The sequence below is a fragment of the Salvelinus sp. IW2-2015 genome, unplaced genomic scaffold (assembly GCF_002910315.2).
Source record: "Salvelinus sp. IW2-2015 unplaced genomic scaffold, ASM291031v2 Un_scaffold16358, whole genome shotgun sequence".
Lineage (NCBI taxonomy): Eukaryota > Metazoa > Chordata > Actinopteri > Salmoniformes > Salmonidae > Salvelinus > Salvelinus sp. IW2-2015.
This window is the reverse complement of record NW_019957549.1, coordinates 21,621-93,709: the sequence shown is the minus strand read 5'-3', so window position 1 is coordinate 93,709 and position 72,089 is coordinate 21,621. Positions and strand designations below refer to the sequence as shown.

At 41.4% G+C, this 72,089-nt stretch overlaps 2 protein-coding genes across 2 annotated transcripts in view; both read left to right on the top strand.

Moving 5' to 3' along the window:
- Window positions 1-30,476: 30,476 nt before the first annotated feature.
- LOC112080522 (ubiquinol-cytochrome-c reductase complex assembly factor 1-like) lies at window positions 30,477-60,534 on the top strand. Its single transcript, XM_070442615.1, has 4 exons — window positions 30,477-30,698; window positions 49,666-49,743; window positions 50,022-50,135; window positions 60,217-60,534. The coding sequence occupies exons 1-4, from the start codon at window positions 30,477-30,479 to the stop codon at window positions 60,349-60,351; spliced, it is 549 nt and encodes a 182-aa protein (XP_070298716.1). The 3' UTR covers window positions 60,352-60,534.
- A 6,960-nt stretch (window positions 60,535-67,494) lies between these two features.
- LOC139027438 (uncharacterized) overlaps window positions 67,495-72,089 on the top strand; it is a 9,523-nt gene continuing 4,928 nt past the window's right edge. The window contains exon 1 of the mRNA XM_070442616.1: window positions 67,495-67,647. Coding sequence (XP_070298717.1) covers window positions 67,495-67,647 — 153 coding nt within the window. The remainder of the gene's footprint in view (window positions 67,648-72,089) is intronic.

Here is a 72,089-nt window from a genome sequence, read left to right as displayed (position 1 = left end):
GTCTCTGATCCACCTCTACGCAGACGACACCATTCTGTATACATCTGGCCCTTCCTTGGACACTGTGTTAACTAACCTCCAGACGAGCTTCAATGCCATACAACACTCCTTCCGAGGCCTCCAACTGCTCTTAAATGCCAGTAAAACTAAATGCATGCTATTCAATCGATCGCTGCCCGCACCCACCCACCCGACCAGCATCACTACTCTGGACGGCTCTGACTTAGAATATGTGGACAACTACAAATACCTAGGTGTCTGGTTAGACTGTAAACTCTCCTTCCAGACTCACATTAAACATCTCCAATCCAAAATTAAATCTAGAATCAGCTTCCTATTTCGCAACAAAGCCTCCTTCACTCATGCTGCCAAACATACTCTCGTAAAACTGACCATCCTACCGATCCTCGACTTCTGCGATGTCATTTACAAAATAACCTTCAACACTCTACTCAACAAACTGGATGCAGTCTGTCACAGTGCCATCCGTTTTGTCACCAAAGCCCCATATGCTACCCACCACTGCGACCTGTATGCTCTCGTTAGATGGCCCTCGCTTCATATTCGTCGTCAAACCCACTGGCTCCAGGTCATCGAGAAGTCTTTGCTAGGTAAAGCCCCGCCTTATCTCAGCTCACTGGTCACCATAGCAGCACCCACCCGTAGCACACGCTCCAGCAGGTATATCTCACTGGTCACCCCCAAAGCCAATTCTTCCTTTTGGCAGCCTCTCCTTCCAGTTCTCTGCTTCCAATGACTGGAATGAACTGCAAAAATCACTAAAGCTGGAGACTCTTACCTCCCTCACTAGCTTTAAGCACCAGCTGTCAGAGCAGCTCACAGATTACTGCACCTGTACATAGCCCATCTGTAAATAGTCCATCCAACTACCTCATCCCNATACTGGGGTTTACTTCCTTGACTGTGCAGTTGCGTAAGCAATAAACGCACATGCACAACGGAACATCCAATTAGGATTTATGCTAGGATCACTTAAAGGGTCCGAGCAAAATACCAGCCTTAGTAAAGTTGAACATTTATTTTGAGGCCTTTAACTCTACAGCTACAGCACTCACAGTTTTCTCAGAAGTCCATAGGTCATCCCTGTAGACTGCCCAAAACTAGTGCCTTACAGCTGTAGACTTATCATATAGTTATCAACTTAGGATAGTACCCTAAGCAAACACCCGCAAACTAGGAAAGACATGACATTAGCCAAGACCATGGACGTAGATAGAATACAGTCCAATTAGATGGTTAAGGTGCATACGCGTGGTCCATGGTTTTAATACTTGCGTACTATTGTTCGTACAGATGTAATGGTTGTAACATTCCATAACCCCCCAATTGTACAAAATAACATGGCAACTTATTGGCAGAGAGCGAACCATACACACGATGGGATTGTGTGGGATTTCATATTACAACCGGCGCTGTTTTCGTGCAAAGTTGGTGGCAAATGCCATATTGTAAATGAGCTGTGTAACACCCCAAAATTCCTATAGTGGGCGTGTGAGTTCCATCTTATTTTTTCATAGGCTTACTGTAACGCAAGTCAAGAACCCAAGAGTCAAATTTTGAGATTTTGACAATTTTGGCAAAAACTTATCACCCTTAAAAAGTGCTTTCTGGACACGTTTTTCGAAATTCTTTCGATTTTTTATGTCAATTACACATGTGTAAGAACTGTATGAAAATACTTTTGTCAAATTTTATTAACATAATTTTTTTGACATTTTTATTTTGCCTTAAGCAATATGTTTTTGTGCATTTGGAATGTGATTTCATAGGAAGTCAAAAGTCAAAAAGTCAAAAATGTCAAAAATTTGGAAAAAACGTATCACCCCCTTTAAAAAAGTGCTTTCTGGACGTTTTTCGAAATTCTTTCGATTTTTATGTCAATTACACATGTGTAAGAACTGTATGAAAATACTTTTGTCAAATTATACAATAAATATTTTTGACATATTTATTTGGACTTAAGGAATATGTTTTGTGCATTTGGAATGTGATTTCATAGAAGTCAAAAGTCAAAAGTCAAAAATGTCAAAATTTTGGAAAAAATGTATCACCCCCTTTAAAAAAAGTACTTTCTGAATCGTTTTTCGAAATTCTTTCGATTTTTATGTCAATTACACATGTTGAGAACTGTATGAAAATACTTTTGTCAAATTCTATTAAACATAATAATTTGACATATTTATTTGGACTTAAGGAATATGTTTTGTGCATTTGGAATGTGATTTCATAAGGAAGTCAAAAGTAATAAAGTCAAAAATGTCAAATATTTTGGAAAAACGTATCACCCCCTTTAAAAAAAAGTGCATTCTGGACCGTTTTTTTGAAATTCTTTTCGATTGTTACGTCAATTACACATGTATAAGAACTGTATGAAAATACTTTAGTCACATTTTACTGTCATAATTTTTAATAAATGTTTACTTGTACTTAAGGAATATGTTTTGTGCATTTGGAATGTGATTTCATAGGAAGTCAAAAGTCCAAAAGTTAAAAAGTCAAAAAATGTTAAAAATGTGGAAAAAAACATATATTCATTAAAAAAAGTGCTTTTGGACCGGTTTTTGAATTCTGTTTGATTTGTACGTCAATTACACATGAATAAGAAGGTGAATGAAAATACTTTAGTCACATTTTTTATCATCATTTTTTATAAATGTTTACTTGTACTTATCACCCCCACAAACCTCCATAAATCACTCAGGCCAGCACCCCATTTGATTTGGGGCCGTAGTATACGTGCTCCAATGGACGTCTGGATGACACCTAAAAGCATTTAAAACCGTTTTGAAAAAATGACATGAAAACATGAAAAATATTGTTTTTTTTACTTTTTTGGGAAACCTCCCTAAATCACTCAGTGCCAGACCCCATTGACTCGAGAAGAAAATAACTAAAATATTTTTTCAGAAAAAAAAACAGAATATTTTCTGACTTTTTTGGAAAACCTCCAAAAAATCCCTCAGGCCAAACACCATTGATTTTCGTCCGTCGAATAGTGCTCCAGAAGCGGGTATGGAAGTCCGGATGCCCCCTAAACGCAATTTCATCCAGGCATCTGGTAACCCTAAAAAAATAACCAGGTGCATTTTGGAACTTAGAATATTTTTCGAGTTTTTGGAAAAACTCCATATATCACTCAGGCCCATTGACTCGAGAATAAAAACAAAAAATATTTTTCAGAAAAAAACAGAATATTTTCTGACTTTTTTGGAAAACCTCCATAAATCACTCAGGCCAACACCCATTGATTTTCGTCCGTCGAACAGTGCTCCCAGAAGCGGGTATGGAAGTTCCGGATGCCCCCTAAAGCACTCAATTTCAGTCCAGGCATCTGGTCCTAAAAAAAAATACCAAGGTGCACGAAAAGTATTGGGACCTTAGAATATTTTTCGAGTTTTTGGAAAAACTCCATAATCACTCAAGGCCATTGGACTCGAAGACAATGAAAACAAAAATATTTTTCAAGGAAGCAAAAAAACATTGAATTATTTCTGACTTTTTTGTGGAAAACCTCCATAAAATGCACTCAGCCAAACACCCACTGATGTTTTGTCAGTCGAACAGTGCTCCCAGAGCGGGTTTGGAAGTCTGGAATGCCCCCCTTAACGCAGTTTCAACCCAGGGCATTACTGGTAAACTAAAAATAATGCCAGTGCAAAAACGAGTTTGGAGCTATGTTTGTGGTGTGTGTGAGCTTTTCTTTGACAATCTGGTTCGAGAAAATGACTGATTTACAGTTCATGAAGTTGCCTAATCACAATTCACTTAAAGGTTTTGGAAGATCTGAACTTTTTTACCGTTTTCGAAAACAAGCCACCCATGATCCCATTTTAGGGCACTCGGTTGCACAGGAGCTAGGTAGGTAAAGAACATATGCTGATCGGGTATGCTGCTTAGAGAAATGCCTGATTTTAAGTCTATACGTTAAGAACTGGACTGATTTACACGGGTTTGAATGCACTATATATATCACAAACTGCTGGTTGGGGTAATGGAACAAAACACTTTTAGGGTGAGTTTAACACTGTCCGGTTTGTCCAGGAAGCTTAGAATCAACCAACAGGTAGCCTTCATAGGTGCCTGATGATTGTATGCAAAGACAGGTTCATAAGACATTCATAGACCCACATAGGCTTTCAGGTTTGAATTTAGAGGTGCACGTCAAATGTATTCCTATGGGGCTACATTTCATTGTATAACTGTTTGATGGTGAAAACACATTCTTTAACTGTGAAGGGTTTAATGCCACAGAGTTCAAGGTTAGGCTTGCACCAGATGCGAGGACCTTAGGCAGTGTTCCTGAGGTAAAATTGTGCTTCTAACCTGAACGGTTCCTCTCTCTGTCTCACCAAAAGCAAATCAAATTGACATGGAGGCAATAGGTCATTTGTGTCCGTTTATCCTTGTAACGGTCGCCCTGGTTGCTTCAGACCCGAGCGAGCTACGGTCCAAGCGGGGCATGCTCGTTGAACTCGGCCACGGCCCTGGAAGATATTAGTAATACCCGTCGCAGTCTTGTGTGTCTTTAAAACGACCGTAATTCTTTTTTCAACTCCATCCCTTGCTTTTTTGTGTGGGTGGTTGGGTAGGGGTTTGATGGGATGGGGGGAAGACAAAGAAGCTTTTCTTTGACATCTGTTGGGAAGAAATGACTGATTTAGCAGTTCATGAGGGTTGTCTAAGTCACATAGTATGAAGTTTTTGGAAAAGTTCTGACTTTTAACCTTCAAAACAGCATCTAATGACACCATCTTAAAGAGCCCTTCTGGGTGTCACAGGAAGCTATAATAAAGACATATGCGATCGGGGTATGCTCTTAGAGAATCCTGAGTTTTAAGTCCTATACGTTAAGATCTGACTGATTTACACAGGGTTGAATGCAACTATAAATCAACAAAAACTGCCTGGTTGCTATGGCATAACACTTTTAGGGGTGATTTTATCACTTCTGGTTGCTCCAGGAAGCCTTAGAATCGACACAGGTAGACCTCATAGTGGGCTTTGATGGATTGTCATTGAAGACTGGTTCATAAACATTCATAACCCACATAGGGTTTTATTTAAAAGAAATGCACGTTAAATTTGCCAATAAGAAATTTCAACACATCATATTGCAAAAAGTTAACACACACTGTTATGTTTCAATATGAATTCAAACACATCATATGCAAAAGTAACACACAACTGTTTACGTTTGCATATATGTGTTGAATCATATTGCAAACATATACACACACTGTTACTTTTTGCAATATGATGTTTTGAATCATATTTGCAATTTAACGTGCATAACTTTAAAATACTTTAGAAAACAAAATCGAACAGGCTTGTTGGGGTTTGTCTCTATGGCCCGAGCCGGTCAAATCACCTAAGTCTTGAGACTCTGGAACTTTTCTAAACGTCGCCAGTTTCGTTGAGGTCAAAATGAATTGAAAACATGGCAAATACAGAGGCTTTTTTTATCAATCGAGAACCTTCTAAGAGCTCACATAATTCAACTGTGCAACAAATCGACCTGGGTCTAGAACAGGTTTGTAAATTTTCAGAAACTCAAGGTCTAACGGTCCTTTAAAAAGAGGAACAAAAGTAACTAACCACAGGCAACTGGTCTGCCTCTTAGCCCCTCAGTGTGGTCCGCTCCATCAATTTTCTGTTAGGGTGTGTATTTTTTCTTTGAAATCTGATGGGAACTAATGAACTGATTTACAGTTCAGGAAAGGTGCCCTAATCAACAAATTTATGGAAGTTTTTGGAAAAGATTTAACTTTTTTAACCCTTCAAAACAACTCTTTTTGGACACAAATTATGGCACTTCGTTTGCCAGGAAGCCTGACAGTAAAAAAACACAAATAATCCCTCCCCCCCATTGGAGTAGGCCTTTTCAGAATCCTGAGTTTTTAAGTCTTATACGTTAAGAACTCAGTGTTTACATAGGCTGAATGCAAACTATTTCTCCAAACTGCAGGTTGAGTATTGCAAACACTTTTAGGGTGAAATTTTAACCACTTCCGGTTGCTCCAGGAAGCTTAGAATCGACACGGTAGATCCTTATGATGGCCTGAGGAACTGACAATCAAAGACAGGTCCTAAGACCTTCATAACCCACAAGGCCTTCAGGTTGAATTTGGAGGTGCAGTCAATGTATTTCCAATGGAGAGAGATGTCCAATGTAAACTGTGAAAGAGTGTAAAAACCTGTTTCACTGTTAGGGTTAATGGCCACAAGGTCAAGGTTAGGCTTGCACAGATCGGGAGGACCTAAAAGAAATTCCTGAAGGTCAAATTGTGTTTCTAAACCCTAAACGGTTCTGCTCGCTGTCCTCCCAAAAAACAAATAGAATTGACATTGAGGTCAAAAGTCATTTTGCTCCTGTCTCTTGTCACTGTTAAGCTGTGGCCAGACCGAATGAGCTACGGTCAAAGCGGGGCATCTCGTTGAACTCGCACGGCCTAAGAGATAATGGTCATGCCATTGTCGGCTTTGTGTGGCTTTAAGCACCGTACTTTTTCACTCCATCCCTGCTGTGTGTGTGTGTGAGAGCTTTTTCTTTGACATCTGTTTAAGAGAAATGACTGATTTACAGTTCAATGAAGGTGCCTAAATCACACTTTACTTAAAGTTTTTTGGAAAAGATCTGACTTTTTTTAACCCTTCGAAACAGCAACCCATGAACACCATTTAAGGACTTCCGGTTTGGCACAGGAAGCTATAGGTAACACATATCTTGAATTGGGGTATGCTGTTACAGAATTCCTGAAATTTTAAGTCTATACGTTAAGAAATTGATGATTACAATAGGTTGAATGCAGTGATTTTCAAAAATTGCAAGTCAATGTATATCAGGACACCTTTTAGGGTGTTTTAACCACTTCTCGGTTGGTCCAGGTAGCTTAAAATCAACAAGGTAGACCTCATAGTGGCCTGAAAATGGATTGTTATCAAAGACGGTTCATAAGACCTCAATAACCCACATAAGGTCTCCCAGGTTGAATTTAAAGAGGAGCAGTCAATGTATTCCCTATGGGGCAAAAGTCATTGTAAAACGGTTTGATCTAAACACCTTCTTTTTACTATGAAGGGTTAATTGCCACACGGTCAAAGTGGTTAGGCTTGGGCAAGATCGGGAGGACCTTAAGAACATTCCTGAGTGAAATTGGTGCCTTCCTAACCTTAACGGTTCTCTCGCTGTTCTCCCAAAAAGCAAATAAATTGACAATTGATTCAAAGGGTCATTTGGGACCATATCTTGTAAACGGTCGCTGCCGGCTCAGACCGAGCGAGCTACGTCCAAGCGGGGCATTCGTTGAAATTCGGCAAACGGCCTGGAGAACTATGGTGATGCTCATTTTAGTGGTGCATTTCAAGAATGCTATTTTTGGTGCATTCATGGAAGGCGCTGTGAGCTTTGGGCCTGCCCTCTGAAATTTATTTGACAGTTGGCTTCTAAGGAAGTTGAAAAAGTGAGTTGGGAAGTCAGATGGTATCAAGTTTTGGGTGTCTGAAAGATGTTAATTGACTGATGGCACTTGCGTAGTTGACTTTTGTTGACATTTGCTAGTTGACTTGCAGCTGATTTTGTCCATTTTGCATATGTTTTCAACGGGGAGGTACCATGAAGGAATAAAGCGACATGATGAAATTTCACGAAACGAGCGATGGAGAGGAACCACTTCACTGCCCGGTCCATCCTGAAGGTCATCAGACCGTTGGACTTTTGCATTTGTAAAGTATTTAAAGATCCCGTTAGATTTGCAATATGATTCAAGCATCACATCATATTGGCAAATAAACGGGCCATTTGCAATATGATTTGGATGTTGAATCATATTGCAAAATCTAACGGCATTCTTAAAATAACTTTACAAATGCAAGTCAACGTCTGATGACCTCAGGATGGTCGGGCAAAGTGATAGTGGTTCATCTCCATCGCTTCGTTTCGTGAAATTTCATCGTGTCGCTTTTTTCCTCATGGTACTCCCGTTGAAACATATGCAAAAGTACAAAAGTCAAACGAGCAAGTCAGGTACATCAGTCCAAATAAGATATTTTTCAGACACCAAACTGATACATCTGACTCCAAAACTCACTTTTTCCAAAACTCCTTTTTAGATGCAACTTTATAACATATTTTCAGAAGCAGGCCAAAATTCACAGCGAACTTCTATTTAAACCATAAATAAAACAAATAATACTAGTTATGTTCTAGCTGCGGGGTCCCAGTTTCACGCCATTATGTTTAGCCTATGTGAGGCGACCTCGAATCCCAAGTTTCGGCTCGATAGGTTCATTCGGTCCCGAGCAAAACCTAATTTGGTTCTGAAATCCACTTTTTTCCATTGCCTTGCTACGGGGCCCTTGAATGAGCAATCAAACAGGCTTGTTTGGGGTCTTGTCATCTAAATGGGCCCGAGCCGGTTTCAACGCACCTAGTCTGAGACTCTGGGACTTTTCCAAATGTCGTCCGTTTCGTTGAGGTCAAAATGAATTGAACATGGCAAAATACAGAAGGCTTTTTTATCGATCCGAGAACCTTCTAGAGCACAATAATCCTGTGCACAAATCCGACTTGAGGTCAAGAACAGTTTGTAAATTTTTCAGAACTCTAGGTCCGACGGTTTTCTTTAAAAGTTGGAACAAAAGTGACTACTAACAGGCCTGTCCTGCTCTTAAGCCCTCAGTGTGTCCCTCCACATTTCTTGTCGGTGTGTTTTTTTTTTTTTTTTTTTTATGCTGATGGAATGAAAGGGACTGATTTTACAGTTCATGAGGGGTTGTTCCTTATCACATATATGAAAGTTTTGGAAAGATTTGAACATTTTTAACGCCTTCGAAACAGCCATTAGAACACCAGTTATGGCACTTCCGGGTTTGTCCACAGGAAAGCTATAAATAAAACACATACACTCAACTGGAGTATGCTGTTACAGAATCCCTGAGTGTTTAAGTCTGTACGTTAAAAATTGACTGATTTAATAGGCTGAGACACTATTTCTCTCAAACTGGCAAGCTTGGCTATGGCAAACACTTTTAAGGGTGATTTAACAACTTCCGGGTGTGCTCAGGAAGCTTAGAATCGACACAGGTAGACTATGGTGCCCTGAATGGACTGACATTAAAGACAGGTTCATAAAGACATCATAACCCACATAGGCTTTCAGGTTGAAATGGAGAGGTGGCAGTCAATGTAATTACTATGGGGGCCAAAACATGTCATTGTAATTGTTTGATTGTAAACACCCTTCCTTTAAACTGGTAAGGGTTAATGCCACAAGGTCCAAGGTTAGGCTTGCACAGATCGGGAGGACCTTAAGAACATTCCTGAGGTGAAAATGTGTGGGCTTCTAACGTTTAACGGTTTCTCTTCTCTGTCACCCAAAAGCAATAAATTGACATTGAGGTCAAAACGGTATTTGTCCGTCTTCTTGTAACGGTCGCTGCGCTCAGACCGAACGAGCTACGGTCAAGCGGGGCATCTCGTTGAACTCGGCCACGGCCTGGAGATAATAGTAATAACCGTTGCAGGCTTTTGTGTCTTTTAAGCACCGTACTTTTTCACTCCATCCTTTCCTTTTTGTGTGTGTGTTCTTGTTGTGAGAAGAGCTTTCTTTGACATCTGTTGGGAAAAATGACCTATTACAAGTTCAATGAGGGTTTGTTTATCACACAAGTGAAGTTTTGAAAAAGAATTGACCTTTATTACCCTTCAAACCTGACCTAGCACCAAGTTTAAGGGTAACTTCCAGTTGAACATAGGAGTTGAACGTGACACATACCCCTCCTTGGGGTAGGCTTCTTATATTTAATATTGATGCTTTAAGTCTTTATGTTAAGAAACTGACTTATTAACAGAGGTTAAAGAGTGTGTGTTTACTTCATAAAAATCAAAAATAAAATCACAGAATTCTCGCAGAGCTTCGAAGAAACCCACTTTAAAAATGTTCGTGTGAGACAAACTGGCAACTGGATCTGTTGAATTTTTTTAGAAAAAAAAAATTCCTCTTCGTTGAACATCACCAAATGGTCAATGGTAACTATTTTCTTAAATTCGAAATAGATAAACGGCATTTTTTTTTTTTTTCCTGACACCGTAGCTTATGTAACCTTTACGTGAAAAGCGGTCCCAAATTGCACCCTACTTTCATTTTTGAACCTTTGATCCCAAGCAAAATGGCCATAACTCAAAAAGCCGCCGAAGCTCGACGCCAATCTTGTTCGGGGCCAACTATCCCTCTACTCAAAACCTACCGCCTCGCCGAGTTTCGTCTTTGAAATATTTGTTAGGAGAAAAGGCCGGCGCTCGTTGCCCCGTTTTAAGTGCGCCTGCAATATGAATTTATTTTCCCGCCTTGTGGGAATTTTCGAGAATGCCGGAGCGCAAGGTCAAAAAATTTGTTAATTTTATAAAAACGGCGACCGAACGTCCGAAAACGATTTCCGACATGACCTTCCCGAAAGAGCCTCCCCGGCCGCCCCTCGCCCGACGCCGTCCGCGATTTTCCCGGACCGAAGTCGGACGTCAGGTAAGGGACCGTACATTTCCAATGGGAGAATCTTCACCGATCATACGGCTCCGTACTAGATGTCCCTGTAAAGGTATGAACGTGGTACCTCAGGCGTTTGGAAATTGCTCCCAAGGATGAACCGGACTTGGAGGTATACCAATTGTTTCCCTGAGGTCCTTGCTGATTTTTCCCATGATGTCCAAGCAAAAGAGGACTGAGTTTTGAAGGAGGCCTTGAATACATCCACAGGTACCCTCCAATTCACTCAAATGATGTCTAGCACTAATCAGGGCTTCTAAAGCCATAATCATTTTCTTGGAATTTTCCAAGCTGTTTAAAGCACAAGTCATTTAGTGTATTAAATCTTCTGACCCACTGGAATGTGATACAGGGAATTATAAGTGAAATAATCTGTCTGTAAACAATTGGTTGGAAAAATTACTTGTGTCATGCACAAAAGTAGATGTCCTAACCGGACTAGCCCAAAAACTATCAGTTTTGTTAAAGACATTTGTGTAGTGGGTTGAAAACGAAGTTTAAAAGCATGGTCGCAAATGGGTCCCCTTCCAAATGGGACAATGACACCAAGCATACCTTCCAAAGTTGTGGGCAAAAATGGCTTTATGGACCAACAAAGTCAAGGTAATTGGAGTTCCCATCACAAAGCCCTGACCTAATCCTATAGAACTTTGTGGCAAAAGAACTGAAAAAAGCGTTGCCGAGCAAGGAGGCCTCAAACTGAACTCAGTTACACCAGCTGTCAGAAGGAATGGGCCAAAATTCACCCAACTTATTGTGTTTGACGTTTGACCCAAGTTAAACAATTTAAAGTAGGTGAACAGATGACCCTCCGCATGTGTAGTCCCACTGTAAAGCAATGGAGGTGGATGGTGTGATGGTGTTTGCTGGTGACACTTATTTATTTAGAAATTCCAAGGCACACTTAACCACATGCCTCCACACATTCTGCAACAATACGGCCATCCCATCTGGTTTGGGCTATCATTTCTTTTCCAAGAAGGATAATGAACCCAACACACCTAACAGGCTGTGTAAGGGCTATTTGACCAAGGAGAGTGATGCGTCAGATGACCTGGCCCTACACAAAAATCACCCACCCAACCAGAAATGAGATGGTTTGGGATGAGTTGGACCCCTGAATGAAGGAAAAGCAGCCAAACAAGTTGCTCAGCAAGCCACTCGGAAAAGCATTCCCAAGGTGAAGCTGGTTGAGAAGAATCCAAGTGTTGCAAGCAGTCAAGCAAAGGTGCTTACTTTTTGAAAGAATCTCAATACAAAATATAATTTGTTTTAACACTTTTAGTTACTCAATGATTCCATGTGTTATTTCTAGTTTTGATGCCTTCCAACATTATTCTACAAGGTAAGAAAATCCCCCTTGAAGAGTAAGGTGCAAACTTTTTGACTGTGGTGTGTGTGTGTGTGGTGGTGGTTGGTGTGTGTGTGTGTGTGTGTGTGTGTGTGTGTGGTGTTGTGTGTGTGTGTGTGTTGGTGTGTGTTGTGTGTGTGTAATGTAATTTAATTAATTCATTAATTAATTAATAATAGATAAGTGGTTTTTTTTTTGTTGCTTGAATGTTTGGGTGGCCAAATTAAAATTCACCCGTCAGTTGGGGAAACTCCGTTCTACATTTTCAAGTCACAAGTTCTTGGGTCCAAATAACCTAAACCAGTGTGAGTAGGAAATCTGCATTTGGTGTGCCCCCCCCTCCCCAAAACATGACAACCATTTTCAATCAAATGTTTAGCTTCCTGAATGTTTAGCTCTTGATTGAGTCAGGCTGGAGCTTATGTATCCCCTGCTTCCCAATGTCAAAACAGAATTAGTGGCAGGAAATGGCTTTTGACAGGAAGTCAGAGGAGTGGGTGGCACGTTTGATGAAAGAGGGCCCGTGGCAGCGCAATTCATCCACCCAACTCTGATCCCGAGCATCATGCGACTAAATTTCTTTCTCCTGGTCTAGGTAGGTGTATTGTATATCAAAATACCTAAAGGTCTATCGTTGAGTACTATTGCCATGTGCGCATAGAATAAATTAATCTATTCCTGATATCTCCTACACGTTGTTGTTTTCTATTACGACCAAGAATTATGACATCCCATGGCCTTCTTCATATATAGCCTTTTCTCAAGCACTGGTTACAGATAACTGTTCCGTTGTTCTGTGGGTCCTTCAACATAGTGTTTTCTGACTGCTGAGCCTGATGTCCTTGTGGTAGCCTATCTCATGTTAGCGTGTGCTAGATGTTATCCAGGTGTAATACCTGGCAGACTACAACTTGTTCAGAATGAGTCTGACGTAGTCAGGTAATTTTCAGGTCAATGCCTGGAGGTCAGTCAGAATTGGTGTCGAGGGAGTCTGTAGTGGTTTTACTACCAGTCACTGTCTTCCACTATTTTAGTGGCGGTAGGTATGAAGAAGTATACTTCATAGCTATGTTATCCACAGAGGAGTTAACCTTATGACGGAAGTACTCTAAGTATTAGACCAGTCGTACGTGGTGTGATCGTGGTTCATGACTTCTAATAACTTTTCTCCTGAACGGAGGGTTCTATTTATTAGTGGCGTGTGTAACCTTTGAAAGAGTGCAATGGAGATTCCCTTCCGCGTCCTGCACTCTGAGTGACTCCTATGTTGCTATTATCAATAGCAATTTAACTTGTGTGGTTACTAATCCTCTTACTGAGTGTTGCTGGTCTGACTGTGGTATTGGTATTGGTACAAAATCTCTATGTTAACCAAGGGGTTTTCAAATTTCACATCAGTAGGGTAGAGAGAGGAAAAAGGGGGGAAGAGGTATTTATGACTGTCATAAACCTACCCACAGGCCAACGTCATGACACATACAAGTATTAGGCACCATTTTAAAGACAAAATTCTCGTTAATCCAGCCACAGTGTCTGATTTCAAAAAGGCTTTACAGCGAAAGCTCCACAAACGATTATGTTAGGTCACCACCAAGTCACAGAAAAACACAGCAATTTTTCCAGCCAAAGAGTTGTCACAAAAAGCAGAAATATAGATAAAATTAATCACTAACCTTTGATGATCTTCATCAGATGACACACATAGGACTTCATGTTACACAATACATGTATGTTTTGTTCGGTAAAGTGAATATTTATATCCAAAAATCTAATTTTACATTGGCGTGTTATGTTCAGTAGTTCCAAAACATGCGGTGATTTTTCAGAGAGCCACATCAATTCACAGAAATACTCATAATAAATATTGCTAATAGATACAACTATTATACATGGAACTTTAGATAAACTTCTCCTTAATTAAGCTAAGCTTCAGGCTAACTGGGGGCCCAAGGCTGTTTAGGAGACACCGCTATGGACACTATGTAATTGTGATGAACTGAGAGAATTTTAGGGTAGCACTGTAATTCGTTAATTATATGACATCTTCCCTGCTCCTCTGTTCTTATCTCTTTGTCTTTGTCTTCTACACCTCTCTCCCCACCTCCTCTTTGTTCCTCTTTTTTTTTATAGTGCACAGCATATGTGCATTGAAGTACAGATTGAACTTGTATTTATAATATTATAGTATTTATAATGCAAGTATTATGTATTTATAACACCTGGATAATGAACTTTCAATAAAGTGTTTCACATTTTCCACTGGTTGAAATTAAGTATCTCATTGAAATACTACACCTATCCTGTGTCCTCAGATTAATGTAGATGAAGGGAGTTAGATATGCATAGGAAGTGTAGTGTACTGTTTGTTTTCTGTATATATGAATTACAAATCAGCCTTTACTTAAATCATGTTTCTTGTCTTTTGCATAGTTACAATGTGTAATCATTGATGTTCCAGGAGCAGGAGTGGTAAACACTGTTGAAGTGTATAATTGTAATACATACACGTAGACACCAGCATCTTCAAAGAATGGAACCGCACCTTTATTTGTCAAGGAAGAGTACATTATCAGTGAATATATTCAATGTACATGCTACAATGTGGGTATCTCATGTGTGGTAAAAAAAACATGTATTTAGGACTTGCATCCTTGGCATAATACATTTATTATATTCTACTCAATCCATAGGCTTCATTAATGCCATTCAGACTTGAAGTTGATACAACAGCTATGATAGCTGAGGTTCATAGGTTCTGAACTAATATTCATACCAAATGTTTTAGGGTCCATACATAGATCGGCTACATACTGTAGCTAGCTACACATCCATCCATGTATCCTCCACTATACAATAAGCAAGTAAATAGTTAGCTAGCTATGTAACTTCAGCTGCATTTATGGCAAATATAAGCAAGGCAAGCTTACACAATTGTACATTCAATTTGCAGTAAATGCTTTACCTAGCTAGATTCTTTACATACACTGTTTCACAAGACGACAGCCTGGTTTGCTGGTTTTCTCAGGAGTCCCTAAAACATTAAACACAACATTCATTCATACTCATGTCATAACACTAGCTAGTCAGCTAACTTGCTAAATAGCGATTTTCATGAATTAACTTTGACAAAAATATGCACAATTTTATCTACATTTAAAACCTTTTGTCAATAGGGGGGAGCTGTTTTCACTTTGGAAAAAATCGTGCCCAAATTAAACTGCCTCGTACTCTATTCTAGCTCGTACAATATGCATATTATTATTACTATTGGATAGGAAACACTCAAGTTTCTAAAACCGTTTGAATTATATCTGTGAGTAAAACAGAACTCATTTTGCAGCAAACTTCCATACAGGAAGTGAAAAATCTGAAAACGAGGCTCTGTTCCTTCCTATTAATTTGCCTGAAATCTATGGATATACATGCACTTCATACGCCTTCCACTAGATGTCAACAGGCAGTGGGAGGTGAAATGGGGTGTCTAGCTTGATCTGAGGTCGAACAAGCTTTTGGAATGACGTGTCTGGAAATTTCATTGTCTTCGAAGGCGCGAGAAGGAACCCCAGATTGCCTTCTGAAAAGCTTTCGGTATACACGGTAGATATCTCCGGCTCTGATTTTATTTGATAGATGTGATAAAAACATCATAAAGTAGTTTTTTTTCAACCGAGTTGTATCAGTTTATTGAACGTTTATTGCGAGTTTTGGAATTCTCTTTTCTTTGCGTCAGGTGAAGTTGGGCACGTTTGCGCCACATGGCTAGATATGGTTGCTAATTCGACAGGAGAAGAGGACATTCTAAAACCAAACAACGATTATTCTGGACCAAGGACTCCTTGTACAAGATTCTGATGGAAGCTCAGCAAAAGTAGGAACCATTTATGATGTTATTTCGTATTTCTGTGGAAAATGTTTAGTCCTATTTTCCGCCCTTATTGCGGGCACTGTCTCGCTATAACGTAAGCTGTTTGTTATGGTAAAGTTATTTTTTTAAATCTAACACGGCAATTGCATTAAGAAATAGTGTATCTGTATTTGCTGTCCAACATGTATTTTTTAGTAAAGTTTATGATGAGTTATTTGGTAAGATTAGTTGAGTGTCAGAAATATATCCGGACATTCTGGGAAAAAGTTGCTACATTTTCACAATGTATAACCACGGTTTTCAGCTCTAAATATGCACATTTTTCGAACAAAACATAAATGTTTTGTGTAACATGATGTTATAGGACTGTCATCTGATGAATTTGGTCAAGGTTAGTGATTTATTTTATATTTATTGCTGGTTTTTGCGAATGCTATCTTTGCGGTGAATGAATGCGGTTGTGTGTTTGGCTATTGTGGTAAGCTAATATAATGCTATATTGTGTTTTCGCTGTAAAACACTTTTTAAAAAAATTGGAAATATGTGGTTGAGTCATGAAATGATGGCTGGATTCACAAGATGTGTATCTTTCATTTGCTGTATTGGACTTGTGATTTCATGATATTTATATGCTAATATTTACTTGTGGCGCTATGCTAGGCTATGCTAGTCAGCTTTTTACTGATGAGGATGCTCCCGGATCCGGGATGGTGATGAAGTAGAAGTTAAGTAACACAGTGGCAAAGAGAGGCCAGAATATACAGAATGGTGTCGTCTGCGTAGAGGTGTATCAGAGAATCACCCGCAGCAAGAGCAACATCATTGATGTATACAGAGAAGAGAGTCAGCCCGAGGATTGAACCCTGTGGCACCCCCATAGAGACTGCCAGAGGTCTGGACAACAGGCCCTTCGATTTAACACACTGAACTCTGTCTGAGAAGTAGTTGGTAAACCAGGCGAGGCAATCATTTGAGGAACCAAGGCTGTCGAGTCAGCCAATAAGAATGTGGTGATTGACAGAGTCGAAAGCCTTGGCCAGGTCGATGAATACGGCTGCATAGTAATGTCTCTTATCGATGGCGGTTATGATCGTTTAGAACCTTGAGCGTGGCTGAGGTGCACCCATAACCAGCTCTGAAACCAGATTGCATAGCGGAGAAGGTACGGTGGGATTCGAAATGGTCGGTAATCTGTTTGTTACCTTGGCTTTCGAAGATCTTAGAAAGGCAGGGTAGGATAGATATAGGTCTGTAGCAGTTTGGGTCTAGAGTGTCACCCCCTTTGAAGAGGGGGATGACCGCGGCAGCTTTCCAATCTTTGGGAATCTCAGACGATACGAAAGAGAGGTTGAACAGGCTAGTAATAGGGGTTGCAACAATTTCGGCAGATAATTTTAGAAAGAGGGTCCAGATTGTCTAACCCGGCTGATTTGTAGGGGTCCAGATTTTGCAGCTCTTTCAGAACATCAGCTATCTGGATTTGGGTGAAGGAGAAATGGTGGGGGCTTTGGCGGATTGCTGCGGAGGGTGCCAAGCAGTTGACCGGGGTAGGGGTAGCCAGGTGGAAAGCATGGCCAGCCGTAGAGAAATGCTTATTGAAATTCTCAATTATAGTGGATTTATCGGTGGTGACAGTGTTTCCTAGCCTCAGAGCAGTGGGCAGCTGGGAGGAGGTGCTCTTATTCTCCATGGACTTTACAGTGTCACAGAACTTTTTTGAGTTAGTACTACAGGATGCACATTTTTTTTTGAAAAAGCTAGCCTTAGCTTTCCTAACTGCCTGTGTATATTTGTTTCTAACTACCCTGAAAAGTTGCATATCACGGGGGCTATTCGATGCAAATGCAGAACGCCACAGGATGTTTTTGTGCAGGTCAAGGGCAGGTCAGGAGTGAACCAAGGACTATATCTATTCCTAGTTCAATTTTTTTTTGAATGGGGCATGCTTATTTAAGATGGCGAGGAAGGCACATTTCAAGAAAAGCCAGGCATCATCTACTGACGGGATGAGGTCAATGTCATTCCAGGATATCCCGGCCAGGTCAATTAGAAAGGCCTGCTCGCAGAAGTGTTTTAAGGAGCATTTGACAGCGATGAGGGGTGGTCGTTTGGTCGCAGACTCATTACGGATGCAGGCAATGAGGCAGTGATCGCTGAGATCTTGATTGAAAACAGCAGAGGTGTATTTGGAGGGCGAGTTAGTTAGGATGACATCTATGAGGGTGCCCGTGTTTACGGATTTGGAGTTGTACCTGGTAGGTTCATTGATCATTTGTGTGAGATTGAGGGCATCAAGCTTGGATAGTAGGACGGCCGGGGTGTGAAGCATGTCCCAGTTTAGGTCACCTAGTAGCACGAGCTCAGAAGATAGATGGGGGGCAATCAATTCACATATGGTATCGAGGGCACAGCTGGGGGCAGAGGGAGGTCTATAGCAAGCGGCAACAGTGAGAGACTTGTTTCTGGAAAGGTGAATTTTTAGAAGTAGAAGCTCGAATTGTTTGGGTACAGACTTGAATAGTAATACAGAACTCTGCAGGCTATCTTTGCAGTAGATTGCAACACCGCCCCCTTTGCTACTTTGTCGGAAAATCTTATAGTTAGCAATGGAGATTTCAGGGTTTTTGGTGGTTTTCCTTAGCCAGGATTCAGACACGGCTAAGACATCCGGGTTGCCAGAGTGTGCTAAAGCAGTGAGTAAAACAAACTTAGGGAGTAGGCTTCTAATGTTAACCTCTCTTGGATACGTGAGACGTTAGCATCCCACCTCTTCAACAGCCAGTGAAACTGCTGGGCGCCAAATTCAAATACAGAAATACTCATTATAGAAATTCAGAAAACAAAACATATTTTACATAGGTTTAAAGATGAACTTCTTGTGAATCCAACCACGGTGTCAGATTTAAAAAATGCTTTACGATGAAAGCATACCTTACGATTATTTGAGAACATAGCCCACTAGACAAATCATTACAAACAGTAACCAGCCAAGTAGAACAGTTACACAAGTCAGAAATAGAGATAAAATGAATCCCTTATCTTTGATGATCTTCATATGGTTGCACTCAGCAGACATTAATTTACTCAATAAATTTTCCTTTTGTTCGATAAAGTCTCTTTATATCCAAAAACCTCAGTTTTGTTCGCGTTTTCTTCAGTAATCCACAGGCTCAAACGCAGTCAAAACAGGAAGACAAAAAAATCCAAATTGTATCCGTAAAGTTCATAGAAACATGTCAAACGATGTTTATATTCAATCCTCAGGTTGTTTTTAGCCTAAATAATCGATAATATTTCAACCGGACAATAACGTCGTCAACTTAAAAGGTAAACAAGAAAGGCACTCTCTCGGTCTCGCGCATGAAAAAGCGGTGTGACACTTTAGGGTCCACTCATTCAGACTGATCTTACTTCCTCATTTTTCAGAATACAAGCCTGAAACAATTTCTAAAGACTGTTGACATCTAGTGGAAGGCATAGAAACTGCAATTTGAGTTTTAAGTCAATGGATACTGTAATGGCATTGAATAGACAACTACAAACCCAACAAAGAAAACTACTTCCTGAATGGATTTTTCTCAGGTTTCTGCCTACCAAATCAGTTCTGTTATACTCACAGACACTATTTTAACAGTTTTGGAAACTTTAGAGTGTTTTCTATCCAAATATACCAGTTATATGCATGTCATATCTTCTGGGCCCGAGAAGCAGGCAGTTTAATTTGGGCATGCATTTCATCCACAATTCCGAATGCTGCCCCCTACCCTAGAGAAGTTAACATGCATGAAATCAAGGCTTTTACGGTTATAGAAGTCAACAAATGAGAGCACCTGGGGAGTGGGAGTGGAGCTAGGCACTGCAAGACCTGGATTAACCTCTACATCACCAGAGGAACAGTAAGATAAGGGTACGGCTAAATGCTATACGAACTGGCCGTCTAGCACATTCGGAACAGAGTAAAAGGAGCAGGTTTCTGGGCATGATAGCATAGATTCAAGGCACAGTGTACAGACAAAGGTAAGGTAGGATGTGAGTACATTGGAGGTAAACCTAGGCATTGAGTAGTGATGAGAGAGATATAGTCTCTAGAGACGTTTAAACCAGGTGATGTCATCGCATATGCAGGAGGTGGAACAACATGGTTGATTAAGCCATATTGAGCAGGGCTAGAGGCTCTACAGTGAAATAAGACAGTAATCACTAACCAGGACAGTAATGGACGAGGCATATTGATATTAGAGAGAGGCATGCGTWGCCAAGTGAACATATGGGTCCAGTGAGTGGTTGGGCTGACTGGGGACACGGCGATTCAGACAGTTAGCAGGCCGATGCTAACACGCTAACAGTTAGTAGGCCGGGGCAGGCTAGCTAGCAGTTAGCAGACGGGTTAGCAAGCAAGTAGTTAGTAGGGGCTAGCAGTTAGCAGACCTGGGCAGGCAAGCTAGCAGTTAGCAGACCGGGGCTAGCAAGTTAGCCTATGGGGGACGTCGCGATGGGGGTAAGTCTGTTTTTGCCTCTTCGTGCGGTGACGTCGATAGACCAGTCGTGGAATTAGTAGGGTTCCAAGTAGCTCTAGGTAGCTAGCAGGTTAACAGAATGGGCCTTCAGCGGGCGTCGCGCCTGAGGGCCCTGTTGGAATCCGAGCAGATTATGTCGGTATTCCAGTCGTAGAGGATCGGCGGGTTCTGTGCCCCGTACCGGCAGTAGAAGGGGTCCGGATATTGTAGCCCAGGAGTGAGCCGGGAGATGGGTCTAGCATGGGCTAGCCCCAGGCTAGTTGGTGCTAGCTCCGGGACGGAAACGTTAGCCAGGAATAGTCAACCCGGGTTGCGGTTAGCTAGCTGTGATGATCCAGATGAAAAGGTTCAGAGTTTTTGGTTGGAATTCGGGGATATGGAGAGAAAAATAGGTCCGGTATGCTCTGGTTTGAAACGCGTTGTACGAACTGGTGAGAGCTTTCAGAGCTAAAGGTTAGTTGATGACCACTAGCAGTGGTTAGCTGACTGATAGTTGGTAGCTAGTTAGCTAGCTAGCTTCAGTTGAGGTATTCCAGTTCGGAGGTAAATAGAAATACTTTAGAAAAAGAAAAAAACTGATCCACACCACATTGGGTGAGGTGGGTTGCAGGAGAGTATTTTGAAGTTGAGGTTTAGGAAAAATATTAAAAAGATCACGAAGAAAAATATATATACACATGGGACGAGACAAGACAAAGACATCTGACTGCTACGCCATCTTAGGATCCAAAATATTTGATAAACTTCCAAATAATGTTTTACAAAGTAAAACAAGAGAAAGATCCGCTTTTGGCACAACCGCATTGGCCATCAACGGCTAGTGAAATGAAATTTCAGTGAAATTGGAAAGCATTTTTAGGAGAATGATTTCCACTTCATATTGTAGCCTACAATATGAGTCTCCACACATCTAGAAAATTGATGGATTCAAGACAAGGTTGTTTTATTTATCTAAGATTCTCAGTTTGTCAGTTTCAAAGTAGCCTGTCATTTCGATTATTTGTGCAGTATTAAAAACGATTCTGCCAAAGTCTCCAGTCATGTAAAACTATGTAGAATTTATAAAAAGGCACCAAAAAAAAACGAACCCTAGGCTACAAAAAAATATCCCCATGTGTGTAACTTCTGTAAGTGCCTCTACTCTTCTGCTCTATGCAAATGCGATGATATGCATGCAATGCTTATCAAACACAGGCTTCCAGGGTAGGCAATTTTGGAGATTCACCATGTTTCATCGAAATGTACAGCTGTGTGTTGTCCGTGTAGCAATGAAAGTTGACATTGTGTTTCCGAATGACATCACCAAGAGGTAGAATATATAGTGAAAACAATAGTGGCGCTAAAACGGAACCTTGAGGAACGCCGAAAAATACAATTGATTTGTCAGAGGACAAACCATACACAGAGATGAACTGTCATATTTCTGACAGAGAAGATATAAACCAAGCCAGAACTTGTCCGTGTAGACCAATTAGGGTTTCTAATCTCTTCAAAAGAATGCAGTGATCGATAGTGTCAAAAGCAGCACTAAGGTCTAGGAGCACGAGGACAGATGCAGCCTTGGTCTGACGCCATTAAAAGGTAATTTACCATCTTCACGAGTGCAGTCTCAGTGCTATGATGGGGTCTAATAGCCTACTAAAGTTTCAGCCTCCTGGCAGAGGCAACCAGGCTTTTGGCTAAAATGTAAAGTTCAGAGAGGGGTAGCTCGACATTTTCTTTCTCTCTTTTATTGAGTAGGTTACCGTCCGGTTGAAATATTATCGATTATGTATGTTTAAAAACAACCTGAGGATTGATTATAAAAAACATTTGACATGTTTCTACGAACATTACGGATACTTTTTGCAATTTTTCTGCCTTTCAGGAACGGAGCGAGGCTGTGGTTTTCTGAACATAACGCGCAACCCAAATGGCTTTTTTTGTTATAAAACTAATATTTATCGAACAAAAATAACCTTTTTGTGTAACTGGGAGTCTCGTGAGTGCAAACATCCGAAGATTATCAAAGGTAAGCGATTTATTTTATTGCTTTTCTGACTTTCGTGACCAAGCTAAATTAAGGCTAACAGTTCTAGCATTTACTGATACACTCACAAACGCTTGGATTGCTTTCGCTGTAAAGCATATTTTCAAAATCTGACACGATAGGTGGATTAACAACAACCTAAGCTGTGTTTTGGTATATTTCACTTGTGATTCCATTATTATAAATATTTTTTAAGGATTATTTTTGAATTTGGCGCTCTGCAATTCAGTGGTTGTTTAGGAAAATGATCCCGGTAACGGGATCCGTAGCGCCAAGAAGTTAACTAATTTACTGCCTTTTAGAAATAGCCATGGGATGGTTTTTCAATACCGTCAAAACTATTTCATTGAAGTTTAAAAAATATATACATATTTGTAGCTACTCTTTAAGAAAATACCTGTAGTCAACTGCAGTTAGGACATAAAGCAGATCGCATTCTTCATTTCACTAGTCACAATATTTTACATTATGATGCTTACCGTAGTTCTCCAGAACAGTTGAGCCAGTCACGTTTGTTTGTAAATAGCACATTGGGAGAAAGCGGGAACAGGTGAGTCCAGATGTCTATTGACAGGGGTTGCGTTTTATACTGAAAGTCAGTGTTTTTTTGCTTCAATAGAGTGATCAGGGGAGTGCAACTATAGTTTTCGTTCACAGAAAATACATTAGTGCAACACATTCAGCAGAGAAAAGCTTAATTTTCATCAGATGACAATGAACGCTATTTGGCTGGCAACCACACAAGTAAATGCTTACAATGAAAATGCAAGGTATTTTATGCAAAAACTATGCATGGTCATCATATTTCTAATGTTAATCATAGAAAAATGGAGACAGTATAATTTTCTAATGTTTTGCTTAAAGTTAATTTAGTATTTTATCTGCATGAAAAAAAAAATATTCTGGGTTAACGCAGAAGTTTAACTTGCTAGTTTTCTAAGTAAGTGGCTGAATTAATAAGAGGCATCATATAGTGTTAACTTTTTGCCGTGTTTGAGAAATCTGTCCAGCTGCCACTGCTATCTTGATTTGCTTGCGTTTTTTTCTCCTCTCTGTTCTCAGCTAGTCTGCTCCCCCCACCCCTCTGTTCTGAGCAGAGCAGGCAGGCCCGTTACCCAGGCGACTCCAGACTCCACACAGACACAGCATGTACACATGCCGTTCCAGAGCCAGTACAGTTCTTCCTTCATGCTTCAAAATGAAGTTCATTTGCACAATGTATCTCATTAACTTCTTATGGCTGGGGGGCAGTATTGAGTAGCTTGGATGAATAAGGTGCCCAGAGTAAACTGCCTGCTATTCAGGCTCAGAAGCTAAGATATGCATAGTATTAGTAGTATTATTAGTCGATTTGGATAGAAACCACTCTAAAGTTTCTAAAACTGTTTGAATGATGTCTGTGAGTACAACAGAACTCATATGGCAGGCAAAAACCTGAGAGAAAAATCCAACCAGGAAATGGGAAATCTGAGGTTTGTAGTTTTTCAACTCTTTGCCTATCCAATATACAGTGGAAATTTGGTCCGATTGCACTTCCTAAGGCTTCCACTAGATGTCAACAGTCTTTAGAACCTTGTTTCAGGCTTTTACTGTAAAGGAGGAGAGAATAAGAGCTGATTGAGTAAGGGGTCTGCCAGAAGGCCATGAGCTCATTCAGGAATTCTCCGGTTGAAACATTATTGAAGATTTATGTTAAAAACATTCTAAAGATTGATTCTATACATCGTTGACATGTTTCTACGAACTGTAATGGAATTTTTTTACTTTTCGTCTGGCCTGCGCATCATGAATTTGGATTTTTGACCTAAACGCGCGAACAAAAAGGAGGTATTTGGACATCAATTATGGACTTTATCGAACAAAACAAACATTTATTGTGGAACTGGGATTCCTGGGAGTGCATTCTGATGAAGATCATCAAAGGTAAGTGAATATTTATAATGCTATTTCTGACTTCAGTTGACTCTACAACATGGCGGGTGCCTGTATGGTTTTTGTGTCTGAGCGTCGTACTCAGATAATTGCATGGTGTGCTTTTTCCGTAACGTTTTTTTGAAATCTGACACAGCGGTTACATTAAAGAGAAGTTTATCTAAAGTTCCATGTATAACACCTGTATCTTTTATCAATGTTTATTATGAGTATTTCTGTAAATTGATGTGGCTCTCCTCAAAATCACTGGATGTTTTGGGGGCTAAACATTACTGAACATAACGCGCCAATGTAAACTACGATTTTTGGATATAAATATGAACTTTATTGAACAAAACATAGATGTATTGTGTAACATGAAGTCCTATGAGTGTCATCTGATGAAGATCATCAAAGGTTAGTGATTAATTTGATCTCTTTCTGCTTTTTGTGACACCTCTCTTTTGCTGAAAAAATGGCTGTTTTTCTGTGACTAGGTACTGACCTAACATAATCAGATGGTGTGCTTTCGTCGTAAAGCCTTTTTGAAATCAGACACTGTGGTGGGATGAACAACAAGTTTATCTTTAAAATGGTGTAAAATACTTGTATGTTTGAGGAATTGTAATTATGAGATTTCTGTTGTTTGAATTTGGCGCCCTGCACTTTCACTGGCTGTTGTCATATTGATCCCGTTAACGGGATCTAGGCCGTAAGAAGTTTGCTTGTACATGTCTAAACTCACCAAAAATGGCATTTGGTAGCTCGTACCTATCTACACTTTGCATTCAAAAAGTATTCAGACCCCTTGACTTTTTCCAAATGTTGATATGTACAGCATTATTTTAAAATGGATTAAATATATTTAAAAAATCCTCATCAATCTACACACAATACCTCATAATGACAAAGTGAAAACAGGCTTTCAGAATTTTTTGCAAATGTGCTAAAAATAAAAAACAGAAATACCTTATTTACATAAGTATTCAGACCCTTTGCTACGAGACTCGAAATTGAGCTCAGGTGAATACTGTTTCCATTGATCATCCTTGAGATGTTTCTACAACTTGATTGGAGTCCACCAGTGGTAAATTAAACTGATTGGACATAATTTGGAAAAAGCACACACCTGTCTATATAAAGGTCCCACAGCTGACCGTGCATGTCAGAGCAAAAACCAGGTCATGAGGTCGAAGAAATTGTCCATAGAGCTCCGAGACAAGATTGTGTCGAGGCACAGATCTGGGGAAGGGAACCAAAAAATGTATGCAGCATTGAAGGTACCCAAGAACACAGTGGCCTCCATCACTCTTAAACGGAAGAAGTTTGGAACCACCAAGACTCTTCCTAGAGTTGGCCGTCCGGCAAAACTGAGCAAAAGGTGGGAGAAGGGCCTTGGTCAGGGAGGTGGCCAAAAACCCGATGGTTGCTCTAGAGTTCCTCTGTGGAGATGGGAGAACGTTCCAGAAGAACAACCATCTCTGCAGCACTCCACCAATCAGGCCTTTATGGTAGAATGGCCAGACGGAAGCCACTCCTCAGTAAAAGGCACGACAGCCCGCTTGGAGTTTGCCAAAAGGCACCTAAAGGACTCAGACCACAAGAAACAAGATTCTCTGGTCCGATTAAACCAAGATTTAACTTTTTGGCCTGAATGATGAGAACCTGCTCCAGAGCGCTCAGGACCTCAGAATGGGGTGAAGGTTCACCTTCCAACAGTACCGTTTCATTAAGCGCACAGCCATGATAATGCAGGAGGGGCTTCGGGACAAGTCTCTGAATGTCCTTGAGTGGCCCAGCCAGCACCCGGGCTTGAACCCGATCGAACATCTCTGGAGAGACCTGAAAATATCTGTGCAGCCAACCTGATGGAGCTTGAGAGGATCTGCAGAGAAGAATGGGAGAAACTCCCCAAATACAGGTGTGCCAAGCTTGTAGTGTCATACCCAATCAGACTCGAGGCTGTAATCACTGCCAAAGGTGATTAAAAAAAGTACTGAGGAAAGGGTCTGAATGTGATATTTCAAAACATTTCTAAAAACAGTTTTTGCTTTGTCATTATGGGTTATTGTGTGTAGATTGATGAGGGGGAAAAAATCTAACGTAACAATGTCGAAAAAGTCAAGGGGTCTGAATACTTTCCAAATGCACTGTATATACAAAATTGTGGACAGCACTTTATTTGGCCATTTCAGCCACACCCGTTGCTGACAGGTGTATAAAATTTAAAACACAGCCATTCAATCTCTATAGACAAATATTGGCAGTAGAATGGCCTTATTGAAGAGCTCAGTGTCATAGAATGCCACCTTTCCAACAAGTCAGTTCGTCACATTTCTGCTCTGCTAGAGCTGCCCCAGATAACTGTAACTGTTGTTATTGTGAAGTGGAAACGTCTAGGAGCAACAACGGCTCAGTTGTGAAGTGGTAGGCCACTCAAGCTCACAGAACGGGACTGCCGAGTGCTGAAGCGCGTAAAGAGTCTGTCCTTGTGACTTCCAACGTGGCACCGTCACTACCTCTGGAAGCAACGTCAGCACAATAACTGTTTGTCGGGAGCTTCATGAAATGGGTTTCCATGGCCGAGCAGCCGCACACAAGCCTAAGATCACCGTGCGCAATGCCAAGCGACGGCTGGAGTGGTGTAAAGCTCGCCGCCATTGGAATCTGGAGCAGTTGAAACGTGTTCTCTGGCGTGATACATCTCGCTTATCTGGCAGTCCAACGGACGAATCTGGGTTTGGCGGATGCCAGGAGAACGCTACCTGCCCCTATGCACAGTGCCAACTAAAGTTTGGTGGAGAAGGAATAATGGTCTCTGGCTGTTTTTCATAGTTCCGGCTAGGCCCCTAAGTTTCAGTGAAGGGAAATCTTAACGCTACAGCATACAATGACATTCCATACGATTCTGTGCTCCCAACTTTGTGGCAACAGTTTGGGGAAGGCCCTTTCCTGTTTCAGCATGACAATGTCCCCATGCACAAAGTAAGGTCCATAAAGAAATGGTTTGTCGAGATCAGTGTCGAAAAACTTGACTGGACTGCATAGAGCCCTGACCTCAACCCCATCGAACACCTTTGGGATGAATTGGAATGCCGACTGCGAGCCAGGCCTAATCGCCCAACATCAGTGGCCGACCTCACTAATGCACTTGTGGCTGAATGGAAGCAAATGGAAAGCCTTCCCAGAATAGTGGAGGCTGTTTTAGCAGCAAACGGGGTACCAACTCCATATTAATTGCGCATGATTTTGGAATGAGATGTTCGACGAGCTTTTGGTCGACTTTTGGTCATGCAGTGTATGTATAACTTTATGAGCTGTATTGCCCGTCTTTGCAATTTGTTTATTTTCGTTTGCACTCGTTAGCATATTTAACTAGCAGTCTCCATGGAACTTCACTATTACTTGTGCTAATTGTGTTAGCATTCTGGTAATAGACGCCCAATGGCCTTTTTGTTTTTTTGCGCACCATGTGTACTAAGCCGGTAATACCGTAAATCCCGGGATGAGAGAAGGACGGTATGACGATATGAAAATCTGGATAACGCCCAACCCGCTGTCCCTCTCATTGGTACCTTTTCGGCACACTGATTCAATGGAGATATCCAATATGCAATTAATCCCCATTTGTTTTCTGCCAGTAAAAATGTAATGTAGCCTTGATCTGAAATTACTGCATGAGTATTGAGCAAGCAAAATAGTGGAAACTCCATCTAGCCAATCAGAAGGCTAAGTGGAGCCATTATCAGCAGTCCGATTATAGGATCAGTTTAACCTTTTAGGTCATAATGAATAAGATTACATGGGCAGAGGGGCCCTGATCGTAGAGCAGCACTGCTACTTTCAGTCGCTTGATAGATACGCAACCAGATTTTAGACCGCTAAAGACATGAGGTTGGAGTTTAAGGGACATACTCCCATGATCTTGCTCCTCTGCTCCACATCCTCCCACATTGAGTGGACGCTGTAGCAGCACATGTACTTCCCCTCACGGCCTTGTTGCCTCATCCGCACCAGACACATCCTACAGAGGAGAAAACAAAGAGAGTTAACACTATACCTGACAGGGACGGACAGACTCTTGCCCTGAAGGGCCAAATCCCAACTTGAGATACACATCCATACCTAGGAAGTTGAAATCCTCTACTTATGTCTTGAATTATTTATTTAAGTTCTAGTCACACGTTTGTATCAAGTTACAATTTGTCATTTGGCATCTTATCTACACAGTGCTGCTGTTACAGTGGTTCCTCCTTTAAAAGTTGTGAGCTTTCACCGTGGGACTTAAGCCGTGACGCTATCTACCCTCATTGCTCCAGACCACCACAAGCGGGAGTTAGAGCACCCATTATGCATTTGGGTCCCAAGGTTTTTATATGACCAATCATATCGAGTGGTTCCAATGACAAATTTGATGTGAGCCACCCGTTGCTGGTGACTTTCTTCAGCAAAGATGGCTGACAAAACATTACGGTGGAAGAAAATGTAAGTAATTATAGCAGTCAAGTAAAAAATGTACAATTGAGAGGAATCTGTTAACAAACCTCCAGACGAGCTTCAATGCCATACAACTCTCCTTCCGTGGCCTCCAACTGCTCTTAAATGCAAGTAAAACTAAATGCATGCTATTCAACCGATCACTGCCCGCACCTGCTCGCCCGTCCAGCATCACTACTCTGGACGGCTCTGACTTAGAATACGTGGACAACTACAAATACCTAGGTGTCTGGTTAGACTGTAAACTCTCCTTCCAGACTCACATTAGGCATCTCCAATCCAAAATTAAATCTAGAATTGGCTTCCTATGTCGCAACAAAGCATCCTTCACTCATGCTGCCAAACATACCCTCGTAAAACTGACCATCCTACCGATCCTCGACTTCGGTGATGTCATCTATAAAATAGCCCCCAACACTCTGCTCAACAAACTGGATGCAGTCTATCACAGTGCCATCCGTTTTGTCACCATAGCCCCATACACTACCCACCATTGCGACCTGTACGCTCTCGTTGGTTGGCCCTCGCTTCATACTCGTCGCCAAACCCACTGGCTACAGATTATTTACAAGTCTCTGCTAGGTAAAGCCCCGCCTTATCTCAGCTCACTGGTCACCATAGCAGCACCCACTCGTAGCACGCACTCCAGCAGGTATATCTCACTGGTCACCCCCAAAGCCAATTCCTCCTTTGGTCGTCTTTCCTTCCAGTTCTCTGCTGCCAATGACTGGAACGAACTGCAAAAATCTCTGAAGCTGGAGACTCATATTTCCCTCACTAGCTTTAAGCGCCCGCTGTCAGAGCAGCTCACAGATCACTGCACCTGTACATAGCCCATCTGTAAACAGCCCATCTATCTACCTACCTCATCCCCATACTGTATTTATTTATTTATCTTGCTCCTTTACACCCCAGTATCTCTACTTGCACATTCATCTTCTGCACATCTACCATTCCAGTGTGTAATTGCTATATTGTAATTACTTCACCACCATGGCCTATTTATTGCCTTAACTCCCTTATCTTGCCTCATTTGCACTCACTGTATATATACTTTTTGTTTTCTTTTGTTCTACTGTATTATTGACTATGTTTTGTTTATTTCATGTGTAACTCTGTGTTGTATGTGTTGAATTGCTATGCTTTATCTTGGCCAGGTCGCAGTTGCAAATGAGAACTTGTTCTCAACTAGCCTACCTGGTTAAATAAAGGTGGGAAAAAAATATATATAAATAAGGCAGACAGATTAGCATTATTATCTGCTTTTTCACATTACGTTTTTTTGGAGGTACAGCGGAATTAACAAATAGGCCATAATTACAATTATCGAATTAACTTTGATCATTTTATTAGAATTTTTACATTGCAAAAAGTGAAAATTAGTTTTCATGCCACGAGGTACCAGATCCGGCCAAATAGGTTCTGGAACGAAACAGACCAAAATGGAGAGTTCCGTCAGGATCCGGCTCAAATTAAGCACTGGGTAACACCTTTCCTTCATAGCGCCATCCTGAAACACATGAAGCAGCTTTGTGCAACCTGTGTTTAGGCCTACACTATTGTACATGGAAGTTCCATATCACGCCAGGAACACCTTAAGTTAAAGATCTCCATGCTCCATGCTTTTGTCACCCAAATATGCCTGGTTAAAACCTGTTTTCCGTGGAGGATGTAGACGCCCATTGACTTTACCTCATTCTTGACGCCAGTGGGGGAATGAGAACTCAAACGATAAAGATTGAAGATGACTGCAGGAGCTGGGCCCTCGCTGGAAGCTCAGTCCTTTGCCTTCTCCCAGAGCTTAACCATTCCTGAGCCCTGGCTGCCCGAGCCCCGCGTGGCAGTGCCCCAATCTGGCCTCATTTTCCTGGTCTTCCACCCAACAGGCCTGAGGGCACCACGGGGGCAAGCCCATATAACTCCAGAAGAGAGGGTTCCTAGAATGAAGGGACCCCTTGTTAACACTGTGGGGAACATGGCACTGAGCGAATGGCTTTGCCGATGCATATTCTGTTCTTTACCTGGATAATGGAGCTACAGACTAGTACAAGGCTGACACACACAGGCTGTTTTGTAGAAGCAGAGCTTCTTTTTGTTTTGGATTCAGACTTAGGGATGAGCCTACTGCATATGTTTGTAATCATCCACACTGCCAGATATATTACAGCCTCTCACTGCTAAAACCCATGCAGTTGCTTCAGATCTAATGTTACTAAAACAAAGGAAAAACCCTTGTCGGGCTCTCCTCCATATGTGAAGCACCATATGTATAGCACAGCAAAGCTAGTTTCAGGTAGGCTGGTGTTTGGGAGGCGGGAGTTGGGGGATTTATATCTGAGCAATAACAAAGTGAGATATGACACTCATTTCAAGCGAAAGGGCACCGGCAGGGCCTTCCCCTGCGCTCTCTGGGGTGATTAGTGAAGCATATTAAATATCTTGCTTGAAGGGGCTGCGTCAGCCAAAACGGTTGTAGAAAAACGCTGCCAGATGTGGGTGATTATGCGCAGGTCCCCAATTATGCACAGGTGCATGACCTCACGCCATGCTGATAGCCAACACAGACATGGGTGGAAGCCCTTAAACTGATTTTTAATAAAAAAGATCACTTCCCAAAAAATTCTCCAAAAAGACCAGGGCCCGTATCCAGTAAGTGTCTCAGAGTAGGAAATTGGTTATAATTGCTGAGAATAGAGACATTTTCTGGGTAAGAATTAAAGCTATGCAGTATGAATCCTCTAGTTATTTAGTCCCACCTAGTCGACAGATATTTAGTAGACCTGATGAGCTGTCCTAACCAATTAAGAGTAACCAGCAGGTGTTTTAATAATATAAAAATGCAGTGGTTATTCAAATAACGTTTTGATATTTCTATATGATCAATCCATGCAACGCTAGCTCTTGTGCTTTTGAAAGTGATGAGGCCTGTTTCACATGATATACCTCAATACTTATAACTACGAGGATAATAAATAATCACGTTTTTCTTTAAATTATTTAGTTACCTACATCATGTTAAAAACTTCTTGCGGATCAGTGGGACGCTAGCGTCCCATTTCGACAACTTCCGGTGAAATTGCAGAGCGCAAAATCCAAATCACAGAATTAGTCATATTTAACATTCTTGAAAATAAAAATGTCATACATCAGTTAAAAGCTTAACTTGTTAATCCAGCCGCTGTCAGATTTCAAAAAGGCTTTACGGCAAAAGCACACAATGCGATTATCTGAGGACAGCGCCCAGCACACAAAAGCATTAAAAACATTTTCCAGACAGATGCGCCACAAAAGTCAGAAATAGCAATAAAATAAATAATTTACCTTTGAAGATCTTCTTCTGTTGGCACTCCAAAAGGTAACTTAAAAATAAAGGAGAGCCGCACACTCTAGGAGCTCAGATGCAAAAATATTTAATTTACCAACGTTTCGACAGGCAAGCTGTCTTCATCAGGGTACAATCACAGACACTGCGGGATGACTCGTTTATATATAGTGTCAAGACACACAGGTGTCTGTAATCATGGCCAAGAGTGGCCTAATATCATTGGTTAATTTCTCAAATATTCAAATGGCATAGAAAGAGCAGCATACAATAAATACAAATGGATAGCATACGATCATAGACTCACTTAAGACCACACAAGCCTACAAACAACCACAATGGCAAAGTCACAAGACCTCCAGGGCGCCCTATTGGGCATTGATGCCCAATAGGGCGCCTCCAGGGCATTGATGCAGTAACGGCCCCTCTATCTACTTTTGTTGACTTTATTAGACCACTCGCAGAACAGCTCCCCTCATTTGTAAAGGACACCAGCAGTATGATCTCTATCATAGAATCTCTTGATCCTCTCCCTGAGAATACCTTGTTAGTTACTTTTGATGTTGAGTCGTTATACACAAATATTCCTCACGAGGGCGGTATTGAAGCTATGGAACATTTTCTTCTGCAACGTGACCCTAATGAACTACCTTCCAGTGAATGCATTATAACATTGGCTGAAATAGTACTTACACACAACTATTTCATGTTTCTAAATGATTTCTTTATTCAGACGAAGGGTACTGCTATGGGATCCCCCATGGCTCCTAACTATGCTAATTTGTATGTGGGTTACATGGAGAAACAGTCTATTTTCAATCCTCTCAAATGTTTTCTTGCCTAACATCATTATTTGGAAACTGCATATTGATGATATTTTTGTTCTATGGAGGGGTGATGCAAAACAGCTCGAGGCGTTCCATGCTTTTCTTAACTCCTGTTCTGAGCACCTGAGATTTACTATGCAATCTGATACACGTCAAATCAGTTTTCTTGATCTTCTGATCTTGTGTGAAAATAATGTTCTATACACTGATCTTTACAGGAAACCTACTGATCGTAACAGTTTGTTGAGGGCTGATAGCTGTCACCCACTTCCCTTGAAAAATAGTTTGCCCTACAGCCAATTCTGTCGAATCAAAAGAATTTGCAAAAAACAATCAGATTTCGACAGAAATATGGCTGAGTCGCAAAGTAAGTTCAAGGAGAGGGGATACAAAAATGATCAGATTAATATTGCCATTGAGAAAATTCAAAACAAAYCGAGACATGACCTTTTTCAAGGGCAGTCTCGCAAAAAGACGCATTCTTGTATTCTAACTACCCGCTATTCAAAGCGCTCTGAACAAATTAAGGGAATCGTTCACAAACATTGGCACATTCTAAAATCCGATGATAGTCTCGGTAATGTGTTTTCAGACCTTCCCTTGGTTGTTTTTTTCGCGGGGCAGAAATCTCAGAGACCAATTGGTACACTCTGATTTGCCACCCCAAGATGTTCCTGAACAACGTCTATTTGCGCCCCTACTGGATGGAAATTATAAGTGTAATGGCTGTGCTCAATGCAATGGCACTTATAAATGCAGATCCTTCAAACACCCACAAACAGGGAAATCGATCCCAATCAAAGGTATTATTACGTGCTCCACTAAGGCAGTTATTTATCTTATAACTTGTCCTTGTGGTAAAAATTATGTGGGTAAAACAAAGCGTGAATTAAAAGTACGTATCTCAGAGCATCGTAGCACCATTAGGTGCCAAAACTTGACCTACCCAGTTGCGGCCCACTTTTTGGAGGCAGGCCACTCGATTTCGTCTCTGCGTTATATTGGCATCGAACATGTCACCCTCCCTAGGAGAGAGGGTGACCTTGATAATTTATTGTTAAAACGTGAGGCTGCTTGGATCTTTAACTTAAAGACCCTTGCTCCCTTCGGTCTCAACGTGGACTTTGATCTGAAGCCATTCTTGTGATTGTTGTGACTTTGCCATTGTGGTTGTTTGTAGGCTTGTGTGGTCTTAAGTGAGTCTATGATCGTATGCTATCCATTTGTATTTATTGTATGCTGCTCTTTCTATGCCATTTTAATATTTGAGAAATTAACCAATGATATTAGGCCACTCTTGGCCATGATTACATACACCTGTGTGTCTTGACACTATATATAAACGAGTCATCCCGCAGTGGCTGTGATTGTACCCTGATGAAGACAGCTTGCCTGTCGAAACGTTGGTAAATTAAATATTTTTGCATCTGAGCTCCTAGAGTGTGCGGCTCTCCTTTATTTTTAAGTTTTCTACTCCACTAGCCAGCACCTCGCCTAAATAGGTGTGCGTTTCTTTTTCTTCTAGATGGCACTCCAAAAGGTCCCAGCTACATCACAAATGGTCGTTTTGTTCGATAATGTCCTTCTTTATATCCCCAAAAACTCAGTTTAGCTGGCGCGCTTCATTCAATAATCCACCGGTTTCCCTCTTTCAAAATGCATACAAAATGAATCCCAAACGTTACTAATAAACTTCTCCAAACAAGTCAACAATGTTTATAATCAAACATCAGGTACCCTAATATGTAAATAAACGATAAAAAATGAAGGCGGAGAATTGTTATTGTCATTACAGGAGATAAACAACAAAGTACGCACATTCGCCAGTACGCGTAACAAACACTACAGCAAAAATGGGAGCCACTTATAAAAACTACAAATTCTAGCTCATTTTTCCAAAAACAAGCCTAAAACTCTTTCTAAAGACTGTTGACATCTAGTGGAAACCCTAGGAACTGCAATCTGGGAGGCTTTCCCTTCATATTAAAAATGACAGTAATTGGAATCAAAGGTGGGCTGAATTTGTTTTTTTTCTGGATGGTTTGTCCTTGGGTTTTCACCTGCCATATCAGTTCTGTTATACTCACAGACATGATTTTAACAGTTTTAGAACCGTTATAGTGTTTTCTATCCAAATCTACCAATTATATGCATATCCTAGCTTCTGGGCTTGAGTAACAGGCAGTTTACTTTGGGCACGCTTGTCATCCATGTCAAAATACTGCCCACTAGCCCAACAAAGTTATTTCAAGTTATCCCTTTGGAGCGCAACATCACGTTGTTAAACAAGATGCCTATATTGGGCATGTCTATAAGTTGGGCAATTTAAGGCATCTATGAGTTTCGATTATAATGATAGATCTTTCAAACGTTGTATGCAACATTATCGGCAAGTGACTTCATGCCTACTCTGCTGCCAAAGTGATTTAGAGTTGTTGACGTGTGTGTGTAGATATAACGGTAATATTGTCAAATCCACATTTAACAACCATCAGAATTGGTTCAAGAAAAAGTTTATGCATGCCAACATATTAGGAAATAATTAAGTGTAAGCAAAGTGATCGTGTCAGGTGAAAATGATCTCAAATGTTTTACCATTGCAACAATTGATGTACAGTCACATTCACTATGGTTATCTGAATCATGCTATAGAGTTCACAGCTGGCGATGTCTCTTCACATTTGGTTATTCCCCATTATTTGCAACAATGTCAATGAGCGTCAGCACTATCTTTCCTTTGCGTTACCTCAAACTGTCATGATTACCAGCTGAAAAACTTTTATGAGTTGATTCTACTCCTGGGCAGTGTCTTAACGCCATCCTAAAACCTACTCTGAGCTGGGAGTTTTTTGTTGTTGTCATAAAACACACTAGTGCAGTACAGCTGTTTTTCACAGAATTGCAACCACCTTTGAAAATATATGGATAATTTGACATTTTTTTATATTGTATTATACCAGCATTTCTTTAGAAAGTTTACACACATAGTATGTTGAAAGCTATATTTAAAGAAATACACCTTTAATCAAAAAACAAATATGTAATTAGAATTACTCAATAGAATCTGAAAAACTTAAATTGGTGTCTTATGCTGACTAACGGGTTTGATACAGAGTGCGGGTGACCCCTTACTACACCCACCATATCACTGCAATATACTATATTAATTAAATATTGGCTTGTAGAGGAAAAAAATATTCTATATGCTGAGGTAAAAGTGATGTTGAGAATACTCACTAGGGACTGTAGAATCTATATATGGTGTTATTTATTGGGGGACTTATGTCTAAATACCCAGCAGCACTTTCTACCCCACCCACTCCATTGGTCCCAATGCAATACACTGTGGGCCTATAAATGACGTACAGTGCTTTCGGAAAGCATTCAGACCCATTGACTTTTTCCACGTTTTGTTACGTTACAGCCTTCTAAAATGGATTAAATAAAAAAAATCCTCAGCAATCTACACACAATACCCAGTAATGACAAAATGAAAACAGGTTTTAAGAAATGTTTGCAAATTTATAAAAATTAAATACAGAAATACCTTATGTAAATAAGTATTCAGCCCCTTTGCTATGAGACTCCGAAATTGAGCTCAGGTGAATCCTGTTTCCATTGATCATCCTTGAGATGTTTCTACAACATGATTGGGATCCACCAGTGGTAAATCATTTTGATTGGACATGATTTGGAAAGGCACACACCTGTCTATATAAGGTCCCACTGTTGACAGAGCATGTCAGAGCAAAAACCAGGCCATGAGGTCGAAGGAATTGTCCTTTGATCTCCGAGACAGGATTGTGTCGAGGCACAGATCTGGGGAAGGGAACCACATTTCAAGAACACAGTGGCCTCCATCATTCTTATATGGAAGATGTTTTGAACCTCCAAGACTTTTCCTAGAGCTGGCCAAACTGAGCAATCTGGGGAGAAGGGCCTTGGTCAAGGAGGTGACCAAGAACGTAATGGCACTCTGACAGAGCTCTAGAGTTCCTCTGTGGAGATGGGAGAACCTTCCAGAAGGACAACCATCTCTGCAGCACTCCACCAATCAGGCCTTTATGGTAGAGTGGCCAGACAGAAGCAACTCCTGAGTAAAAGGCACCTGACAGCCCGCTTGGAGTTTGCCAAAAGGCACCTAAAGACTCTCAGACCATGAGAAAGAAGATTCTTTGGTCTGATGACACCAAAATTGAACTCTTTAGCCTGAATGCCAAGCGTCACGTCTGGAGGAAACCTGGCACCATCCCTACGGTGAAGCATGGTGGTGGCAGCATCATGATGTGGGGATGTTTTTCCACGGCGGAGACTGGTAGACTAGTCAGGATCGAGGCTTGAACCCGATCGAACATCTCTCGAGAGACCTGAAAATAGCTGTGCAGCCACACCTCCATCCAACCTGACAGCTTGAAAGGATCTGCAGAGAAGAATGGGAGAAACTCCCCAAATACATGTGTGCCAAGCTTGTAGCGTCATACCCAAGAAGACTTGACGCTGTAATCACTGCCGAAGGTGCTTCAACCAAGTACTGAGTAAAGGGTCTGAATACTTATGTAAATGTGATATTTCAGTTTTTTATTTGTAATAAATTAGCAGACATTTCTAAACCTGTTTTTGCTTTGTTGTTATGGGGTATTGTTTATAGATTGATGGGGGCGATGATTTAATCAATTTTAGAAGAAGGCTGTAACGTAACAAAATGTGGAAAATGTCTGTGCCAAAGTAAAATGGGGGTTGGGATAATTCCGTAGGGTCTGTAGAATCTATACAGTGCCTTCAGAAAGTATTCACACCCCTTGACCTTTTTCACATTTTGTTTTGTGTTGCAGCCTGAATTTAAAGTGGATTAAATTGGGATTCATTGGAGTCGGCTATGAACTTTACTTCAGTAAAATGTCATTCGTGTGTACATAGACAAGTTCAACAATATAGGCCACCTACTGCTGTGCAATGGTAGCAACGTTATCTGCTTGATCTCTTGCCATACAGACACACACAATCGACCCTCGGCCACTATAGGGTTGAATTATAAAATACATTTGCGATCAAAAGTTTAATAGTACACTCAAAGTCCAAGAGGAAAACAATTATCAACTCCAGCAAAGTTTGCAAGTAAGTATATGAATGTTTATTTGGCTGTAGGCTAATCACCCACCAGTAGGCTATGTACATTTGCAAGCAATGCATATGTGGATCCATCTGTTTATTAGCCAGCTGGATTAGCTAGCTTGCTTCACTTACCAGTAGTAGAGAGCTGGCATTTGTGATTATTATTCATAGTGCACAGCATGCTGGTACTGGTCGTGCTAAGGAGTCTAAAATGTGGTCCAACTAGCAAGAAAGTATTCTCAACCACTTGCTGAATGAAAATCACCCACAATTCCAGTTTTGATAGCAACATCAAAACAACTTTGACCCGCCAGACCCGCCAGTGTTTTCAAAATCTGCCCTCCTGTGCATCTTCGGCTGGTGCACAGACAGGAGCCAATATTACCCCCCTTCTTTTTTCAAACCACTTGAGCATGCTGTGTCTGACCAATTATCTTGTTAGCTCTCTCAGAACAATCTTGACCTTAACCAGTCAGGCCTCAAGGGGGCTCACTCAACTGAGACCGTTCTCCTCTGTTTTCATCCTCCTATATCTATCCACTGCCTTAGACACCATCAGATCCTCCTCTCCGCCCTCTCAGGACGTCTCAGGCTCTGCACACTCCTAGATTGCATCCTACCTGGCAGGTTGCTCCTACCAGGTGGCGTGGAGAGGATCTATGTCTGCACCACATGCTCTCACTACTGGTGTCCCCCAGGGCTCAGTTCTAGGCCCTATCCTCTTTTCTCTTTACACCAAGTCACTTGGCTCTGTCATATCCTCTCCTATTATTGCTATGCAGATGACATTCAACTACTCTTCTCCTTCACCGTTTCTGACACCCAGGTGGCAACATCTCACCCTTTTGTCGAGCTTAACCTCGACAAAACGGAGCTGCTCTTCCTCCCGGAGAAGGTTTACTCGCTCCAATACCTCTCCATCATGGTTGACTACTTAATGGTGTCACCCTCCCAGAGTGCAAAAAACCTTGACGTGATCCTGGACAACACCCTGTCGTTCTCTGCAAACATCAAAGCAGCTCCTGCAGGTTCATGTTCTACAATATCCGTAGAGTATGACCTTTCCTCACACTAAACCAGCCACAACAATGCATTTCTATCCCCCAAAAATATTATGGGTGACATTTTAGTCACTCAAAAGGCTATTTTACATGGGAATCAGAATTACTGTTCGGGACCTTTTTAAGATAAATGCACTAATTGTAAGTTGCTCTGGATAAGAGTGTCTGCTAAATGACAAAAATATATATATTAACCTTTACGACATGCATTTTTCAGCTAAGTTAAAATTGTATTCTCTAACGCAACTCTCATTTATAACAAGTATTGTTTGTAATGAGAGGGATATACAGTGGCAAGAAAAAGTATGTGAACCCTATGGAAATACCTGGATTTCTGCATAAACAATAGAAATACAGTAATACAGTATACAGTCTGCTTAAACTAATAATACACCAACAATTATACGTTTTCATGTCTTTATTGAACACACCGTGTAAACATTCGCAGTGTAGGGTCAATACTACATTGCTCCAGACCAGTGCAAGGGGGGAGTTAGAGCACTGATTTATGCTTTTGGGTCCCAAGGCGCTACTGTGTCTCTAACTGACAATGAATGGGTGACATAAACCAAATTGAAACTGATAATTGTACACGACTTCAAAATGTAATTTCAATTAACTGAATGATGAAGATGAAGGTGATTGAATTTAGAACAATAGTGTAAGAATTGCTATTCTTCTGTCCTGCAGCGCACATATCTTTTGTTACTACTCGTCAGTATTACTTACTAAAACTGTTACACTAAGATTTTTATTCTAAGAGAAATGTGACTACAATTAGGGTGTGGATACGTTAGGATTATTTTGCTCTTACTGTAGTACTGTAGCCTAAACCTGACCGTTCACATTGTACAGCGCCCTTGTGGCGCTGCTTTCTAAGACACTGCATCGCAGTGCACACTGCTTTGCTGCAGATGCTGGTTCAATACCTACACGTTCCAGGGTTAGGACTTGAAAATGAGCCGAAGCTGAGAGGATCACCAAAACTTAAGGTATTTTGGTTTCAGTGGATTTTCTTTAAAAAAAAATATATAGCCTATCAATGTGTAGGCATACAGTTGTGGCCAAAGTTTGCTGCCTCAGTTTGCATAATGGCAATTTGCATATACTCCAGAATGTTACGAAGAGTGATCAGATGAATTGCAATTAATTGCAAAGTCCCTCTTTGCCATGCAAATGAACTGAATCCCCCAAAAACATTTCCACTGTATTTCAGCCCTGCCACAAAAAGGACCAGGTGACATCATGTCAGTGATTCTCTCGTTAACACAGGTGTGAGTGTTGACGAGGACAAGGCTGGAGATCACTCTGTCATGCTGAGTTCGAATAACAGACTGGAAGCTTCAAAAGGAGGGTGGTGCTTGGAATCATTGTTCTTCCTCTGTCAACCATGGCTACCTGCAAGGAAACACGTGCCGTCATCATTGCTTTGCACAAAAACAGCTTCACAGGCAAGGATATTGCTGCCAGTAAGATTGCACCTAAATCAACCATTTATCGGATCATCAAGAACTTCAAGGAGAGCGGTTCAATTGTTGTGAAGAAGGCTTCAGGGCGCCCAAGAAAGTCCAGCAAGCGCCAGGATCGGGGCACCACCAGTTCAGAGCTTGCTCAAGAAGGCAGCAAGCAGGTGTGAGTGCATCTGCACCTGCACGCACAGTGAGGCGAAGACTTTTGGAGGATGGCCTGGTGTCAAGAAGGGCAGCAAAGAAGCCATTTCTCTCCAGGAAAAACATCAGGGACAGACTGATGTTCTGCAAAAGGTACAGGGGTTGGACTGCTGAGGACTGGGGTAAAGTAATTTTCTCTGAATCCCCTTTCCGATTGTTTGGGCATCCGGCAAAAAGCTTGTCCGGAGAAGACAAGGTGAGCGCTACCATCAGTCCTGTGTCATGCCAACAGTAAAGCATCCTGAGACCATTCATGTGTGGGGCTGCTTCTCAGTCAAGGGAGTGGGCTCACTCACAATTTTGCCTAAGAACACAGCCATGAATATAAAGAATGGTACCAACACATCCTCCGAGAGCAACTTCTCCCAACCATCCAGGAACAGTTTGGTGACGAACAATGCCTTTTCCAGCATGATGGAGCACCTTGCCATAAGGCAAAAGTGATAACTAAGTGGCTCGGGGAACAAAACATTGATATTTTCGGTCCATGGCCAGGAAACTCCCCAGACCTTAATCCCATTGAGAACTTTTGGTCAATCCTCAAGAGGCGTGAACAAACAAAAACCCACAAATTTCGACAAACCCAAGCATTTATTATGCAAGAATGGGCTGCCATCATCAGCATGTGGCCCAGAAGTTAATTGACAGCATGCCAGGGCAGATTGCAGGAGTCTTGAAAAAGAAGGGTCAACACAGCAAATATTCACTCTTTGCATCAACTTCATGTAATTGTCAATGGAAGCCTTTGACACTTATGAAATGCTTGTAATTATACTTCAGTATTCCATAGTAAGCATCTGACAAAAATATCTAAAGACACTGAAGCAGCAAACTTTGTGGAAATTAATATTTGAGTCATTCTCAAAACTTTTGGCCACGACTGCAATGTGTAATACAATCGATAATTAAATAAAGGTTTATTTAAAAAATCAAAACATAAGTGTACTAAAAACGGGAAGGTGTTTTTATAGAGCATACAACCATGTCGACAACCAGCTGTGTAGATCAGTGGACAAAAGGCTGGACAGCGGGCCACACCGAAGAAAAAAACGCATGGTTGCCAAGAAAGCGGTTTGTTTTGCTAGATTCTTATAATGTGTAAGCAGCATTTGTGTGTTGGAGTCGCATTTCATTCTTAATTGATCTACTGTTTCTATCATAGGCCACTATAATCGATGGGGGGTCAGGGCGGTACCATTCTGCTCATCTATTGAAGGTGCACATAGATCAGATTCAAACTTTGAAGACCGAGATTGAGTCATTGAAGGCAGAGAAAGAGAAACATTATCTGAGGGTAGAGATACAGGCGACAGCTAATGCATTGGTCCAGAGTCACTCGACATTGGCAGAGTGTCAGGTGGCATTGGCGCAGTCAGGTGGAGAATGATGCGTTGAAGAGGGCAAGGATCGAGATGGAGTCAAAATCCATCCACCTGTGAGCTCTGGAACTCCACCTCTGACAGGCAGAGTCAACATACCTGGCGGGTTCGTCAGGTCGTCGGTTCACCCTGACATTTACATTCCTCTTCTGACAACAGAACTTGACCAACTGCTCACCAGGCATAGCAAGGGCTGTCCGGACCATTATGCTGTTCTGCTATTCCAAGATGTATAACCGAAGAGATACCACGAGTGAACACAGAATACCAACTGGGATGGATCCCGAGGCAAATGTGGCTTAACAGTGAACCTCCGGATGTTCATCATTAATACTGTGTCTCAGTGTTTCTGTCCATGACTGATGCAACCCGAAAAAGCATTAAAGAATGAGTTAATGAGTACTTGACGTCACCGAGAAAGTCTGGACATGGCCTGCTCTCCCTTATGTAAGGAATTAGGCACTTTCCCATGTTTACTACAGTATGTACTGTAGGCTATGTTTACTTGTCAAACTGCACAGTAGCCTGATAAACTATCTTCAAATGCTTTAAATTCTTTGTTATCCAAATGTTTAAAATACGCGTGGGCGCAACCGCATAAAAATCAGAAAGCATATACTGTACAGTACTCTATTTCTTCATCAGCATCGTTATGCTTTCCTTAATAAAATAATGATAAAAGTACTCTTTTCAAAATGTCAATGTTTATTTAGTTATGTATCCATAACGAATTACTATGGGAATAAATATCACTGAATAACAGAAATATTGGAACAAAGTAGGCTAATGAAGTTAAATATATTGTTGCTGACTGGAAAATACCATCTAACACACACGGTCATGTTTTACAGCGCCATTATGGCTATTAGCAGGGCTATTAGCAGGACAATAGACTTGCCTAGAAGGAGGGTAGGGGTATAATTCTATCGCCAAATGTATTTCTTAGTTAGGTTGGCTGTATGACAACCGGCCGTGATTGGTTGCAATTTCAGTTTAATCCACCAGAAAAGACAGAACAAATAATACAACAAATATTGTGGTTAAATTTAAATATACTAATTGATTAAAAAACATCAATTGGAACCTTTAACATGTGGATGGGGGAAAAAGTATTATTATTATTATTAACCCTGTTTTTCACAAGCGTAGCAGGGTATGATTTCTGCAAACAATGTTTCTAGGACGGGATTTTAGCAGGTCATGGCTCCAGAGTGGCGCAGTGGTCTAAGGCACTACATCTCAGTGCAAGATGCATGTCTACAGTCCCTGGTTCAAATCCAGGCTGTATCACATCCGTCCATGATTGGGAGTACCATAGGGCGGCGCACAATTGCCCCAGCGTCATCTGGGTTAGGGGAGGGTTTGGCTGAACGGGATGTCCTTGGTTTCTCTCCCTCTAAAAACATAAATATTTTGGCCTTTATAAATATTATTTTGGCCTTTATTCAGATTACAATAATACACTTTCGCCTTAAAAAAAATAAGAATCTCCAAAATATCGTTATATATAGCCTACCCGCTGTGGTCAACTATTTCAGCACTGTTTCGTGCTGCTCTGAGACAAGCATGGAGAAACGAAAATGTTCAATTATATTCCATGATATTCTTATGATATGTGTTGACTGAATATAAGCAAGTGATGTCTGCTAAATAATCGAGTTGATGGCACAGTCATATAGCCTCGGCACCTACATAAAGCTGAGTGACTCACTCATTCATGGCTTTGGATCAAAATAAATATGTACCAACATTCTTTCTGATAGTCTCTAAAGAAATATTTTGGTTATGATGACCTGGACACCATGTACAGTATTACAATAGCCAATTATGGCTATTAGCAGGAAAATATACGCTTACCAACACCTCTCTGTATTTTGATACTTTGTGCAAGGCATTTGATCAGCATTAAAAACTTTGTGGATGTGGCCTCCGGAGTGGTGCAACTGTCTAAGACACTGCATCGCTACAGATGCTGGTTCAATACCCGTGCCGGCCACGACCAGGAGACCCATGTGGCGGCTTTTGGTGTCTCCCTCTAAAAACAAAAATAAATAATTCTAAATAACAAACTGGCTTTATTTACAAATTAGTGAGAATGTCTCACCCCATGTTCAAGAATGGCCTTCTTCTCGCTCACTCTAGGTTAAATGAAAACGAAATAATCTCCAAAATATCGTACATTTTTAAACAAAGTGATTATTATTATTATTATTTATTAGTTAAAAATTATATATAAGCACCTTAGATATTCTCACAGTTCAGATTTGCCCTAACGAAAAATTGCCCTTTTAGATATTAATTTAATATCTTCCAATCGTCTAAATGTAATTATTGGCGGAGAGTCACGTTATAAAAAAAAATATTATTAGATATACTGTAGGCCCACCGTAGGTGAAATGAGTCTCACTAGTGTTGATTAATGTGCTGTTAAAAGTGATGTAGGTCTTATTTATTTAAAAAGCATATTAAAGTTACAAGCAATAGGATTTAAAGCAATAACTTTTTCAGCATCGTTTCGCGCTGCTCTGAGACGAGCATGGGGACTGGTCTTGATAAATCAATGAGATTTTGATTTTCGCTGAATCTCCATTTGGGCTATTGGTTACACTACAATTAGGGTGTGGAAATGTTATGCTCTTAGTACTGTAGCCTACTCCCGACCGTCACATTGTACAGCGCCATATTTTCCTAACGTAGTGGTGCATCGATCTAAGACGCTGCATCGCAGTGCAAACTGCTTTGCTACAGAGGCTGGTTCGATACCCGTGCTGGCCGCAACCGGGATACCCATGAGGCGGCTTTTGGTTTCTCTCCCTCTAAAACCAGAAATGAATCATTATAAATAATAAACTGGCTTTATTTACAAATTAGTGAGAATGTCCCACCACATGTTCAAGAATGGCCTTTATCTCGCTCACTCTAGGTTAAATGAAAACGAAATAATCTCCAAAATATATATTTTTTTAAACAAAGCTATTATTATTATTAATTCATTTAGAATTGTCTAAAAGCCCCTTAGATATTCTCACAGATCAGATTTGCCCTAACAAAAAATGCCCCTTAGATATTAATTTAGAATCCTCCAATCCTGTTATGCTCTTAGTACTGTAGCCTACTCCCGACCGTCACGTACAGCGCCATATTTTACGCTCCATCCTAACGGAAACCCTGGTTTGATTTTTTGTTTTTTTTGGAATAGAATAGATATTAATCAAATTAATGAAGCTACATTTCTTAAAATCAATCCCATATACTATGTTCTTACAAAAAGGTTTTAAATTCTCTAGTAATGCCAATATCGAGGACTATCAAATGCTTGTCAAAGATGCCCTCTGGTGGTCAAACTAGCATTAATGGTAAAAATGGAAAAGCTATAGAATTCTGCAGCAAGCCCGCAAGGTGTGCTGTAGTATGACGCAACTTTTAAAGGAGGAACCACTGAGGCCTAACATTCTGCAAAATGTCTTGATGAACTTGGGAATTCATTTTTCCGTCGATGATCGCAAGCTGTCAAGGCCCTGAGACAGCAAAGCAGCCCCAAACCATGATGCTCCCTCCACCATACTTTACAGTTGGGATGAGGTTTTGATGTTGGTGTGCTGTGCCTTTTTTCCTCCACACATAGTGTTATGTGTTCCTTCCAAACAACTCCACTGTAGTTTTATCTGTCCACAGAATATTTTGCCAGTACCGCTGGAGCATCCAGGTGCACTTTTGCAAACTTCAGACTTGCAGTAATTTTTTTTTTGGACAGCAGTGGCTTCTTCTGTGGTGTTCTCCCATGAACATCATTCTTGTTTAGTGTTTTACGTATTGTAGACTCGTCAACAGAGATATTAGCATGTTCCAGAGATTTCTGTAAGTCTTTAGCTGACACTCTAGGATTCTTCTTAACCTCATTGAGCATTCTGTGCTGTGCTCTTGCAGTCATCTTTGCAGGACGGCCACACCTAGGGAGAGTAGCAATAGTGCTGAACTTTCTCAATTTATAGACAATTTGTCTTACCGTGGACTGATGAACATCAAGGCTTTTAGAGATACTTTTGTAACCCTTTCCAGCCATATGCAAGTCAACACTTCTTAATCTAACAGGCTGACTACACCTCCCGTGTCGCGAGCGCGAGTGTTGCAAAATGAATATAGAAATCTATATTATTCAATTGTTGCACCCACACAGCTCGCATGTGCCAACAAGCGTCTGCGTTGCCAAGGGCTAAAATAGAAGTCAGTTCTATTTGTGACACAGATCGCTCTGCAAGTCCTGCCTCTCCCATCTCCTCATTGGTTTATAGAAGCGAGGTACCCACGTGCCATCTCCTCATTGGTTATACCCACGTGGGTGACTGAAAGACGAATGAGGTCAGTGGCGCTAATGTACCTAATATATGAAAGTTGCCAATCGAAATATAAAGTCAAGAGAAAAGGCCTGGGAGGAGAGATGACTAGAAACAATTCGGTTGACCGTTTTATGTGTGGAGTAGAGGTCCTTGTGCATTTCAGGTAAAATAACAACTAAATGTTTATATCCCAGGACATTTATGCACGATGGCGCACGTGCACAGCTGGTTTGGGTTCAGTGTTAGGTCTTCTGAGATCTATTTTGTTTGAGACATGGTTCACATAAGGCACTGCTTCTTGTGGATAGCAAACTCAAATTGTGTGGTTTTTTTTATAGGGCAAGGCAGCTCTAACCAACATCTCCAATCTCGTTTCATTGATTGGACTCCAGGTTAGCTGACTCCAATTAGCTTTTGGAGAAGTCATTAGCCTAAGGGTTCACATACTTTTTCTTGCCACTGTAGCTAGATATATGTATTGTTGATGTGTTGCTGTATTCCTGGATGGATCAGAGGAATAGATAGAATGTGCACAAGAGAAATTATCAATAAGCCTATTCCTACAATTATCTGGAGAAATCTGACCTGCAATTTGTAAACAAGCTGCTGTACTTATTTGTAAAATCCTCATTTATCACTCATTTATTGTTTTGCGATGTACTTAACCAGAATATTTGAATATTTATTTGGGACTAACTGTCTCTGGCTTTAAGGGACTGGTATTTTTTAAGGCCCTCTTGTTATTGTTCTAGGAGGGAGTTCTACTTTTCACTATCGCCCCTGCTCGAAATTGGCATATTTTCTATGCATTTGTGTCTCATCACTCTAGAAATGTGACATGGGGTGTGTTAAACAGGTAAAACATAGGTCCTCATCAGTGGTGTTTACACAGGCAGCCCAATTCTTCGTTTTTTTCACAAATTGGTATTTTGACCAATCAGACCAGCTCTGAAAAAGATCTGATGTGAAAATACCAATTAGTGGACAAATATCAGAATTGGGCTGCCATCATGAGTTCTCAAACAGCTTCCAGGTCACATGATTTTTATGCTGCTGAGTTTGTATGGAAGATTTCTCAAGAGGCGATCTCTGATTCGTTCTTGTCGTAGCCTATTTTGTTCCGTGCTTCTACACCCCCTAGTCTATTATCGGGCATTCCTTATCGAAACCCCATGAGTCTTATTACTGACCTTGGTATACGTAATACAGTATTGTATCTAAGTATGAGTGCTGTACCTGTGTATTTAAGTAAGGATAGTCTACTCAGTCTGCTGGACACACTCTTTGAGTGGCCACTAAAGCCTTCTTCACACTGGCAGTTTGAAGTGACTCCAATTTTTAAAATGTGCCTGTCCAATTTGAATCTGTTCTTTTTCCTGCAGTCTGAACATCCAAACAGCACATGGAATCAGATGTTTGATTCCTGGCTATGTGACATGCCTGAACGGTTAAATCTAATTTATTTGCCCTCGAGTGGTTTTTAGGCTATTATTTTGCATATCTTGTTGCTTGCTAGCTACACAGTTGACCGTTTTCCAAGAACTGTGCTAGATAGCTAGCTTGGTAATTGTTTACAAACAAATTAGTAAATGTGCTAGAAAGCTAAACAGCTACCTAGCTAGCTAGTTGACTGCTGTGGCTATCCAAAAAATAATTGTTTTGAAAGTTGGACCATCATATCCTTTTGAGGCTTTAAAAGTGTTCTTAAACTATGATTATGGACATTCAAATCAGCTGGGAAACATCCCTGGCAGGCATTGTCACCTTAGCTATCTACACAACTTCTGAGTGATAGGAAGCAGGAGCACCACCACTAATCAGCCTTCACCACTGCGCACACACCTGTTGTTACTAAGGCAACGAACGTAGCCATGTCAGCAAATGACTTGTCTGAACACACACATCCGATTTGGTCACTTGTAACTTGGACAGTCAGTATTCTAAAACTGATTTGAGCATTCAGGCCTGCAGTATGAACAAGGCTAAAGATCCCCTGCTCTCAGCCTAATCAGGTACTATAAACTGGCTCCAACAGCCCAAGGAAATTGTACAGTGTATTCGGGAAGAAATTCAGACTCCATGACTTTTTTCACATTTTGTTACGTTACAGCCTTATTCTAAAATGTATTAAATAGTTTTTTCCCCTCATCAATCTACACACAATACACCATAATGACAAAGCAACAACAGGTTTTTAGAAATTGCAAATGTATTAAATATAAAAACCTGAAACATCACATTTACATAAGTATTCAGACCCTTTACTCAGTACTTTGTTGAAGCACCTTTGGCAGCGATTACAGATGTTCGATCAGGTTCAAGTCCAGGCTCTGGCTGGGCCACTCAAGGATATTATGAGACTTGTCCTGAAGCCACTCCCGCGTTGTCTTGGCTGTATGCTTAGGGTCGTTGTCCTGTTGGAAGGTGAACCTTCGCCCCCAGTCTGAGGTCCTGAGTGCTCTGGAGCAGGTTTTCATCAAGGATCTCTCTGTACTTTGCTCTGTTCATCTTTGCCTCAATCCTGACTAGTCTCCCAGTCCCTGCCTCTGAAAAACATCCCAACAGCATGATGCTGCCACAACCATGCTTCACCGTAGGGATGGTGCCAGGTTTCTTCCAGACATGACGCTTGGCATTCAGGCTTTGTTCAGGTTTGTTTCATCAGACCAGATAATCCTTTTTCTCGTGGTCTGAGAGTCTTTAGGAGCTCTGACATGCACTGTCAACTGTGGTGGGACCTTATATCGACAGGTGTGTGTGCCTTTCCAAATCATGTCCAATCAATTGAATTTACCTTAGGTGGACTCTAATCAAGTTGTAGAAACATCTCAAAGTATGAACAATGGAAACAGGATGCACCTAAGCTCACTTTCGAGTCTCATAGCAAAGGGTCTGAATACTTATGTAAATAAGGTATTTCTGTTTTTTATATGTAATACATTTCCAAATGTTTCTAAAAACCTGTTTTTGCTTTGTCATTATGGGGTATTGTGTGTAGATTGAGGATTTTTTAAATTTAATCCATTTTAGAATAAGGCTGTAACGTAACAAAATGTGGAAAAAGTCAAGTGGTCTAAATACTTTCTGAAGGCACTGTATTTGTGTGTGCGCTCAATGTGGTAAATGTGAGAGAAAAAATTATTAACTCAAGTTTTGGGAAAATAGTGTTGTAACCAACTTGGGTCCTTGCTCTCTCCTTCCCCCATCCTCTTTTCACCCTTCTAGATTGATGCCATTCACCGGAAGGAAAGCGTGAGGGCTATGACAGAGACTTTATACGCTGCTATTTTTGGATATGATGAGGTAAGACCCAGCTATAACCATTATGCTTATCTTTGCTTCGACTATGCCAGGTAGTGTAAAACACAACACACACTGGACAAGATGACTGGGAAGTGAAGGGCCCCAGAGACCCAGCCTGCTTGGGAACGGGTCAAGAGCTAGCATGTCGTGGTTCTGTCCTAGGCCTGGCTGACGGAACTGTCCGTCGGGAACCAGTGTCTCTTGTTCGTTCTGGTCCAGTCCTTAGTGCTATTAGACTAGGCAGTGATTCATGATTCACCTCTGTGTTGCTTTTGAAGGGAATCTTGTCGGACGATGGGGTGCTGGCGGCCGCCCTGTGGAGGAACATGTTCAACCGTCAGTGCGAGGACCCCAGGCAACTGGAGCTCATGCTGGATTATGTCCACAAACAGGTGAGAGAGGAAGACAACACTCCATATCACCAAATAAAGAAAAATGTTTCTGGCCACAAAGTGTTCAGCGTGCACCTAAAAAGAGTCAGCCCTGACTTATCATGTGAGGAAAGACCTGAGGGACATTTCACAATTTTGTTATAGCTCTGAACTAGCTCACTTGATTCACCTAGTCCAAGATGTGAGATACACCTGCTGGAGCGCGTGCTGCGGGTGGGTGTAGCCATCGTGACCAGTGAACTGAGATAAGGCGGCAATCCAAGATGGCGTAGCAGTCGGATGTGTCTTTGTCCTGTCTGTCCCGTGTAAATAGTATTCGTATTTTTCGTATACATTTCGTATATATTTTAATTTCACTTTCCATCTAGGAACTGAATATACATTCCTACATTCCGCCTCACCCAATGTGGTACGGACCTGCTATTTTTTTTATACTTTAGAACCGTAACCCCAATCAGAAGCTAGCCAGATAACTAGCTACTAGCTAGTAGTCAGTTAGCCACTGCTGCGGTCTTCGCCCTTAACTCGGGACAACAGCCAGCTTCAATACCGCGGCCAATACCTGCCAGTCTGCAAGCGCGATATCAACCCAGAGCATATAGGACTGCTTTTTCTCTACCACATCACCGGATTCCTGACGCAAGCTCTGGACAATTACACCGTATTATCACAGCTAGCTAGCTGCAACCGAGTGGCTACTACTGGCTAACACCTCTGTCCCGAAGACAAGCACCAGTTAGCCTTGAGCTAGCCTCGAGCTAGGCCCATCTGCCGGCTAGCCGAAAGAGTCTACCAGCGAATTCTTGGGCTACAATACCCTTTTTGCCAATTGGACTGGACCTTTTTTTTGCCGACACAGAGCCCTGCCAATCCATCACAACTGGTCTAAATCAGCTACAAGCTTATAGCCATTTTTTTGCCGCTGCTAGTAGCTTTTACCTTCTGCACAGACACCAGCCCTGTTTATAGCCTGGATATTACTCACCAATTTACCAGCATCGACTGTCTCTCGACAACAACGCCGGATTCCTGCGTAATCCTGAGCCACTACTTCTGATCCTCACAGCTAGCTTGCAGCTAGCGCAGTTAGCGCCACTGCCACGAAGCTAGCACCAGTTAGCAAACACAATTCTACAATCACAACCTCTCTTTCGCCATTCGGCTTGGATTCTCTGGATTCTCTGCGACACGACCACGTCTGAGCAGACCCCCTCCGTCTGAGCAGAACCACCCCCGGGCTACTAACTTTAAACGCCGCGTGCTAGCTTAGTGAGGCCTCCCTGCTCCATCTACGGCTCCCCCTGGACACTATGATCACTTGGCTACATAGCTGATGCATGCTTGACCGTCCATTAATTCACGGTACTCCATTCTGTTTATTGTTGTTTTATCTGTCGGCTCTGTGCTTTAACTCAGGATCTGTGTGTAGTAATCCGACCCTTCTGCCTAGTCGTCGCCATTTTTACCTGTTGTTGCTGTGTTAGACTAGCACCCTGTTATTGCTTGCTGGTATCTTACCTGTTGTTTTAGCTAGCTCTCCCAATCAAGACCTGCAATCACTTTATGCCTTATTGTATGTCTCTCTCAAATATCAATATGCCTTGCATACTGTTGTTCAGGCTAGTTTTCATTATCATTGTTGTGTTTGCAATGGACCCTGTAGTTCCACTCTCCGTACCTCTGATACCCCCTTTGTCCCACCCCCCACACATGCGGTGACCTCACCCATGAGACCAGCATGTCCAGAGATACAACCTCTCTTATCATCACCCAGTGCCTGGGCTTGCCTCCGCTGTACCCGCGCCCCTCCATACCCCTGTCTGCACATTATGCCCAGAATCTATTCTACCACGCCCATAAATCTGCTCCTTTTATTCTTTGTCCCAACGCTCTGGCGACCAGTTTTGATAGCCTTTAGCCGCCCCTCATCCTACTACCCTCTGTGTCCTCGGGTGATGTGGAGGTAAACCCAGGCCCTGCATGTCCCCAGTCACCCTCATTTGTTGACTTCTGCGATCGAAAAAGCCTGATGCATGTCAACATCAGAAGCCTCCGCCCTAAGTTTGCCTTACTCACCGCTTTAGCACACTCTGCCAATCCTGATGTCCTTGCCGTGTCCGAATCCTGGCTTAGGAAGGCCACCAAAAATTCTGAGATTTCCATACCCAACTATAACACTTTCCGTCAAGATAGAACTGCCAAAGGGGGAGGAGTTGCAATCTACTGCAGAGATAGCCTGCAAAGTTCTGTCATACTTCCAGGTCTATGCCCCCAACAGTTCGAACTTCTAATTTTAAAAATTAATCTCTCCAGAAATAAGTCTCTCACTGTTGCCGCCTGCTACCGACCCCCCTCAGCTCCCAGCTGTGGCCCTGGACACCATCTGTGAATTGATCGCTCCCCATCTAGCTTCAGAGTTTTGTTCTGTTAGGTGACCTAAAACTGGGATATGCTTAACACCCCGGCAGTCCTACAATCCAAGCTTTATGCCCTCAATCTCACACAAATCATCAAGGAACCCACCAGGTACAACCCTAAATCCGTAAACATGGGCACCCTAATAGACATTATCCTGACCAACCTGCCCTCCAAATACACCTCTGCTGTCTTCAATCAAGATCTCAGCGATCACTGCCTCATTGCCTGTATCCGCCACGGGTCCGCGCGTCAAACGACCACCCCTCATCACTGTCAAACGCTCCCTAAAACACTTCTGCGAGCAGGCCTTTCTAATCGACCTGGCCCGGGTACCCTGGAAGGATATTGACCTCATCCCGTCAGTTGAGGATGCCTGGTCATTCTTTAAATGTTACTTCCTCACCATATTAGACAAGCATGCTCCGTTCAAAAAATGCAGAACCAAGAACAGATATAGCCCTTGGTTCACTCCAGACCTGACTGCCCTCGACCAGCACAAAAAACATCCTGTGGCGAACTGCATAAGCATCGAAGAGCCCCCGCGATATGCAACTGTTCAGGGAATCAGGAACCAATACACGCAGTCAGTCAGGAAAGCAAAGGCCAGCTTTTTCAAGCAGAAATTCGCATCCTGTAGCTCTAACTCCAAAAAGTTCTGGGATACTGTAAAGTCCATGGAGAACAAGAGCACCTCCTCCCAGCTGCCCACTGCACTGAGGCTAGGTAACACGGTCACCACCGATAAATCCGTGATAATCGAAGACTTCAACAAGCATTTCTCAATGGCTGGCCATGCCTTCCTCCTGGCGACTCCAACCTTGGCCAACAGCCCCGCCCCCCCCGCTGCTACTCGCCCAAGCCTCCCCAGCTTCTCCTTTACCCAAATCCAGATAGCAGATGTTCTGAAAGAGCTGGAAAACCTGGACCCATACAAATCAGCTGGGCTTGACAATCTGGACCCCCTATTTCTGAAACTGTCCGCCGCCATTGTCGCACCCCCTATTACCACCTGTTCAACCTCTCCTTCGTATCATCTGAGATCCCCAAGGATTGGAAAGCTGCCGCGGTCATCCCCTCTTCAAAGGGGGAGACACCCTGGACCCAAACTGTTACAGACCTATATCCATCCTGCCCTGCCTATCTAAGGTCTTCGAAAGCCAAGTCAACAAACAGATCACGACCATCTCGAATCCCACCGTACCTTCTCCGCTGTGCAATCCGGTTTCCGAGCCGGTCACGGGTGCACCTCAGCCACGCTCAAGGTACTAAACGATATCATAACCGCCATCGATAAAAGACATTACTGTGCAGCCGTCTTCATCGACCTGGCCAAGGCTTTCGACTCTGTCAATCACCATATCTTATCGGCAGACTCAGTAGCCTCGGTTTTTCTAATGACTGCCTTGCCTGGTTCACCAACTACTTTGCAGACAGAGTTCAGTGTGTCAAATCGGAGGGCATGTTGTCCGGTCCTCTGGCAGTCTCTATGGGGGTACCACAGGGTTCAATTCTCGGGCCGACTCTTTTCTCTGTATACATCAATGATGTTGCTCTTGCTGCGGGCGATTCCCTGATCCACCTCTACGCAGACGACACCATTCTATATAACTTCCGGCCCTTCCTTGGACACTGTGCTATCTAACCTCCAAACGAGCTTCAATGCCATACAACACTCCTTCCGTGGCCTCCAACTGCTCTTAAACGCTAGTAAAACCAAATGCATGCTTTTCAACCGTTCGCTGCCTGCACCCGCACGCCGCACTAGCATCACCACCCTGGACGGTCCGACCTAGAATATGTGGACATCTATAAGTACCTAGGTGTCTGGCTAGACTGCAAACTCTCCTTCCAGACTCATATCAAACATCTCCAATCCAAAATCAAATCAAGAATCGGCTTTCTATTCCGCAAACAAAGCCTTCACTTCACTCACGCCGCCAAACTTACCCTAGTAAAACTGACTATCCTACCGATCCTCGACTTCGGCGATGTCATCTACAAAATAGCTTCCAACACTCTACTCAGCAAACTGGATGCAGTTTATCACAGTGCCATTCGTTTTGTTACTAAAGCACCTTATACGACCCACCACTGCGACCTGTATGCCCTAGTCGGCTGGCCCTCGCTACATGTTTGTCGTCAGACCCACTGGCTCCAGGTCATCTACAAGGCTATGCTAGGTAAAGTGCCGCCTTATCTCAGTTCACTGGTCACGATGGCTACACCCACCCGCAGCACGCGCTCCAGCAGGTGTATCTCACTGATCATCCCTAAAGCTAAAACCTCATTGGACGCCTTTCCTTCCAGTTCTCTGCTGCCTGCGACTGGAACGAATTGCAAAAATCTTCGAAGTTGGAGACTTTTATCTCCCTCAACAACTTTAAAAATCTGCTATCCGAGCAGCTAACGATCGCTGCAGCTGTACATAGCATCTGTAAACTACCCACCCAATCTACCTACCTCACCCCCCATACTGCTTTTATTTATTTACTTTTCTGCTCTTTTGCACACCAGTATCTCTTCTTGCACATGATCATCTGATGATTTATCACTCCAGTGTTATTCTGCTAAATTGTAATTATTCGATTTATTGCCTACCTCATGCCTTTTGCACACATTGTATATAGATTCTCTTTTTTTCTACCATGTTATTGACTTGTTTATTGTTTACTCCATGTGTAACTCTGTGTTGTCTGTTCACACTGCTATGCTTTATCTTGGCCAGGTCGCAGTTGCAAATGAGAACTTGCTCTCAACTAGCCTACCTGGTTAAATAAAGGTGAAATAAAAAAATAATAAAAAATAAAAAAATAGTCAAGGCCTTTATGGTTAGTTGACACGTTAAATCAGATGTGCTACAGTGGTTCCTCATTTAAAAGTTGCGAGCTTACACCGCGGGACTTTAGAGGTACCCAGCGTCACGGCTTCATTGCTCCAGACCACCACAGCGGGGAGTTAGAGCACCCATTATGCATTTGGTTCCCAAGGATATTATATGACCAATCATATCGAGTGGTTCCAATGACGAATATGACGTGAGCCACCCGTCCCTGGTGACTTTCTTCAGCAAAGATGGCTAACAAAACATTACGGGGGAAGCAAATGTAAGTAATTATAACGTCATAACGAGTCAAGATAAAAATGTACAATGGAGAGACAAACAATTGTGTATATTTTGTCATAAAGTTAATTTATGAAAATCGCGATCAGCTAGCTATTTATTTATCCTTTATTTAACTAGGCATGTCAGTTAAGAACAAATTCTTATTGACAATGACGGGCTAGGAACAGTGGGTTAACTGCCTTGTTAAGGGGCAGAATGACAGATTTTTACCTTGTCAGCTCGGGGATTCGATCTAGCAACCTTTCGGTTACTGGCCCAACGCTCTAACCACTTGCCGCCCCCGAGCTAGCTGGCGTTATGATATGAGTATGACATTGTAATTCATGTTGTTTAATGTTTTAGGGACTCCTGAGAAATCCAGCAAACCAGGCTGTTGTCTTGGGAAACAGTGGATGTAAAGAATTTATCTAGCTAAAGCATTTACTGCAGATTGAATGTACAATTGTGTAAGCTTGCCTTGCCTTGCAACGCAGCTGAAGTAACATAGCTAGCTAACTATTTACTTGGTTTTTGTGTAGTGGAGGATAAAAATAACTGTATGCTTATGGGTGTGTAGCTAGCTACAATATACAGCCGATCTTTGTATGGACCCTAAAATGCTATGTTCTGAACCAATCTATGAACCTCAGCTATCATAGTTGTTGTATCAACTTCAAGTCCGAATGGCATTAATGAAGCCTATGGATAGAGTAGAATATAACAACTTTATTGTGCTAAGGACGCAAGTCCTATATACATGTACTGTAGTTATTACCACGCATGAGTTCCCCACATTGTAGCCTGTACATTGAATATATTCACTGATCACGTACTCTTCCTAGCAAATAAAGGTGCGGTTCAGGTATGAATCTCTGTGAGACATAATTTTTCAGTCATATCCAATACCAGGTGTATCAAACCCCATTCTTTGAATTATGCTGTGTCTGCATGTATGTATTACAATTATACACTTCAACAGTGTTTACCACTCCTGGGACATCAATGATTACACATTATAACTATGCTATAGACTAGAAACATGATTTAAGTAAAGGCTGATATTTAATTCATATATACAGAAAAAAACTATGCTTATCTAACTCCACCTGCATTAATCTGAGGACACAGGATAGCATTTCAATGAGATACTTAATTTCAACCAGTGGAGAATGTGAAACTCTTTATTGAAAGTTCATTATCCAGGTGTTATAAATACATAATACATGCATTATAATTATGATAATTGTAATATTATATTATAAATACAAGTTCAATCTGTACTTCAATGCACATATGGTGTGCATTATAAAACGAGGAAGAAAGACGAGGTGGGGAGAGGTGTAGAAGACAGAAAGGGAAAGAGGTAAGAACAAAGGCAGACAGCCTATGATTAATGAATTACAGTGCTACCCTAATATTCTCTCAGTTCATCACAATTACAGTGTCTCTAGCCAGCCTTGGGCCCCCAGTTGGCCCGAAGGTTATCTTAAGAGCGGGTGAGGTGGCGATGACGGCACTGGCTTCCTCTCTCACATCAAAACATACCTGCAGACGAGAGACATGGATAGAGAGAGAGCATGATTATGCCTTGTTTTTTTGGTCAGTCATCATAATCATCAGGAGGTGAAATGCAAAACTGACCTTGGATCATTAGCTCTGGGACTACTACATCTCTATCTGTATTTCAATGTAAAGCATCTCTTTAATAATACTTCCTGTTGACCCGACCAAGTGACCTCTCACCTATGATCATGCTGTGCCCTCTGTGTCAGCCAGTTCAGATGCTGGAGAGATTCACCAACACAGCTGATATAACCTAGAGGATTTAGGGAGAAGGGGGAGAGGGATGACGTGAAGGAGAGAGACTGTTGTTGTGTGTGTGTGTGTGGTCTCATCTGGTGTCCACATTATGTTGCTACAGAGTAATTTATGCTGAAAAACAGACACATGAGGACAAACAGAAGCTAATGTAATTATTAGACATAAATACCACTTGAAGCTTGTAAAACAAAAGGTAACCGTTACACTGTCATGAAATATGATTATATACTGTATTGACTTTGAAACAAATAGCACATGGCCTGCTTATGAGTTGCCATGAAAGAAAGTTAGATTAATTCAACTGAAAAAGTCGAATTATGTAAAAGTATGTAAAAGGTGGATGGAAGAGCACCCAGTGCTGCTTACCTGAGATGCCATCATCACACAGTCCTTCTTCGTAGGTGTCCGCTGTGTCTGAAAAAAGTAGCTTTCAGAAGAATTATTTTTTAAGAAAATAAAAAGTTTTGCTCTCGACAAAAAGACACAAATGTACCTCCATAGCATAGAACAATTTGCCTTTGAATAACCACACCTTCATACAAACTTGATACTGTATGCAGAATTCTTGATGCACAACCGAAGGTGCTGCCATATCCTGCCAGCACTTCCACTAGCGAGCAACTCAGGCGCAGAATGATGACGCGTGGAAGAAGGCGAGGAACGAGGGGCTAATTGCTGAACAATAGACTAAGGTTAAATAAAATAAATACTAAATAAAGGAGTGCAAAGCTGCTCTAGGGTGTCCTCTCAAACAGGTCAGTCCTGGGTCATATTTGTTGTGAACAATTTTTTTCAAATTCTACCCTCGAGCACCTAGTTCTTTTAGTTACACACTTAAGATTTTTAGAACCAGAATAGCTGAGCGGTGTAACGCAAGCTTTGAACCAAATTATTTTAGATGTCAGCAGCCCAAAAGTTTGAAGCGACTATACTTAAACATTGCATTCTTGTGTGTCCTTACAGCCTTAATAGTCTCTCTCACGCTCTTGGTTAGGTGCTGGAGAATGGTGCTTTTGACTGGTTTAGTTGGTTTGTCACTGCAACACTGCGCACCTCACGGTCAGCCGTTGGGCTCCATATTAGATTGGCTCATTGTGACTCTCACTGCCATTTTTTCAGGCCATACTCTATGCAACATCCCTGTTATTAGAGTGATAAGAGGAGAGTAGCTAGTCACCCAGTCCCACCCTCCTCTCCCTTCCCGCCCCCTTGGGCTCTGCCACAGCTACCATTTGAAGCCCCCTCTATATATTTTCCTGCCCTCTGTGGTTGAAAACACGCCTGCTTGGAGAAACACCTGCAGGCTGCGTCCGCAAGGGCCATATGTTCTCTAAGAATGCGCTCCTCACTGCTTGCTCTCTCTATCATCTATAGCCCCCTACAAACCAAAAGGCAGCACACATTGGGGAAACGAGCTACAATGCATCAGTCTGCTAGTCAGGTTCTTGATCCTTCCCTGTTCCCCGGCACACAGTATCTTGCATCAAGCTTGGGCAATAGCTGTTAAAGGTGGCGGATTTACGGTCAAACTCAATCAAGTGTTTCACCGTTTTCTCGACCCAAGCCAGTGCTGCAACAGTGAAACTGTGACGTTAGTACAAAAACGAATGAAAGTGGCTTTGGGGAACGTGTGACTGGGCCACTCCACTGGCACCCCCTGTTGTGTGTTACTGGTGTGTACGTAGTCCAAGGCCTGCCCCACTCTCCTGCCTGCTTCCATTAAAGGTGTCCTCCATCACTGCACACTGAGACATGGCCCTGCCACAGGTTCCAGCCAGCTGCAAGCGCACATTACAAGCATCACCAAGAATTTATGAGACAAGGGGGGACTTTTCAAGAGAAAAACAAATGGGATACTGTTTCTCTGAGCTCGCAGGGATTGCAAGAGCATAGTCGAGCTCTTGGAAGAAGGCGGGGGTCAAGGGGGCCAGAACTGTTTCATCACAGGTGCAGCACATAAAACCTGGCCGTGCCTGATGACACACTATAGGAGAGGAAATTGCAAGCCCCTGCGATGAAGTCACGTACAGTGGTCACGCGCTGCTCTGGCACCGTCAAGGCATTATTACTCACACTAATTACTTTCATCAAATGCTCCTTCCATGAGCTCAGGCCACTGGTTTAATTAAGACACCGGTCGAGGTGAACTCGCCTTGCCATATTAAGAAATAAATCCATCTCTATGCAGCCTCCCAAACTGTAGCGTGACCATGGTCACTGCACTGTCCCCAGTGTAAGCTATAATAACTGCACTCTGGTGGCTAACTCTGTAATAGAGCTGTTGTTGAGCTTTTGAACAACACAAAATACCATGTTAAGAAAAATACTGTGTTTAGTAGGTTGCTTTTGTCAATGTTCTACACACTTATCATTGACTATTCAGTACATAGTGGTAGCCTAGTGGTCCGAGCGTTGGGCCAGTAACCTAAAGATTGCTGGATCAAATCCCCGAGCTGACAAGGTAGAAATCTGTTGTTCTGACCCTGAGCAAGGCAGTTAACACACTGTTCCCCAGGTGCTGAAGACTTGGATGTTGATTAATTAAGGCAGCCTCCAGCACCTCTCTGATTCAGAGGGGTTGGGTTAAATGTGGAAGACACATTTCATTTGAAGCCATTCAGTTGTACAACTCACTAGGTATGCCCCTTCACATAAGAAAAATATGAAGCATCATTTGCTTCCTCTGTAATAGACCAGTCTTAATGGTACTTTCTTTATGTGTCTGCTTGTTCCACACAGATGCAGTTCATCGATACTCTGGACGGGGAGGACCTGTTACTGACAGGGGAGGTAAAGTGGCGTCCCCTCCTGGAGGAGAATGCACAGAGCATCCTAAAGGTCCCCAGCTCCACCTACAATGACGCTGGGCTCTGAGATGCCCATCCCTACCACCCTGCTCCGCCTTGTTATCTACCTATATTCCTCTGTTTCTGAACACACTGTACTATAGGCAGGATAGCCAATCAGGGACTCTCACACTTGATCTACACACACACACACCCTCTTTCTCTCTTCACCCCAACAATATATGTCAAATGTAAATAACATGAGTAAGTCTACCTCTGATAAGCTTCCCAGTAAAGCATTAAAAACAATCAAACAACCCAGAAAAGTGCTACAAATAGCCTATATTAACATATGTAGCCTAATAAACAGTCAAGTCAATAACTTGCTTGTAACAGATGACATTCATATTCTGTCTATCTCTGAAACTCACTTAGATAATACCTTTGATACAGTGTTAGCAATATATGGTTATAACATCTACCGAAAAGACAGAAATGCCAACGGAGGCGGTGTTACGGTCTACAGTCGTGGCCAAAAGTTTTGAGAATGACACAAATATTAATTTCCACAAAGTTTGCTGCTTCAGTATCTTTAGATATTTTTGTCAGATGTTACTATGAATACTGAAGTATAATTACAAACATTTCATAAGTGTCAAAGGCTTTTATTGACAATAACATGAAGTTGCTGCAAAGAGTCAATATTTGCAGTGTTGACCCTTCTTTTTCAAGACCTCTGCAATCTGCCCTGGCATGCGTCAATTAACTTCTGGGCCACATCCTGACTGCCCATTCTTGCATAATTAAGGTCTGGGGAGTTTCCTGACCATGGACCCAAAATATCGATGTTTTGTTCCCCGAGCCACTTAGTTATCACTTTTGCCTTTTGGCAAGGTGCTCCATCATGCTGCAAAAGGCATTGTTTGTCACCAAACTGTTCCTGGATGTTTGGGAGAAGTTGCTCTCGGAGGATGTGTTGGTACCATTCTTTATTCATGGGTGTGTTCTTAGGCAAAATTGCCCACTCCCTTGGCTGAGAAGCAACCCCACACATGAATGGTCTTGGGATGCTTTACTTTTGGCATGACCCAGGACTGATGGTAGCGCTCACCTTATCTTCTCCGGACAAGCTTTTTTCTGGATGCCCCAAACAATCGGAAAGGGGATTCATCAGAGAAAATCACTTTACCCCAGTCCTCAGCAGTCCAATCCCTGTACCCTTTGCAGAATATCAGTCTGTCCCTGATGTTTTTCCTGGAGAGAAGTGGCGTCTTTGCTGCCCTTCTTGACACCAGGCCATCCTCCAAAAGTCTTCGCCTCACTGTAGGTGCAGATGCACTCACACCTGCCTATTGCCATTCCTGAGCAAGGTCTATACTGGTGGTGCCCCGATCCCGCAGCTGAATCAACTAACAGTCAGTATCTGGATAATATTTTGATTTGATTTAACCTTAATTTAACTAGGCAAGTTAGTTAAGAACAAATTCGTATTTACAATGACGGCTTACCAAAAGGCAAAAGGCCTCCTGCGGGGACGGGGGCCTACGATTTAAATAAATAAATACAATATAAATACTGTTGAAGTCGTAAGTTTACATACACCTTTGCCAAATACATTTAAACTCAGTTTTTCACAATTCCTGACATTTAATCCTAGTAAAAATTCCCTGTCTTAGGTCAGTTAGGATCACCACTTTATTTTAAGAATGTGAAATGACAGAATAAAAGGAGAGAATGATTTTCTTCAGCTTTAATGTTTTTTCATCACATTCCCAGTGGGTCAGAAGTTTACATACACTCAATTAGTATTTGGTAGCATTGCCTTTAAATTGTTGAACTTTGATCAAATGTTTCAGGTAGCCTTCCACAAGCTTCCCACAATAAGTTGGGTGAATTTTTGCCCATTCCTCCTGACAGAGCTGGTGTAACTGAGTCAGGTTTGTAGGCCTCCTTGCTCGCACACGCTTTTTCAGTTCTGCACACAATTTCTCTATAGGATTGAGGTCAGGGCTTTGTGATGGCCACTCCAATACCTTGACTTTGTTGTCCTTAAGCCATTTTGCCACAACTTTGGAAGTAGGCTTGGGGTCATTGTCCATTTTGAAGACCCATTTGCGACCAAGCTTTAACTTCCTGACTGATGTCTTGAGATGTTGCTTCAATATATCCACATAATTTTCCATCCTCATGTTGCCATCTATTTGGTGAAGTGCACCACAAGATGATGCTGCCACCCCCGTGCTTCACGGTTGGGATGGTGTTCTTTGGCTTGCAAACCTCCCCCTTTTTCCTCCAATCATAACGATGGTTATTATGGCCAAACAGTTCTATTTCTGTTTCATCAGACCAGAGGACATTTCTCCAAAACGTACAATCTTTGTCCCCATGTGCAAACCATAGTCTGGCTTTTTATGGCGGTTTTGGAGCAGTGGCTTCTTCCTTGCTCAGCGGCCTTTCAGGTTATGTCGATATAGAACTCGTTTTACTGTGGATATAGATACTTTTGTACCTGTTTCCTCCAGCATCTTCACAAGGTCCTTTGCTGTTGTTCTGGGATTGATTTGCACTTTTTGCACCAAAATACGTTCATCTCTAGGAGACAGAACGCGTCTCCTTCCTGAGCGGTATGACGGCTGCGTGGTTCCATGCTGTTTATACTTATGTACCATTGTTTGTACAGATGAACGTGGTCCCTTCAGGCGTTTGGAAATTGCTCCCAAGGATGAACCAGACTTGTGGAGGTATACAATTTTTTTCTGAGGTCTGGCTGACTTTTGATTTTCCCATGATTTCAAGCAAAGAGGCACTGAGTTTGAACGTAGGCCTTAAAATACATCCACAGGTACACCTCCAATTGACTCAAATTATGTCAATTAGCCTATCAGAAGCTTCTAAAGCCATGACATCATTTTCTGGAATTTTCCAAGCTGTTTAAATGCACAGTCAACTTTGTGTATGTAAACTTCTGACCCACTGGAATTGTGATACAGTGAATTATAAACAATTGTTGGAAGATTTACTTGTGTCGTGCACAAAGTAGATGTCCTAACCGACTTGCCAAAACTATAGTTTGTTAACAAGAAATTTGTGGAGTGGTTGAAAAACGACTTTTAATGACTCCATCCTAAGTGTATGTAAACTTGCGACTTCAACTGTAGCTTGGTCAACAGGTGGGGCAATGGCATACTTAAGTGTCCTCTGAATACAGATAAACTTGTTGGAAGGTATTGGCCTTATGCTATGTGGGGCATCCTTGACTTATATCACTTTAGCTGAGCGTTTGCTGGAACTAGCTCAAATCGGGTCACATGCTCTTCATAATACCTGAGAGGTTCCAAAACCTGAGAAGGTTACAAAGGTGTCAGATTTCTCTGGGTAGATCAACAACACTATGGCAGTTCTCCAACTTCCAGTGTTTTTTTTCACTAGAATAATGGGTGGGGGCATATTAGTCTTGGTGAGATATTTATGTACACCTTAATAAATAAGGCTGGCAAGAAGAATATGGAGACCATTTATTATTATGTTTTCCATATGACCAATTTAGTAAAGTCAGATTTTGTAGTTCTGAGAATATATTATGCCCACTCAAACTCAGCAAGGTTATCCTGCTGTGTATCATTGATTGTGATTTTTAAGTGATCAGCCAAAAAAAAAAGTTGAGGTCAAATCAAATGTTATTGGTTGCGTACACATATTTTGCAGATGTTATCGCAGGTGCAGCGAAATGCTTATGTTTTTAGCTCCAAAAGTGCAGTAATACCTAACAATACAAAACAATACACACAAATCCAAACAGAAAACTAAAATAATTAAGAAATATCAGAACAAGTAATGTCAGAGTATGGAATATAAATATATACACTGAGTGTACAAAACTTTATCAACACCTGCTCTTTCCAAGACATAGACATAACAGGTGAATCCAGGTGAAAGCTATGAATACTTGATGTCACCTGTTAAATCCACTTCAAACAGTTCAGGTGAAGGGTAGGAGTAAGGTTAAAGAAGGATTTTTAAGCCTTGAAACAATTGAGACATGGATTGTGTATATGTGCCATTCAGAGGGTGAATGGGCAAAAGACTAAAGATTTAAGTGCCTTTGAATGGGGTATATTAGTAGGTGCCAGGAGTGTCAACTGCAACACTGCTGGGTTTTTCACGCTCCACAGTTTCCAGTGTGTACTGTATCAAGAATGGTCCACCACCCAAAGGACATCCAGCCAACTGTGGGAAGCATTGGAGTCAACATGGGCCAGAATCCCTGTGGAATCCTTTCGACATCTTGCAAAATCCCTGCCCCGATGAATTGAGACTATTCTGAGGGCAAAAGGGGATGCAACTCAATTTTAGGAAAGTGTCCTAGTGTTTTATATAGTCAGTGTATGTACAGTATACTGTATGATGGTGCTTATAGACATTATTGACAGTATATGAATAGAAAAGATGTTTACAGCAGAAGTTATATAGGATGAGCCTTGGCTAGAATACAGTATATGCGTACAGTATGACGTGGGTAAAACAGAATGTAAACATTATTAAAGTGACCAGTGTTCAATGACTATGTACATAGGACAGCAGTCTCTAAGGTTTAGGGTAGAATACCGGGTGGTAGCCGGCTAGTAACAGTAACTAAATTCAGGGTAGGATACTGGGCGGAGGCCAGCTAGTGGTGACTAACAGGCTGATGGCCTGGAAATAAAGCTGTTTTTCAGTTTCTCAGTCCCAGGTTTGATGCATCTAAACTGTCTCCACCTTCTAGATCAGACCTGGGCAATTATTTTCCATGGAGGGGCCACATTAGAATATATTTTTGAGAATTATATTACAGGATTATACATGTGTATTACTGTATTGACAGATATCTACTGTAAATCACATCCAGATATGCTACTCATTTTACTTTTTAACCTGCACAGAAATAAACCACATCCATGTTCTCCTTTTATTAAACATGCAATGAACTAGACGCAGGGTAAAGTACACTGTGCATTCAGCACCACGGACAGAACTCAAGGTAAAGGGTATGCACAAAAACACACGAAAGAGAGCTCAGCATTACATTTAAACTACTCAATCAGTGTGAGGAGTGAAGTCTGATGGGCATTGACTAGAGCAGTGAAGTCGGGTATAGTTTCTGACGTCGCTATTCGCAGGATTGCTGAGAGTCAGTAAGAGATAATCTGTACCATGACTTGTTATATTTCATCACTGAAAATGTTTGTTCACATACATAGGTTGAACCAAACAGTACAAACATCTTCTGAGCATGACTCCTAATCTCTGGAAAGTTTTGTTCATTGAGAGATGCATGGAACTTCATCAGTGACATTGTTTTGAATAGTTCTCCAATCACTGCATCAGACTGAAGATCGATAAGCTCAAGATGCAGGTCAGTGAGAGCGTTATCCACATTGAAGGTGAAAGGAGAGGAAACCAACAGCATGTCATTTTCCAACACTTTGAAATCCTCAAAACAATGAGAAAAGTCACATTCAAAGCACGCAGCAGTGATAGGGAACAGACCAGTAGTGTCGGAAGGTGGTTGAGATTGTTGGCTTCTACTTGGCGGATCAGGAGGAGTAATTTTCCCTTGAAGGCTTTGACAAGGCTGTACATCTGATGTGCAAAAAGGCCCTTCCCTTGTAGTTTGGAATTCAGTCAATTCATGAGGGCCATGATGTCCACGGTGAAGGCAAAATCAGCCAACCGTTCTTTATCTTGCAGCAGAGGGAAATCCACATATTTTCCTTTCATTTGCAAAAACTCAGCAATCTCTGACTTCAGGTCCCCCACCCTTTTAAAACCTCTCTGGGATATGTGGGACAGTAGCGTCCCACCTCGCCAACAGCCAGTGAAAGTGCAGGGCGCCAAATTCAAAACAACAAAAATCTCATAATTAAAATTCCTCAAGCATACAAGTATTTTACACCATTTTAAAAATAAAATTATTGTTAATCCAGCCACAGTGTCTACGACGAGGAGCCACTTATTCTGGAACTAGGATGGCTAGAAAACTCCCAACGATACGGACCCTCAGAAACACAGATCTATTTCCGAAGGGACAAGACTCACAACGTGAAAGACCTCATACGGTCATTAATAAATAAAGTCATTGAATTAAATATATTTAAAAAATTGACCCATCATTTAAACGGCCAATGACTAATATGGTCCCTAAAAGGCACGGGTTATTTTCCGACCTCTATCCACTCCTGTGGCATTGTTAGAGTTATGGCCTATTTTGCTGACCAACAGTTGAACTATTTGACGTCATGTCTAAACATGCCCATGTATGCATGTTTTACAATCTTATCTGGAAAATCAGTGTGTAGTCACTAGTCACATTAATTGAAAGGAAATGGGGGGGGCATACACATTTTGTTTTGGAGCAAGAGGCATCACCATACGGACAGTAGCCAATACGCCTAGGCTATTATTTTGTTTGTTTCTTAAGGTCCTCTAAGTTTCATACATTCATTGAAGCCTGTTTTATGTGTAGCCTTGTGAGAAAAGGTAGCCTAGTGACATAGCAAGAAGTTTTACAACAGTCTTTACAGAGGCACACAGGACTGCAGCTCATGTTTGCCTTGGCAAAAAGCCATACAGGCCTGTGTTAGATACGATTGTTAACATTTTCTATGAATACCCTCTTCATAATGCATTATAAGCACATTTATAACGCCTAATGAGCCCACTCTGCATAATGCATTATAATGCACAACATAGGTGCTATAAACGGCTCTTAATCATCTATGACTATAATGCCTTATGAAGCAAAGTGTTGTAATGCCCTAAATGTTAAGCTCATTAGGAGAGCATTATATTGTGCTCATCAAGGGACATATTACTCTTTCTTTCAATAGGCTAAAAAGGGGGGGTGCATATTCCTATTCTCCTGCACAAGAGCACTATTACACCTAGCTGTCAAAATTTCCCAATGAGCTATTGAAAATGGTGCTATTGATCCTAGCCAAAATGGTGCTCTTGATGATCTTAGCACCATTTTATAGCACCATTTTACAAAGTAAATATAAATGTACTTAGTGAATAAAGGTGATAATGATTTGTATTTATTGTTCATACCTGGCTGGTACATATAAACATACAAAATACATATGTGATGAACAACAATTATTATAGGGATATAAATAAAGTGAACAAACTGAAAATAACAGCATCGCACCCTGCTGTCAACTTTTCCTTGTGCGTGCAGGTCATAGCATTGGTCATGGACCTCTTCACAGATGTTGATCTGCTATGTGACTTGATGGAGGCCTCGAACAAACGCAAGGTCCCTGTGTACATTCTCCTGGACGAGAAGAATCTCAACTACTTTGTTGACACGTGTGCAGCCCTGGACATCCTGAACTCTCACCTGGGTGTAAGTCATGTTGGTGGGTGCATGGGTTCAGCTGGTTGGCTTACACCAAGGGTGTCAAACGCCATGGAGGGCCTAGTGTCTGCAGGTTTTTGGTTTTTCTTTTCAGTTAAACCCTAGACAACCAGGTGTGGGGAGTGCCTTACTAATTAGTGACCTTAATTAATCAATCAAGTACAAGGGAGGAGCGAAAACCCACAGACACTTGGCCCTCCGTGGAATGAGTTTGACACGTGTGGCGCACACTGTAAGAATGCACAGTAAACCACAGTAAATGTGTTTGGGAAAATGTTGTTTGTGGGGAAAGAGTCTCTGGCTCATTTACATATTTTAAAACATGCCTTGTAAAAGGCTATATTTGTTGCACCCGTGAGTTAGAATGCTGTACCCCCACAGCATATACTGTATTTTAGGAATCCTACAAACCTTGTACTGTAATTATACAGTAATTTACTGGCCAATTGCTGCCAGTAATTTACTGTAATTCAGAGCACCAAAAATATTTTTAAATATTGTTGTTTCTGACTCATTAACATGTTTTGAGGTGTGTATTTTAAGATGCTCTATTTATTGCACCTGTTAATAAGAATGCTGTATGAATTTAACTGATATGTGGAAGTGGTTCCTTAACAATTGAATTTATGTAGGGGACAGATCAGAATAAAAAAAAAATGTTTACTATGCAAGTCAGTTAAGAACAAATTCTTATTTTTAATGACGGCCTAGGAACAGTGGGTTAACTGCCTTGTTCAGGGGCAGAACAACAGATTTTTACCGTGTCAGCTCAGGATTCGATCCAGCAACCTTTTGGTTACTGGCCCAACGCTCTAACCACTAAGCTACCTGCCGCCCTAATTAAATATATATAGGGGACATATCAGATTGGCCGCAGGTCTTAAACCTTTTAATGGTTGAATATTTAACTGAGTCCATGTTTGGAAGCCTTTCTTTAGGCCTCTAAAAGTGCAAGTGATATAAAACATATAGTATTCATTATAAGCTGTAATATACAAAAAAAACTGTAGGAATCCTATATATACAGCCAACCTTCTTGCTCCAATCCCTTATTATTACATTTACATTACATTTAAGTCATTTAGCAGACGCTCTTATCCAGAGCGACTTACAAATTGGTGCATTCACCTTATGATATCCAGTGGAACAACCACTTTACAATAGTGCATCTAACTCTTTTAAGGGGGGGGGGGGGGGGGTTAGAAGGATTACTTTATCCTATCCTAGGTATTCCTTAAAGAGGTGGGGTTTCAGGTGTCTCCTTATTACTGTAAAATATAATTTTCTTACAGTTTATTCGTCAGTTTTACAGTATTGGACTGTGTTTAATTGCTTTGACATTATCGTTATTTACAGTAAACTGTCATTAAGTTACCATGAACATCTCTGAAATGTATTGGCACTATCCAGAGATAATTATAGATATATCATAATATATCTTGTTGTAATTACAATTATTTTGAAGACCAACTTAACTACAATTATATTTTCACTAACAGTTACAGAAACCTTTTACTTGCAATGACTGTGATATGTGTTTTTTTTAATCAACCTTGGTTGAACGCACTGACTGTAAGTTGCTAAGGACAAGAGCGCCCACTAAATGAGTAAAGAACACTGGGTAGGATATCACTGGGTAATTGAAGTCATAATGCAGTAATTAGTACTGTGCATTTGATTACAGTTTCTGACTTGGTAATGTCAAATAGATTACAGTAGCTGTACTGTAAAATGAATTACAGTAATTTACTGGCCAATTTGCTGCCAGTAAGTTACTGTACATTTTACAGGAAATGTTTTACACTGTACATACATTTTCCTGATGGTGTTGATGGATGGTTTTCTGAATAGAATGTACTGTGTATTTCTCTCTCTGTCTCTCTGTCTCTGTCTCTCTCTCTCACTCTCTCACTCTCTCCCCCTCACTCTCACCCACTCACGCTCTCCTTCTCTCTCTATCCCCATTTATACCTGGTTCGAACTTGTCCTGATCTTGTCAAAATTCTGATTGATCCCATATTTTTAAACAGGTTTAGACATCAAAAGACACATTGTGATCTGATCATCCTGCCCACCTCCGGAGGTAGTCAGATACGCATTGTGTCTGCATATCTTACAAGTGTAGACAGATCTGGACAGAGAAACCATTTGAATCATCATTATTCCGCCCTCTAAAATCACTGGCAGGTGGCACTATTGACTGATTTCATCAATATGTGTCTTAATCAATATTATTTTGAAAGAATAGCTTTGAAATTATTTGCATAGAGGAAGGGATCAGAAAATCTGGTCACAATGCAAACAAAGTTGATGGATAACATCCACATTTTAAAACCGTGTAGACACATTTCTGGAAAGTGGGCCCAATCAGAATGTAGACAAGATCAGGACAAAGGACCCATATCAGCACAAGGTATAAACAGGACTTGTATCTGTATGTCTGTCTCTCTTTATCTTTCATTGTGTTTGTGTGTGTGTGCATGTGCATGTGCATGCATTCAATATAAAATGTGCAGTATGGAAACTGTGTGAAAACTGAGACAACTATAAGAGACAGGACATCATAATAGACTTAAAGACATGATAGACTTAAAGATGAAAATGAATGTTTGCAACATTTACATAATTTCATATAGACAGACTTTGTTACACCAATAAGATGTTGTTAATCTTATTGGTGTTATTATTTCCACGAGGAGGAGGAGTAGTAAGAAGGATCGGAGGATCAATGCGCAGCGTGATGGGAATACATAGTTACTTTTAATTAACGAATAACACTGAATAAACTTACAAAACAATAAACGGACAAACGAACGAAAACGCAACAGTCCCGTATGGTGACATACAAAAAGAAACAGGAACAATCACCCACAACCCACAATACAAAACAGGCTACCTAAATATGGTTCCCAATCAGAGACAACGACTAACATCTCCCTCTGATTGAGAACCATATCAGACCAAACACATAGAAATAGACAAACTAGACAAACAACATAGAATGGCCACTCAGATCACACCCTGACCAAACAAAACATAGTAACATACAAAGCAAACTATGGTCAGGGCGTGACACCACTAAATCGTTCATTTTCATTGCCTTTTCAGAACATGAGAATACGCAGAGTGTGTGGAGATACGTATTGCACTGAAAGTGTGAAAAAGTTCACCGGGCAGGACCAGGAAAAGTTTATGATTATAGGCTGTGAGGAAGTCATTGCTGGATCATACAGGTAAGGACTGTACCCTTGTGTCTTGGGAAAATACATACCATTTATTTATCTGTTCATGACCAGTAAATGTAAAGCAATTTTGTGGATCCCAGGAAGAATAGCTGCTGCTTCAGCAACAGCTAATGGTGATCCTAATAAAATACAAAAGATAAGCTGGAACTGAGAATTAATATATTGCTGCTTCTGCTAAATGCTAGCCCTGCTCTGGACATTGTCTATCCACCAACATTGGGTGACACTCTGAATTTCTTAGTACGGTGACTCAGGCAAACACAATTTTAATTTTAGTCATTAGGTAAACATCCCATTACTAAGTGCTTTGTGCTGTCCCAAACTTGAGCCTTGGTACCTTGTACCGGCTTCCAGAAGCCAATAGGTCGAACTCTTTGGAGAGTGGATGGGACAGGTCCTCTAGGATGAAGGTCACCTTGTACTGCAAGTGTTTGTTGTGTCAGGCAAGGCTGGGTAGCTATGATCCCATTAAATAGAGAGCAGACTTTGATGGTTGTCTGTAAGCAGTTTTTACTGATAAATGGTTAATAAGGAAAACGTTATCATGATAGCATCGGGGGAAATTTTGTAATTTTCACTATTTAACCGTTATAACAGCTGAATAACCACTGCATTTATCGCTCTATCTTTGATCCAGATTAAATGTATCCCAAAGCTAGTGGCCTACAGTGGTTCTTCCTGTAAAAGTTGCGTCATACTGCAGCACACCTTGAGGGCTGCAGCAGAATTCTATGGCACGTTATTTAATTGTTGCCATTAATGCTAGTTAGTGCAAGTTTGACCACCAGATGGCATCTTTGAGAAGCATTTAACTTCTTATGGCTGGGGGGCAGTATTGAGTAGCTTGGATGAATAATGTGCCCAGAGTAAATTGCCTGTTACTCAGTCCTAAAAGCTAGAATATGCATATTATTAATAGATTTGGATAGAAAACACTCCGAAGTTTCTAAAACTGTTTGAATGATGTCTGAGAGTATAACAGAACTCATATGGCAGGCAAAAACCTGAGGAAGTGGGAAATCTGAGGTTTGTAGTTTTTCAACTCTTTGCCTATCCAAGATACAGTGGAAATTTGGTCCGATTGCACTTCCTAAGGCTTCCACTAGATGTCAACAGTCTTTGGAACCTTGTTTCAGTCTTCTACTGTAAAGGAGGAGAGAATGATTGAGTAAGGGGTCTGCCAGA

Excerpts from the sequence above, each read along its gene's own strand:
- LOC112080522 (XM_070442615.1), top strand. The coding sequence starts at position 30,477 with ATGACTGCAGGAGCTGGGCCCTCGCTGGAAGCTCAGTCCTTTGCCTTC. Across the intron at positions 49,744-50,021 it reads CTATTTTTGGATATGATGAG|GGAATCTTGTCGGACGATGG; the intron begins GTAAGACCCAGC and ends TTGCTTTTGAAG. Across the intron at positions 50,136-60,216 it reads TGGATTATGTCCACAAACAG|ATGCAGTTCATCGATACTCT; the intron begins GTGAGAGAGGAA and ends TGTTCCACACAG.